The 72,089-nt window shown below is 35.3% G+C and overlaps 3 protein-coding genes across 19 annotated transcripts; 2 read left to right on the top strand and 1 right to left on the bottom strand.

Moving 5' to 3' along the window:
- Positions 1 to 24,049: 24,049 nt before the first annotated feature.
- Positions 24,050 to 24,685, top strand: LOC117908324 (extensin-1-like). Its single transcript, XM_034821924.1, has one exon. It carries the CDS (start codon positions 24,050 to 24,052, stop codon positions 24,683 to 24,685), a length of 636 nt encoding a protein of 211 aa, XP_034677815.1.
- Positions 24,686 to 35,321: 10,636 nt separating this feature from the next.
- Positions 35,322 to 52,263, bottom strand: LOC117908912 (putative disease resistance protein RGA4). 17 transcript variants are annotated; one of them, XM_034822752.1, is made up of 14 exons: positions 48,335 to 52,263; positions 47,184 to 47,418; positions 46,598 to 47,050; positions 45,264 to 45,810; positions 44,177 to 44,525; positions 43,585 to 43,993; positions 43,171 to 43,370; positions 42,944 to 43,067; positions 41,891 to 42,016; positions 41,693 to 41,782; positions 41,441 to 41,578; positions 36,408 to 36,988; positions 36,220 to 36,319; positions 35,322 to 35,696 (listed from the first exon to the last, which is right to left on the bottom strand). In XM_034822752.1, the coding sequence occupies exon 1, from the start codon at positions 52,187 to 52,189 to the stop codon at positions 48,353 to 48,355; it is 3,837 nt and encodes a 1,278-aa protein (XP_034678643.1). In that variant the 5' UTR covers positions 52,190 to 52,263; the 3' UTR covers positions 35,322 to 35,696; positions 36,220 to 36,319; positions 36,408 to 36,988; positions 41,441 to 41,578; positions 41,693 to 41,782; positions 41,891 to 42,016; positions 42,944 to 43,067; positions 43,171 to 43,370; positions 43,585 to 43,993; positions 44,177 to 44,525; positions 45,264 to 45,810; positions 46,598 to 47,050; positions 47,184 to 47,418; positions 48,335 to 48,352. The 17 variants fall into 17 exon arrangements, with proteins under 17 accessions (XP_034678643.1, XP_034678650.1, XP_034678642.1 ...); XM_034822759.1 differs by lacking the exons at positions 41,693 to 41,782; positions 41,891 to 42,016 and adding an exon at positions 37,091 to 37,161; XM_034822751.1 differs by having other exon boundaries at positions 41,693 to 42,016.
- A 13,990-nt stretch (positions 52,264 to 66,253) lies between these two features.
- Positions 66,254 to 68,099, top strand: LOC117908325 (sentrin-specific protease 1-like). The gene is made up of 7 exons (XM_034821925.1): positions 66,254 to 66,554; positions 66,649 to 66,733; positions 66,843 to 66,923; positions 67,013 to 67,123; positions 67,232 to 67,467; positions 67,562 to 67,637; positions 68,019 to 68,099. The coding sequence occupies exons 1-7, from the start codon at positions 66,400 to 66,402 to the stop codon at positions 68,097 to 68,099; spliced, it is 825 nt and encodes a 274-aa protein (XP_034677816.1). The 5' UTR covers positions 66,254 to 66,399.
- Positions 68,100 to 72,089: the final 3,990 nt, after the last annotated feature.

Genomic DNA, 72,089 nt, shown 5'->3' on the forward strand with positions numbered 1-72,089 from the left:
AAATCTTAAGAAAAACATTAGTAGCACCTGCACATATTACTAAGACACTTCCACAAGTTCCAAATGAGTTGACATACAAATGTCCACATATATCCACAAAAATCACTTGTCTAAAGATAGTCAATATGCATTCATGAGTCCAAAACCATGTCAAACATCCATAGATATTCAAAAAGATGATCATGATCAACATATTAAATATCCAAAGCAACAAAACACAAAGAAACTATCATGATCAACTACATGTCATATCAACATCCATGTAAAATGTAAAATGTCTCCCCTTTTTGTCCTAGAAGAAGACAAAGATCACTTAAGAGCTATGCAAAACAAACAAAAGATATAAAACTAGCAAACTGAACATGATATCAAAAAAAAGTTGTCCAAAAAGATAGCTAACTGCTATCTGACTAAGGGAGATGCTTATGGACAAATGTGATGTTTGTTTTTTGGTTGAATAGAAAAAACCAAAATATTTGGCTTTTTCTATTCAGCTAAAAACAACCTATTGACATCATCCAACATAACTAAAGTGAACTTGTTATCAATAGGTTCAGTTTAGGTATGTTGGTTGATATCAACAAGTTACTTCTAGCTTAATAGAAAATGTAAAATATTTTAACTTTTTCTATTCAGTAAAAAAAAAACTCCATCAAAGTCTTAAAGAGCTTGAAGCTGATCCATGTTGCAAAGCATTTGTCCATCAATTAGTGAGAAGCCTATCTCCATATGAGATTGGAGTTGAGAAATCTACTCAGAGAACAAGGTGGATTATGCAGAAATTTTCTCATCTAATGCATCAAACCTATCACATAGTTGAGCTAAGACACTTAAACCTATAGCTGAATTTGAATCACATTCACCAATTTGTATCTTAGCTCTATAATGACACACCTTCTTCCTAGAACCCAGGGCACCACAATTTGTCCCTCACTTCGATTCTAAGATGTGGTATCAATGGGACCCATTGGTTTAAGAAATGAAGAATTTAAAGGAAATTCAACCCCAACCTTTTGGAAAATTTTTGTGATTAAAATGTCATAGAGAAAAACCGCCTTCTTTGACAAGAAGTGATTTCCTCAAACAATCATTTCATCTATGATGCAATATGCTAGGTTGATGGGTTCCCGCTGAAGAATTCGAGACAAGAGAATGCAACCCTTCTTACAAATATCTACTTGATGAAATGAAGGATAAACTGAAAATGTTAGAAAAGTTGCCAACACCCATGCAAGATGAGATATACTTCCAGTGTGAATAACTGAGCCTATTTTACCTCATACCTCTCCCCATAAATCAACAAAAACTCTATCCAACAGCTCAGAGGTGATTTCCAATTCACTCGTAGAGAGTGCTTTAACCAATGTGATTCCTAAGACTTTAGCAACCACCTCAGGAGTGATTTTAACAACAATTCCAAAGAGACTTGACTTCAGGTAGGACTCATCCAAGTCATGTTCAATAATATTCAAATAAAACATATGACCAATGGGAGCACATACGGTCCTAATGAAGCCTGCTAGAGGAAGCCAACCTAGTTCTGCAAATACTGTTGAATTGGTGTGTCGAGAAATGATTCTAGATGAAGCTGTCTCTAAAGAATAAAAGACCTCTGATGATAAACCTTGGTGTACAAGTTTCTATAGAATTTTTCCAAGAAAGCATTGAAAGGAATCCCTTCTACAAAAGTTTTTGCAGGAGTCTTAGGGATACTAGGAGTTTGAATAGGGGGATTGATGGGTAAATTCTCATCCCGAGTACCTTTTGGGGTCCTAGAGGATGACCCTTTAACTGGGGCTTTGATCCCACGACCTTTCAGAGGCATAGTTTTGAAAACACATACTTTGAAAACCAGTAGAACAGGGAAGCCTGACGCCTACTCAAACCCTTGTCGGAACGCTTGAGTAGAAACCCAATACAGACACACAAGACTAGTAGAGGATGACAAACTTGTATACAAAGGATTAGTAGTTGCCGGAAAAGAGATCCTGTTATGGAAAAGACACAACCATAAGAAGAAGAGCTCGTTAGAAATGGTGCCAACAACAACAGATGGAGCATCAACCGACGACAATAGCTAAGATTAATGTTGTACAAGTTGAAAACTTTGATGATGAGAGTGGAATGACAAGAAGAACACACCGAAAACAAAGATTTTAAGCGGCAATGGCAGGAAAGAGAGAACCTGGTCGCGGTAGTTTCCGACGATAGTGAAAAAACACAAAATGTCAGCTTTGGATGACAACACATGCCAGAGTACAAGCGAGCGTCACATGCTAGACCTATGAGATGATTCCCACATATGAAGGTTGCAAGAAAAGATGACAATAATTGTCGAAAGAAAGGAACAACAAGAAGACCTCCATTGATAGCTATGTTTTTCGGTGACAATGGTCGAAATGAACGGACAAATGACGACGACCAGGGAGGATGTGTAGAGAAGAAAGGTTTTCTTCTCTGGAATGAATGCTTTAGGGCTATGAGAGAAATGAAAGAAGGAAATGCATTTTTGGGGATTTTGACTTTTTCGAATTTTTTTAACTTTAAATTATGAAAATGCCCCTCATCCATTAAACCATATGAGTATAACCAGTTGGAGGCAAAAATGGAATTTTTCTCAAGTGCATAAGTGGTATTGATTTTGGTGGATCGATCCAACTTTCGATTGTGAACTCTCGAAGATACATAGTCACATAGGTTTGAATAGGCCAAATTTGAAGAAAATTGGCTAAGTGTGTGAAAGACAAGGTATAAGTGGTATCAATCTTGGTGGATCGCTCCAAGATTAGTTCAAGGGCTCTTGGTCACAAAATTGTGTACATAGTGGATTGATCCACAAATTCAATAGATCGATCAACACCCTACTGAAAAATGACAGGCAAAAATTGACGAAAAATCACAACAAACACACCAACAAGCTTTCCAAAAACTAAAAATTGATCTACCAAAGCTGAGATACAATAGGATGACATACTTATCTTTTATTCAATGAGTTATAATTGATTCATATTGAACAAAAATGCTTCCAAGAACTTAACAATAGACAAAATTAACAAACATAGAAATTGAAGAACATTCCAAATTTATCAAATGAATAGATAAAAAACAAATGATTATCAACACTCTAACAAGGAAACTTAAGCTCAAGAAAAACTCACTCATGACACCACAAAATGGTGAGAATGTTAAGTGATTTTCCCTTATAAACCTCTATCCATCCATGAGGCAAAAATTGTTTTCAAGACACTCTTCATTCCTAGAGAAATTCAAGATAATATTCAAAGAAGTCAATTTGCACATCTCTTGGTCAGATTTCTATTTAACATAGCCCATTCACATCCCTTTTCCGAAGTTCATACCTCATTTGCTTTTCACATTTGGTATTAAAATGATTACAAAGATATAAATTTTACCCTTAAGATCAATTTTTTACTTGTGGAACAATAAGGAAGCCTTTACAACATAACAACATAAGGGATGTCCCAATCTTGTAATGGAGGCTTTTCACACTTGAAACATTGCCAAGGAGCCATAACCATTCCGAGAAACTTAATATTTTTTTTTCTTTTCTTTTCCATTTTTTTTTTAAACTTAATATCAAAGAAAGAGCAACCAATCAAGGAACAATCATCTCAACCACTCAAGGAATTTCTAGGTGACTTTACTCACTCTTTAATGCTCATTAAATAGGTATAAGTTTACATTTAGACTTTAAAGAGCATTATTCACCATTTATACAATCACAAGGTCCAACATGAGCTTTTACTCACTTAAAAGAAATGAAGCTAACTTTTTGTGGTTTAACTAATCAAATCAAAATAGCATTTCAATATCATGTTGATCAATCAAGCCATGGAGATAAAGACATCTTGAAGCTTTTAAGATCATTATGAGTCAATCTCACTTTTAAGCAAGACAAAGAAGTATGCCACTTAGATTAACTCAACAATTTTGATGAAAAACAAGTGAAAAATAGAGAAAAATTGAACCAAGACAAAAAGAACTTCAACTTGATGACATTTAGGAACTTGGGAAGACAACCAGGACTAAAAAATATGCAACAAGATGTCCTAGACAAGTTTTAGAGGATGTCAATGAAGTGTCCATAAACCTATGGATCTTCTAAGTGATTCAAACCTAGACACATCTAAAGGTTTAGTGAGAATATCAACAATTCGACCCTCTATTGGAACATATTCCAAGGATACAACTTTGTCTTCAACTAAGTCACGAATGAAGTGATGTCTAATGTCAATGTGTTTTGTTCTAGAGTGAATAATAGGGTTCTTGGAGATGTTGATGGCACTATAAAACACAACCATGGTTCGTTGATCAATTCCATAATCTTTAAACATTTGCTTGATCTATAGAAGCTGAGAGCAATAACTTCCGATGACAATGTATTCAACTTCAGTTGTTGAGAGTGAACAGAGTTTTGTTTCTTACTCATCCAAGCAACCAAACAATTTCTTATATAAAAACAACTACCTGAAGTGCTTTTCCTATCATCCACATTTCCAGTCCAATCAGCATCAGCATCAGAATGAGTGTTAAACAGATACCAAAGGCCTAACTCTAAAGTACCAGCAATGTACCTAATGATGAGCTTAAGAGCTATGAGATGAGATTTCTTAGGATATGCTTGATACCTAGCACACACTCCAACACTAAAAGCTATGTCCGGTCTACTAGCAGTGAGGTATAAAAGGCTACCAATCATGCTCATATATAATGTTTTCTATACCCTTTTTTCGGATTCATTTTTACTTAGCTTTAGGTTGATAGGCATTAGTGTCCTAAAATGTTTGGTTGACTCAAGACCAAACCTTTTGACGAGTTCTCTTGCATACTTGGATTGGGATAAGAAAATCCCATCCTTGAGTTGTTTCACTTGGAAACCAAGAAAGTAGGTCAATTCCCCTACCATGCTTATTTCAAACTCACTTTTCATCTTTTTGGCAAAATCTAAAGCACGCTCATTGGAGATAGAGCCAAACACTATGTCATCCACATAGATTTGTGCCACCATGAACACTTCATCATTTCTCCTAATGAACAATGTTTGATCTGCTCCCCTTCTCATGAATCCTTTCATAAAAATATACGATGTGAATATTTCATGCCAAGCTTTAGGAGCTTACTTTAAACCATAGAGGGCTTTTCTAAGTCTATAAACATGATTAGGATACCTAGGGTCTTGAAACTCTTTGGGTTGTTCCACATACACTTTTTCATTGAGGATCCCATTAAGGAAGGCACTCTTAACATCCATTTGAAACAATTTAAATTTCCATGCGCAAGATACAACTAAGAGTATTCAAATGGATTCAAGTTTTGCAACCGGAGCAAAGGTTTCATCAAAATCAATTCCCTCAATTTGCTTAAACCCTTGAGCAACTAACCTAGCTTTATTTCTCACAATCACTCCATCTTCATCCATCTTATTTTTTAAAATCCATTTTGTTCCAATGACATTCACATCCTTTGGTCTAGGCACTAAGAACCAAGCTTTATTTCTAGAAAATTGATTTATCTTTTCATGAAGAGCCTCTACCCAAGCTTCATCATTCAAGGCTTCTTCAACATTTTTTGGTTCAATTTGGGAGGTATAGCAAACAAAACTTATTTCATTTAGCTTGGCTTGTCTCCTTATTACCATGCTATCCTCATAGTTCCCAATCATATTGCTCAATGGATGGTTCTTAGGTACTTTTGACATATTTTATTTTAATGGCTCAATTCTCCCCCTATTTCATTTCTTTCCTTACTCTTCTCTATTTTCTTCCTTAACTTTTCATCTTCAAATTTTTCTTCAATCAATTCAATCTCTTTTGACACATCAATTCTATCATCATCACACTCTCTTGACCTTGATTCTAGATCATCCACAATCACATTGATAAATTCTACGATACATTTTTGTTGATTTTCGTGGAGCGATTTATGGTGAAAATTAGAGAAAACGAAAAGAAAAACACAGATTTAATGGGACTCGAAAGATTGCTTACGTCCACAGGAACAGGGAAGAAAACTTTCACTATATCTCTAATTAGGGTTACATAAAAGGGTATTTATATTAACCGTCAAATAATAAAAATTCCAAAAATACCCCTGAACCGTATTGTGGGAGAGCGTTGCTCCCCTGCACCCCCCAACCTATCGTTCATCCTCAACAATAAAAATACAAGCTTGAATGGCAAAAGTCATTACTTCACTCCGACAGTTGCTCATTTCTCATTATATATATCTTTCACTCAATATGAACCGCATATTACAACAAATTTGAACTCAAAATGTACGCTCTATATGCTCGACTTTTGGTGGAATTGCCTTCATCACTCTTAGACTTAGAAACTCATCAAGATTTTCATGATCTTTCAAGAGATAGCATCTACTTCCAAACACCCTAAAGTACTTCACACTAGGTTTCTTTCCTTTCTATAGCTCATAACAAGTCTTCCTAACGTGAAACGTAAGGTGAACTTTATTGGAAGTATAACAAACTAAGTTGATGGCTTCGACCAAAAAATGTGTAGGAAGTTCATGTTGATTTAGCATTGTTTAGGCCATTTCTTGAAGGACATAATTCTTTATCTCAACTACCCTATTTTTTTTTAGGTGTTCTAGGAGTGGAAAACTTATGTTTGATTCCTAAAGAATGACAAAATTCTAGAAAATCAGAATTATCAAATCTCTCCCTATCACTTCTAACTCTTTCAATGGATACCCTTTTCATTTGGAATTTTCAAACCAATGTTCTTGAAATTATGAATGCTTCACTCTTATCTCTTAGGAATGCAACCCATGCCTACCTAAAATAATCATCAACCATCACCAAAATGTATTTCTTGCCTCTTAAAACTCTTAGTTCTCATGGTTTCATGAGGTCCATGTGTAAGAGTTCTAAAGGTTTAGAGGTCAAAATTTTATCCACTTTCCTATGTGTACTCCTATTTTGTTTTTCCTTTTGACAAGTACCACAAATAGGATTAGAGGGTTTTCCAAGCCTAGGAATCCCTTTGATGACTTCATTATTAGCAACCTTCATCGAGTTATGGTAGGTTAAATGACCCAACCTACGGTGCTACAAATCAATTGATTCAACTTTTGAAATAACACACATAAGGAAAGAAGAAGAAAAGTGAAGGATTTTGACAAACAACACACAATTATATCTGAAATTCTCAATCCAATCATCACACATTTCCATTCAAATCAAGCACTTTATATAAATTTGTGAACATTGAACTTCTTGTCACATATTGACTAATGCTAATCAAGTTAGCTTTCAATCCTTCCACATATAGGACCTCTTCAAGGTTAGGGATGTCGGGAGCACAAATTGTGTCTTTCCCTTTCACACTAGCAATATTACCATCACCAAAAGTCATATTTCCTCCATCAAATTCAATGAAATTAGTTAAGAATGATCTATTACCTATCATATGATGTGAACAACCACTATCAAAGTACCATGAGTGTGACTAATAGCCCTAAGTGTAGTGTGCACAACAAGGCAATTAAGTTCACTCTTTTTCACTCATATTTATTTGACACTTGTGACTTTGGTCATTCCATTGGAAGTGTCTCCTTGGAAACCACTATGATGAGGACATTTGAATCCCTCTTTAACACTCTTTTTCCTCCTTGTAACAACTTATTTCTCAAAGTGAATCATTCATTCATTAGGTTGGTCAACTTTCTTTGGCAACTCTCAAACATCTAGCACAACATCTATCAATGGTGTGTCCCATTTTAGTGCAATGAAGTTTCAATTTAGAGAGGGTTTCTTAGGGACCACTCTTTCACAAGGCTTGACAAAAATTGTTTTACTACTACTTGGAGTGGTAGTTTCATCAACAAAATCAAGCCTTTTTATCAAATGATTTCTTTATGAATTGATCAAATCACTAAGTCCTTTAGAGTTAGGATGTGACTCTTATTTCCTAAGACTTAACTCATTCTTACACACTTGATTTTCATTCTTCAATTCATCACACATTTTCTTTATGTCAAAGTGTTCACTCTCAAGAAATGTGATTTTTTTCTAGCAAAGACTTATTCTCTCCTTTAGAATTTTAACCTCATTGATTAAACTCCTTTTAGAAGCCTTTACTCAACTTGTTCCTATTTGAGACTTAAGCACTCCTTATACAAAGTCTCATATGCAGAGTCAAAACTCATTTTATCACCATCGAAGTCACTTGACTCACAAGACTCACTAAGAACCTCTTCTTGAGTGGTTCCTCAATGACATTTGCCATAAAAGTAGTGAAATTAGTGAATTCCTCACTTGCATTAGATTCTTTTTCACTTGATTGACATGATTCCGTGTCACTCCAAGTGACTTGCATGACTTTTTTCTTTTTTTCTTTGAGGGACATTTGGTGGCATAATGCCTCTTTCCCCCATACTTGAAGCACTAAACCTCAAGGTCATTTTTTATATTCTTGTATTTCTTTGTCTTCTACATTTGATTTTTCCATTGAATTGTTCCATTTTTTAGCATCTTCCTTGGACTTATTCTTATATTTCCTGAACTTCATGTATTTTTTGAATTTTCTAGCAAATCTAGCAACTTCTCTATCCGACATTTTCTCAGCACCCTCACTTTCGGAACCTAAGGACTCATCTTTAATGGCATTTGAGGCAATGACTTTGATTTCCTAGGTGATTCAAGAGTCATTTCAAAGGTTTGAAGTGAGCCTACAAGTTCATCTACTTTCAAGGAATCCACATCCTTAGACTCTTCAATGGTAGTGACTTTTGCTCTAAATCTCTGCGGAAGAGATCTTAGAATTTTTCTAACCACTTTAGAGTTAGGGGATGAGCTCACCTAGATTAAAGCTAGAATTCATAATGTCCATTAGCTTTGAATGAAACTCTCCAAAGTTCTCATGATCTTCCATCCTAATTGTCTCAAACCTAGAGGTCAACATTTGAAGTTTGGACACTTTCACAACATTAGTTCCTTCATGAGTCACTTAGAGGATATCCCAAGCCTCCTTAACCGAAGTACATGTAGCTGTCCTATAGAATTCATCTGTGCTAATAGCATTAAAGATGGAATACATAACTCTAGCATCGTTCTCACTAGCTTCATTGCCACCTTTATTCCATTCCAACTTAGGCTTAATAACATTTGTTGGTCTACCTTCTCTATCCAATACTTTAGGTAGAGACCAACCAAATTCAATGACATTCCAAGCTTTTTCAATTTGCATTTTGAAAAAATATTGCATTTTCACTTTCTAATGAGAATAATTTTCGCCAATTAAGAATGGTGGTCTCCTGATGGAAGCTCCCTCTTGATGAATCTCCATAATTGAAATTCAAGGATTGAAAATGATTTTTGCTTTAAAAACTTGCTCTGATACCAATTGAAAGGTGAATCTCAATAATGGAATACACCTTCAGAAGAGAGGGGGGGGGGAATGAATAGGTATTGTTGAACTATAAAAAAATTTCCCAACAAAGATTACCTAACCTTAGAATTTCTCAATATCAATAAACTTCTCTTCCAAGTATGTATGTATGCACCAACACTCTCCCAACAATTTATAAATGCAAGTCACATGCAAATGCTCAAGTATCCAATGATATAAAAAATTGAAAACAAAACAAAGAGTAGAGTAAGAAAAAGAGACAATTGACACTGGATTTTAATGTGGAAAACCTTCGAAAAGATCAAAAACCACGAGTCTACTACCGATAAAAAACATCCATTATGAAGAATAAAAACTGAATACAAGCTTTTACCTAGCTCAAGCCGACTAATCCTTCTCGGACCACTTGACTAGTATCTTTACTTTTAGCTTCTTACCTTATTCTTCTAGAGCACACTTAGAGTCTGTACCAAGCTTGATCTCAACATTTTCTTGAATTCACACAAGAAGAAAATGAGTTTTTTTTTTAATTATTATTATTATTATTATTATTATTATTATTATTATTATTATTATTTTGCACAAAACCAAGAGAATGAGATATGAATGTTTTATAATCAACCCATGTTCATTTTTTGAAAATCTATTAAAAAAATTTCTTGTAAAACTTGGATGCATTTTATTAGTGTGCAAACACCCTTAAAATGGTGAGGAAAGAAAAACTCTCTCATGGCTACTATAGTCACCACTTCCAAAAATGAAAGAAATTTGATTTTAAATGAGAATGAAACCTTTAATCCAAGGGTTGAAAAATGATTTTAAAAACAGGTTAGTTGGATCAATTTGCCCCTACACTTGGATCGATCTAGAAACAATGGAACAAAAGCCTTTCAATAAAAAATATTTATCCCAACTTTCTTAACTCTTTTAAAGATGAAAAACAGGGTTGATTCATATTCAATCAACATACACTCGACTACATACTTCGGCCTCTTAGCAAAGTCTTAATCTTCAAAAGTCAAGTAGTCCGAAAAGGAATTGAAAAACCGAGTTAGGGGACACTTAGGAATTTTGTTTGGAAATTTCAACCTAGCTAAACACTCACATCTATCATTGGGGTTACCTGCCTAGTCAATATTGGAAAAGGCATGAAGAAGTAGTGGAAAATTCTTACGCAATAAAAGACCATGATGAAGTGTACCAACCAAATAACAAAGTAGATGCTTGATTGTGGACCAATGCATGATGGTGGTAGAACGCATAAACTGGGAATAGTCCCACCTCTAGGAAATATTTTGGACTTCCATGAACAGGAGGCCAATGAACTCCGATCAACTTTTGTTCTTCACTGAACTTCCTATTCTTTAGCATACGAGTATCAATAGATTGGAACTAATACAAAATACAAAGTTTTTAATATATTGATTGAAAAAATGATAAATGACCAAATGATCAAAAATTGAAAAATGAGAGAAATTGCAAATTGGATAATGAATACATATCATGGATGAGACACAAACTAAAGAGATCATAGATTTGAGAGTATGGTGGAAGTAAAATTGTGTCAATCTAATGACTTTTTTAATTGTACATCGATGTAAAGATGCAAAGCTTTAAAACTTAGTGACTTTTTCAAACTTATTATTTTATGAAACAGTTTGGCAGTAAATAATAAAAATTGAAGCTATTAAAAGTAAGAAGAAACATTGGATTGCAAAACTGAAATATATTATGGATGATATGCTTGAATCAAAGAACATAAATATTTTATGAGTCAATCATCCATTACCTTTGAAGCTCAAATTCAGTATCAATTCTGGAAACATTGAAGAATTGAGGGGCACATCCCCTTTTGGCAATGATTCAAATTCAGGGCATACAACATTTTAAAGCTCATTAAGAGATCTTTGGTTGTTTATCCAGTCTGATAAAGTTGCTAAGCAAGAATAGTGTTTTAAGAATTTCTAGAATGGTAACTAACATTTTGATGTCCCAATGATTGAGACACCAATTCAAGCTCCTAAGTCCTTGCAATTTGCACGTGAACCTCATCCCCATTATCTGACAAAAGAAGTTGTCTCCAACATTATTCAAGGTATTAAAGTTAAATGACATGTTGAATCCACTGGTGGAGATGTATATCATGATAGTTAATTTTAACCATGAAAATGCATATCATTAGTAATTGATATCTTTAAAGATTCGATTTGCAAACCAAAAAAGTTCAAACTAAATTATAATACATGATGACTAATGGTAATATCAAAGGACTACTGTTTCTCTCTATTCTAACTCTACTTGGTTATAGTTGATGTTGTAGAAAATAGTATAAAGCAGACCAATAACTTCTGTTTCGTTTATCCTAATACATAAACAGAGAGTAGAGACAAGACAAGTAGTACTATAGAATTTTTTTTTCCTTTACTTGAGTACAACACCCTCAACATATCAATAGTAAAATTTACGATGCTGCAGCCATCCCTACTTGGAGAAGGATTGCCTGAAATATATATGTCCACCAGCAGATCTGAATTGAAAACAGACCAAAAGCCTGTTCTACGTTAGTCATCTAATAGAATATGAATTTATGGGTCATGTGAAATCTTTAGGGCGATCCAAGACTTTCCTTCTAGCATCCCTTTGGGCATTAAGCCAATCATAAGCTTCTTTAAGGAAGGTGAAATTTGTGACAATGGTTTGAAAATGGAAATCAAACTTGCAGATCTAAGCATTTTAGCAAACATATGAGGTCCAAATATAAATGAAAACTCAGCATTTTGCATGTAAGATAATAAAATTGAGAAGAAAGTTGGGTGATTTCAAAGCTAAAATGACATTCTGTATCCCTAAGTTGAGTGATCATGAAAATGCTTCATGATCTTCGATATGAATATGTGGGATATGAGCAATCTTGGGCCAGTCTTTACCTATTTCTTCTCGACATCTTTCTGTTAGGTGCTTACAATAATATATATTAAGTTGTGCAAGTGAGGTGAGGCAGCCTATCCAGTGTGGTAATGCTGCCAAATGACAACAGTGTTCAATTGTGAGACATTGAAGAGTTGAAACATGTTGAAGCAGCTCATCTGGGAGAGATGTCATATCAGCCATGTTGTTAATACATAGCATCTCCAACGAAGATTGTGAGACAAGAACTAATTGTCGTAATACCTCAGCTCTCTCATTGTGCAGGTATAGAGTCTTAGAGAAGGTAATGAAGACACTTGCAAGGATGTCAACTTGGCGCAACTGTTGATCTTTAACTTAGAAAGAAAATGAGATGCACACAATTCCAAGGATGTCAACTCATCACAAAAGTTGATCTCTAAATGTGTAAGAAGAGGAGATGAATGCAGTAGTAAGGATGTTAGCTTGCAGCATTGCTGGATCTCTAACCCAAAAAGAAGAGAAGATAAATGTAGTTCCAAGAATGCCAAGTCACCACAATATTCGATACCTAATCGTGAAAGAAGAGGAAATGGCGGCGTAGTAAGGATGTCAACTGAGGGCAAGAAGTGATTTCTATTCTAGAAAAAAGAGGAGATGGAGGCAGTTCCAAAGATGCCAAGTCATGACAATACGTGATCTGTAATCGCAAAAGACAAGGAAATGAAAGAGGTGGGCGTGTTGGAGGTAAGTCTCTCTTCCACAACTCCTTTAACTTTGGCATTTGATTGACATTGAGGTTTTCAAGTGATGGGAAGAATGGCCCTTTTGATGAACACTCCTCCATGTACTCCACATTTTCTAAATAATCAAGCTGTAGAGACTTGAGGTGCGGAAGTCAAACGAAGCATGGCAGAGTATGGCATCTTGAACATCCTTCCAAATTAATTGTGATGAGGTTAGGTAGCATGGCACTCAACCCACCATTCATCATCCAACTAGGAAACCTCATTCCACCATAACCTTTTAGGTTTGGATGTGGCTGCAGGCCTTCCATCGGTGATTCGGAATCTTCACTCGATTGGGCTCCTCGGTACCACCATTCTAATCTTAAAGATTGAACATATTTTTTCTCCTTTAAATTTGCTTTCCTGGATTCTACCACGACATCCCTCACATTTTGGAGATTTTCAATCCTTAGTTCTCCTTTGAGATTGTTAAGCCCTTTCAATTCACTCAATCTACCAATTTCATGATCATCCCTTAATCCCCCTCTCCTATTTCCAACAATGAATACCCGTAGGGCTTGAAGCAAAGTCAACTCTCCTATTCCACATGGCATATGAGTCACACCACAACACCCATTATTCTCTAAGTGTCTAAGATTGATCAATTCTCTTATATCTTTGGGAAATTCTTTTAATTTAAAGCATTGAGCAAGCTTTAATATTTGCAAAATTTTTAACTTTGTAATACTATTTGGGAGTATCTCAAATTTATTTTTGGAGAGATCGAGATATCTTAGATGAGTCAATTAGTCTAGACACTTTGAAAGTGTGTCTAGACTAATAAGAATTCACATGCAAAACCGAGCTTCCATAACGTAATTTTTAACGCTTTGAAAGTGTCACAAATAATAGAGAAATCATAATAAGAATTTGAAGGGACCAAAAAATTATAAATATATATATATATATATATATATATTGTAAAGTGTGTTGGAAAATATAATAAAGAATGTGAAAAATGTCACGTGAAAGTGTGGTTTTGATTGGTGTAACACCATGTCTGAGTGTACTTAGGCTAAAAATCTACGATAAATAATGCCAAGTTATGTTGAAGCAAGTGAATTTCATATGCAGGGCTCACGGGTGGGAAACTCACGACACCAATACACAATAGAAAAAATAAATGAAACAAAGAAAATAAAATATTCACATGCTTTGATATCATTTTCTACATTCATGTGACAAGCAAATCAAATTTATTATTAAACTTCAAATATACACACTTCAAACTTTTTCTCGAGTTTTTTCAATCCTTTTTTACTTAAAGCCCAATACATCATGTGCCGAACTCTATCCAATCTTTACTCACTTTTTTTTTATATGCTGAACTCTATTCACTCTTTACTCACTTTTTCCTTTTATCATAAAATCCAATATAAAACCATATACCATCATAATCTTATGAATTAATACTAAACAAATAATTTTTTAATCCTAATCAAATTTTAAAAAGAGATTTTATTAAAACACAAATTTTATAAATATTGACCATCCTAAAAATAAAATACAAATAATTTGAGTCAGATACCTACACTCACATGTTGGCCTTTGGTATATATTGAAGTGACTAAAAGCAATGCATTTAGTGGACAAGTTGGGAAAAGCCTAGCTATAACTTGAGTTTTAAGGCATATGAAGAATTTGCAAATACAACAAAAAAAAAAAAAAAGAGATTTAGATAATCTTAATATATATATATATATATATATATATAAAATTACTTGTTTTCATATTTATATTAAAATAACATCACTCTCCCTTTTTTTTGTGTATATATGTTTGGGAACATTAAAGCAAAAAAAAATAAAAATAATATAATGATAAGTAAAAAGAATATTTTTTTTCTTTTCTTTTATTAGAATTGTCCTAGAACAAGGTACAAATGTACAATTAAGTAATTATCAAAGCTCAAATAAATTGATGTTAGGAGGTACTAGAATAGAAAATACGGATGAAAAAATAATTTAATTTATATTGATTAATGCATTTGAATTTTTTTTTAAAATGGATATATGAATAAAAATTTATTATTCCGAAAATCAAATCTTATTTTGGATAAGATTTTAATTTTTCCACCTCCATTTTTATCTTATTTTCTTTCATAATCGGATGAACCAAATACACTTAGAATCAAATTTTAAATGTAATAAAAGAATGAGAAATTGAGGGGAATTGGAGAAGGAAGTCAAATAACTAGGGGCATGTGAGGAGTGTAGAAGTCACATGGAGCCTTATATTAAAATGCTAATTTTTTAAGGGATTAGGTGGACAAGTGGGAAACACACATGCATGAAAGCCGTAATTATGAGATATGCTTGGTTGGTCAAGAATATTAAATGAAAAGGAATGTATACATAGGGTTTATGAAGATAAAAAAAGAAATAACATGGACGTAATGTCACAAGATGCTTAAAACGACCCTTCCCATAAGGGTTATATGAAGGGCAAAAAGCTTATGGAGACCCCTACACCTAGCCATTAGTGAGAAGAGTGTGAAAGGTTCTAAAGATGCCTAGAGAAGTCCACACATCTCTACACTACGGTGGAAGACATGAGAGGAGTCCAAAACTTTCTAGAGAATTCTAAAAATCTCTTATATATTCTTGTACATAGAATTGTGTAGGGTATTCTAGAATCTTCTTGATTTGTAAGGAACCCTCCAAGGTTCTAGAGAGTTCCATTGGTGCCTATAAATAGGTGAACGCATCATTTGGCCAAGGCACCAAGCAAGTGAGTTCCCAAAGCACTTGTAAAGCTTCCTTTGAGCAATAAAAGCTTCCATTTTTTAAGAGTTGCATACTACACCTTCTGAAGCTTCCGAGTCGTGAACATCTTAGCCTAACAAGCTAAGCATTGGGAGTAAGGCTGACTTAGCAAGATCAAACATTTGACTTGTTTAAGTGTCGCACGAGCTTAGGAAAAGACTAAGTTCATGACAGTAAGGAGTTCATGAGGATTGAAGAAGATATCATATGTGGTTGACATGTATATACCTAAAAAAATGAGGGTATAAATATAAAAAAAAAAATTGAGAATTGATTGAAAATAACAAAAATAAGAACAAATAAGATGAGTTTGATAGTGTTTCTATTCGAAGTGTTTTTAATGAAAATGTTTTCTTTAAAAGTATTTTGATAAAAATCATTTCTCAGCTATTTCTTTAAAATTACAAGTGATTTTTCAACAATATAAAATGATTTTTCAAAATTTTAAAAGTATTTCCTAAATTTTACTAAACACCTAGTGCTTGTTTGGAAATTGTTTTCAAGAACAGGTTTTTGTTCTCTAAAAAAAAAACGTTTGATAATCAAAAATAGTTTTTTGTTTTTTATGTTTAAAAGCAAAAAATAAGATGTTTTTAGATAACATCTTTTAGTTATTTTATATTATTTTCACTTTTTTTTTATGACTATTTTGAAAAATAATTATACAAACCTATAAAATGATTAAAAATAAAACACTAAATATAAAATTATTTTTAAAACATATTTAAAAATATTAAAAATAAGTTTAAAATATTTTAAATTTTCAAACAGACTTTTATTTTACAAAACATCATAGAATAGTTTTAAAAAGCTATTCTAAAAAATATTGTTTCTAGAACCGTTTTTAAAAATAGTTATCAAATATGCCCCTAATTTTTCTTTAAAAATACTTTTTAGGCTAAAAATGTTTTTTAAAAACACTGTCAAATGCACTTTAAGGAGACTTACAAGGTCTCATTTTAGTTGAATTAGTGAAAAGAACCAATGTAGTCTCAATAAAAGCAACAAATATTAGAAAATGGTATTGAAGCAACCAATGTAGTATCATTTCAATAAATATGATGTAGATGGTTGAGGAAATTAATTGGGTCCTAAGTAAGGTTAAAAAAATCGAGATATACCGTTGATATTGGGCTAAAGCCATTTTTCGACAGCAAAATGGGAAAACTAAGAGATAAGGTGCTTGGTCTTTCAGGTTTAAAATTCAAGCTATGCACCATGGGGTAGCACATGCCTTTAGTTAATAATTGAACATATAATGGGTTAATTTTATTCACATTTCCTTAGGTTTTAACTGCATACCCCTGATTTTCATTGGTTTAAAATTTCATCAATATCCTCTTTATTTTAAATGGGAGGGTAGATAAGTAAAAATAATAAATAAAAATAATAGGAAATGTATTTGATGAAATTTCAAACCAATGGTACCTAAGTGTATTTAGTCAAAACCTTACACCTAATTTTCATTGGTTTGAAATTTCACTTATAGCACTAGTGATAAGGAGAGAAAGTTTCTGATGCTATATAAGTATGAGCTTCTCTTAACCTTGTACACGCATTTTAAAGTCGTGAGGGCTCCTTTGGGCCCCAAGCGGATAATATCTACATGGTTGGGTGCAAGTTGTTTCAAATGATATCATAGTCAATCCCCAACTCCGATGTGGGGGTTTGTTTTACCCCATGGGGGTTGTCTGTCTATTTAGCCCCATAATCTTATGAGATACAATGAGAACATTGCGTCTGCATGTGGGGGGTATTTGTGATATCTCATATCGAATAGGGGGGAAAGTTATCGAGCTTATATGTATATATATGCTCTTCTTAACTTTGTAGATGCGTTTTAAAGTCGTGAAAGTCATACAATATCTACACAGTTGGGTGTGTGTTGTTACAAATGGTATTAAAGTCGATCCTCAACCTTGATGTGAGGGTTTGTTTGGTCTTGTGATGAGTATTTGTATGTTTGGTTTCGCAATCCTGTAGGACATAATGAAGATGTTGTGTTTGCATAGGAGGGTGTTTGTGATGTTTCACATCAGATAGGAGAGAAAGTTTTTGACGCTATATAAGTATGTACTCCTCTTAACTATGTAGATACGTTTTAAAGTCGTGAGGCCTAAAGGGGTTTAGAGCAAATAATATCAACACGGTTGGGTGTGGATAATTACAAATGGTATTAAAGTCGATCCCCAACCAACTCTAGTGTGGGGTTTGTTTACCCCCATGAGGAGTGTTTGTCTATTTAGTCCTGCAATCTTATGGGACACAATGAAAATATTGTGTCTGCATGAGAGTTTGTTTGTGATGTCCCACATCAGATAGAGGAAAAAGTTCCTGAAGCTAAATAAGTATGAGTTTCTCTTAATCTTGTAGATGCATTTTAAAATTGTGAGGACCCGTTTGAGTCCAGAGTGGACAATATTTACATGGTTTGGTGCGAGTCATCACAAATAAGAATTTAAATAGTTTAATGCTTGTGTACTTGTGGAAAACTTGATGAATGCTAGACATGATGAGCTCTTAATACACGATTTTTTTTTCCCTTATGAGAGTAAACTAACTGGGGATTATAAAGCTTCTTGTTGTGAGATAACATTTCTTTTGTAGTTATGGTTGTAGTAGACTTGTACAATGCTAAAGAGTAAATCTTTTATAGAGAATCAGAAAGAGTCTTTGGTTTCTAAATATTTAATCTTTTTGCAGACTCTAGATTACACTTATAGTGGGTGGAACTGTGGAAGATGATTGTGTTCAAACTTCTATAATGGTTCATTGTCTGGATAATCCAACTGATATAGACTGAGTGACTGACCTTTAGATGATAGAGGGAAAAGAGAAGATTTCCATCACATATCAACTAAGCGAAATGAGCTTTTGATGATACTATGCTGCGCAAATAAATTGACCTCAGGATTTATAGGTAATGTAATGATGAACCGATAATAATTTACACAAAAAAATGAAAAGTTAAAAGTTATTGTGTATGATTGGATAAATTTTACATATTTCATTTTTTTTTTTAATATGAAGTGTAGGTTGATTGAGATCTGTTTTTGAAAAATTGTTTTTGAAAATTGTTTTACAATATTTTGTAATACAAAATTTATTTGGAAACCTAAATGTTTTGAAACTGTTTTCATTATTTATAAATATGTTTTAAAAATAATTTTTATATACTTTATTTTGTTTTAAAAAACAAAAAATAATTTTCTAGTTATTAAATGTTTTTTTTTGTTTCAAATAATAGGCTGTTTAAAAAATAGTTTACAAATAGCCTAATAAAGATTCTTATACAAAAAGATGACAAGATACCTTGACAGCATTTTTTAAATTTTGAAAAAGTAGGATCATGTTCAGGGTGATAATCAATTCAAAATCGTTTTTAAGAATTGTTCTACAAAATTGTTTTCTAAAATTGTTTAAATTTCTTTTCTTTTTTTTTCCGAGAATTGTTTCCAAAAACATTTATAACATATATTAGAAAAATTCACTTCCAAATATTTTAGATATTAAAATTTATTTTTAAGATCATAACGAAAATATCTACTTTGTACGTTAGAGTTCTTATATTTTATATAGAAATTTTTATTTTTAAATGTAAAAATAGAAAGTATATTCAAATGTAACCTAAGAGCTGGTTTAATATTTGATTTGAAGAAATCCAATAAACTCACCATCTTGACATGGAAATGATTAAGATCATATTTGGTTCTTTGAATATAGTTTTATAACATGTTCTTTGAATATAGTTTTATTTGTTGTGAATATACTAAGTTATCTTCTTACTTATTATATCTCATATTACTTATCACATCTCATAATAATTATAACAGTGATGAGATATATCATAAATCCTCGTTTATATCATCTCTGAGATATAATAATCACAAGTTAGAGATACAATATTTTCATATCTAATATGTCATAACTTTTTTTATTTATTTATTAATTATGCTATTTTTTTTTCAAGTTTTTTAAATTACTTATTTTAAAAAACATAATATTTTGATTAAAAATATTAAATTTATAGTTAAAAAAATTATATATAAATTTTATTTATATAGTAAAATATACTAATATATGTATTATTTAATCTATAAAAAACATTTTATATATTTAACTTCATATTATAATATTTTTATTTAGAAATTTTAAATGCTTCAATCATGAGTATCATTAACAAAGAGAATGATTATTTATTAAATTACAAATTATAGAATGATTTTCAAATAATACTAAATGAAAGATTTTATGCTTTTTAAAAGAGAAAATATTAAGATGTAATATAATTTTTATTTTAAACAAACATTGACAATTAAAATATAATATGTTTTCTATTCCATTTTTTATCCTTTTTAGAAACCTAATAGGGAATGATACATATAACATATTTCATCGGGTACTGTTACTACATGAATGGAGAATTAGGAGAGGATTTTTTGCGGCATAGTGAATTGATACTTTAGGAAAGATATCCCAATTCTTTAATTTTATCCAGATTTTAATAACATTAATTAATCTCAACACTTTTAACAATGAGTAAAAGATAACTAACCTCACATAAGAAGACCAAATATAATATAGAAAAATCACCTAAGAGTTTCCCAAAAACTCCATAAATCTAAAAAATAACAGGTTGAATGATAACAAATAAATTCATTAAATTAAAAAGGACTTGTGCGGTGCTTTTACTCCTAGAGTTTTATATTGATCAAAACCCACATAATCCCACATGACCTTGATGCAACACCCTCATACTCTCTAATGAATACTTCAACATTATGTTGATGCTAGCCGATTGAATATTCTATTTTTCACTAAAAGAATTATGTTGAGATCACTATTGAAACGGATATTAAGGTTGTGAGGATGTTTCTGTTTTTGTATGTACAATACAATTCAATAACATCACATATGTATACCAAAAATGTAGGAAATCTTTTCGGAAAGCAGTCGTAAATTTAAACTTAATGTCCTTAATGTAGGAATTATGTAACTAGGCGGTTGTTCCATATACACCTCTTCATTGAGAAAACCATGTAGAAAGGTGTTTTTAACATCTAGGTGATGTAAACACCATCCAGAAGTAACAACCAATGAAAAAATAATTCTGACTGTAGCAGGGCGCACTACAGGACTAAATGTGTCACCAAAGTCAAGACCATGAATCTGAGAAAATCCTTGAGCCACAAGACGTGCCTTATGACGCTCAATGGACCCATCCGATCGAAGTTTGGTTTTAAAAATCTAGCGACAGCCTACCACATTGTGATTGGGAGGACGAGGTACAAGAACCCATGTATCATTTGTCTTCAAAGCTTGAATCTCATCATCCATAGCCGAGAGCCATTCAGGGTGTTTTGTACCAGACTTAAAACCCTAAGGTTCTTTGAGAGCAAGAAGTGCCTGAAAAGTTTGAGAAGAAGACAAAACATTCATAGCATGATATAACCGTGGTTTGAATATACCAGCTTTTCCTCTGGTAATCATTGGGTGGCTGAAAGTGATCACACGAGGAGCGGAAGACACCGACGGTGGGAAAGTTGAGTTTGAAGCTGCAGAATCTGAGAGAGGTTCCACAAAAATAGGACCTTGCAGATCAGGGGGAGGATCTGAGGACAGGTGTGGTGAATCACTGCAAGGCAAACATGGTGAACTCGAAAACGAATGAGAAAAACCAATAGTAGAAGAACTAGACACATAGTTTGGACATTCAGAAAAATTGGTATAGTCCATGTTGGTTTGTAAATTTTTTACAAAATCACCATGATAAGGAAAAGTATTTTCATAAAACTGCACATGTCGAGAAACATAGACACATTGTGTCTTTCGGTCGAGGCATCGAAATCTTTTATGAAGTGTACTGTAACCTAAAAAGATACAAGAAGCAGATTTTGGAGACAATTTATTTGATGAGTAATCTTTCAAATAAGGGAAGCAAAGACACCCAAAAGTGTGAAGCATAGAGTAATTCGGTTGCTTACCAAACAAGAGCTCATAGGGAGTTTTGCCATCAAGTAATGGCGACGGGAGTCAGTTAATGAGAAAGACAGCAGTTGAGAAGGCCTCAGCCCACAAAGAGAGCAGCACACATGCATGGAACATAAGGGTAAGACCCGTTTCTGTGACATGGCGATGCTTGCGTTCTGCAATGCCGTTTTGACTAGGAGTGTAGGGGCATGCCAAACGGAGAACAATGCCACAAGATTGCAAGTGAGATCGAAATTTATTATTTGTAAATTCGATTCCACCATCACATTGAAAGGATTTTATTTTGGATGAAAATTGAGTCTCACTATAATGTTGTAAATGGATGAAGGTATAAAAAAAATCATATTTTTGTTTTAAAGGGAATATCCAACTAAATCTGGTACAATCATCAATGAATACCGCATAGTATCTATATCCAGTAAAAGAGAGAACCGATGACGGACCCCATAAATCACAGTGTAAGTGATCAAAAGGCATGGCACAACGTTCATCATTTAGAGAAAAAGGTAAACGATGGCTTTTGCCAAGTCTACAACCAACACAAATTTCAGAATCAATGTTCGCCAATTTATTACTACAAGAAATATATCCTAATCTAGAAAGAGAAGCGATAGTACGACAATTGGGATGACCAAGGCGGGCATGCCATAAACAAATAGAGGCTCGCGGTGAAGGAGAAGTGGTGGACATAAGGACATAATGACAACGATCCAACACGTAGAGACCATTTTCACATCTTCCGACTCCCAGTACAGTTCTTGTGACCTGATCCTGTATGGTAAAACCAAAGGAAGAGAAGTTAACAAGACAATTATTGTCTTTAGTAAGTTGACTAATCGAAATAAGATTTTTCTTAATGTCAGGAACAACTAAGACATTTGATAAAAGAAAAGAACTAGACGGAATAAGAGATGAAATGGAACCGGTATGAGAAATTGCTAAAGACTGACCATTTCCAACCATGACACGTTCATTACCAGAGTAGAGAGCTAGTTGATCCACAACCTCGATGTCACTTGTCATATGGAACGTTGCACCAGAATCAGGAAACCATTCAGAGTCATTCAGGTCTTGAATCGAGCAGATTGAAAAAGCTTAAGCAGTATTAGCTGACTACTTCTTCTTGAGTTTCAAGAAGCTCCAGCAACGTTTGGCTAGGTGTCCATCCTTGTCACACAACTAGCAGTGAACGGTGGATGATGACTTTGAATTTGCAGAAGAGCTAGACAAAGTGGAAGGCCGATTCTTCCATTTCCTAGCCCCTACAGATTTGGAAGTCTGCTGCACATAATAAGCAGAGTTAGAAGACGAGTGGGAAACCGACTATTCAAAAATCTCATGACTCAAAGCTTTCAGAACAATCTCGGCAAATGAGGGTAGCAGAAGCTGTGACATCATGGTGGTGGAGAAGATCTTGTAGTTAGGCCCTAATACTCGTAAATACCAGTGAACTTTATATGTGTCGTCAATGGGACGACCGATCGTAGCCAATTGATCACAAAGACCTTTGAAGATATGAGAAAACTCAACAATGGACTGAGAGCCGCGTTGCATCAGTTGGAGTTCATCCTTGAGTTGCAGTTCACGAGTCTTTGACCGGTGCGAGAATGAGACTTCAAGAGTGCGCCAAGCCTCATGAGAATGACGTAAACCTAATGCTTCACTCATAGACTCCTCGGTAAGAGAAGAGTAGAGTAAACTGAGAAACGTCTGATTAGTATGTAGCCAAGAAGTGTATGTTGGATTTGACTTGGTGGTGCCATCAGCGGCAAGAATTGTGGCTAGGGAGCCCCGATACTACCATCCAAATAGCCAAACAAATCTTGACTGGCTAATAGTGGAACAAACTGATTTTTCCACAATAAGTAATGTGAGGAAGTCAGTTTAATGGTGAGCATATGCACCATTGTGTTAAGTGGAAGAGAAGAAGATGAAGAAGCCGAAGCAGCCATGGTTAGAATCAAAGAAAAAAAAACCTTGCTCTAATACCATAAAGATGTTTAAGAAACAATGTATAATGACTTAAATCCTCCTTGCCATATGCAGGAGATAACATCAAATATATATAGAATAAATTACAACAATGTGATCCTATAAAATAGGAAAGGTTTGAAATACAAATATTGAAAACATATCTACATATATTTACAACTATACAGTCGGATTTTATGGAACCGAATTGGGATATAGCAAATCTTATGGAGAATCAAATGATTCTCCCTTATCAGGTCCAATGTCGAGTCCATCAGGCAGGCATGCAGCCCCTTCGCCAGGATCTTTATCGATACACCCTTCCAACTTGGGGAACCATCCCATCCAACCAGCTGCTCAGTACCAGGCAAACCCATCAGGTAGGCATCCAGCAGTACGTTGGCCAGGATCTTTATGGAACCATCCCATCCAACCAGTTGCTCAGTTCCAGGCAAACCCATCAGCCATGCCTTCGGCACCTTGGACAGGATATGATCTTCCATCTTCTAGCTTTGCTAACTACGAGTATCAAGCAAATCCATCGACCACGCCTGCAACATCTCAATCAGGAACATGTCCTGCACCTTTAGAGTACTATACTCCACATGTAGTCTATCACGACCCTATCAGTCCAGGCTTTTCTTATCAGGCGAATGAAACAGTCATGCGTCCAGCATCTCAGCCAGGAGCTTACCCTATACCTTTATTCGATACTACTAATAACCCTCCTACCCATGCTACCACTCAATCTCAGACAACCACATCAGGCATGCCTTCAGAATCCTCACAAGAAATTATTCCGACACCACAATTACATCATAACAATCCTATCCAACCAGAAGCTGGGGATGAAGGATACTCATCGGCCATGCATGCATCCACCTTGAGAAAGCGCTAGAGAAAATGACTGAAAGTTTAATCCCAGGAACAGTCCCACTGCATCAATCACCAGTTTGCAATCAAACAACTAGTGGGATTTCACTACTTCTATTATTAATCTAGAATTCAGCAACCAGTAGCAGTTAAGGTCCTGTCCGGCTGGAAACTGTTTGTCTTGCAAACCGAAGGTAGTGCTGGTACAACCATTCAACGCTCTTTTTTTTCACCTCCAATTAGTAGAAAAGACAAATACTCGTAACAGTATTGGGTGATAAACTAGGGTGTGATGTAAATTCTATGGATAAGATTTTCTTCAATGCTGTTGGAGGTGCAGGCTTCACCAGTATGGACGGGTTCCTCATTTTCTACTGATATAAGCCAAGTAGACAGGTAGACTGTGTTCTGAAATTGGTGCATTTGATGGAATTGTGTGTAGTGATATGACCTGTTCATGCTAACTGCAGCAGCTACACATAAGCACTAGATTTTGCGCACCAAACTTTATGATAACTAATATGAAAAATATTTAGGCACATGCACATGATTATAACGACTTCAATTAACATTATAATTATAAGGCCATAAAAAATTATCTTCGGGTGGATACAATAGAGTTAAAAACTAAATGTCCGATAATGATTTTAGGGAATGTTTTTAATCTTAAAAATGTTATATTCTTGATATTAAGTAAGGGTAAACTTAATCAATGAGAATAAAAAACAAAATAGTTTGGGATAAGCTTAGAGAGGTTATGTCAAAAGCAAATTAATTACTCATAATTAAATAACTACCCTTTCTATTGTAATTCACTTCCATTAAAGAAAAAATAGAAAATTTTATATATAAAAAATAAAAATAAAGATTTTATATCTTTAAAAAAATTTCAAAATTTTTAAATTTTAAGTAGTCAAATTTTTTTAATACTTTAATTGTTTTAATCAATATTTAAAAATGGTTATATTTTTAATATAAATTTCTAAAAACTATTATATTTTATATAAAATTTATTATATATTTTAAAATAGGAAATGAGGCCAAATGTACACTACAAAGATAAGATAAGGTTGTGCACCTAAAAAGGCTAGTCAAGATTAATATGTTGCAGGTCAAGTCACAGCCATAACATGAAACGATGCCCCAAAAATAACGGGGTATGGCAAGCCAAAGCTACAGACATAACTTAAAAGGCCAACTTTAAAAGCAGAATATAAATTAGTTAAGGCAACAAGAAAACTTTAAAAGATTAAGGATATTAATTTGAGTTATAAACAAGGTTTAAAATATTGGTAAATACGAATATGTTGATATTTGAATTTTATGGATATATTAGAACATTAGTATATATTTTTTACACAAATATTGATTGAACATAAATGATTCAAAATTAATAGAAATGCTTAGAAAACTTAAAAAAAAAAAATGATAAAATAAGAAATAATATATATATATTAAATATATTGTGTAAGTGTAATTGATATAAGTACTATTAAAGATAATATTTATCAAATTTTTATAAAAAAATTAAAATTTTTTTTTATTAAAAGTGTCCTAAGCACAAGTCTTTTTAGTAAAAATGTTTTATTTAAAAGTGTTTTTGAGAAAATCACCTATTAAGTGCTTTTCTAATAAATACTATAAGTGATTTTTAAAATTTTTTAATGTGTTTGTTAAATTTTATCAAACATTTAATTTATTTTTTTTCAAAAACATTTTTTTTTATATTAGAAGTATTTAATAAAAAAACTATGAAATCGACTCTTAAAGCATTGATAGAGGCTGACTAAACAAACTTGAAATCATAGAGGGAGAAGACCATAAATCACAAGGGTCTATGATAGTAGTTTAATGGGTGAAGTCTATTAGCTAACTAAAGTAATTATACTTAACCTCCCGTTACTAATTTCATTAGTGTTATTTAAGTTGCCAGCTAATGAATGGCTAATAATAATTTACTCAAAGAATGGAAAAATGTTAGAATGTTGTTTAAATACATCATTTATTTTTTATTTTTAAAAATAATAATAATAGTAACTTTTATATAAAATGGAGGAACCTTTTTGTAAAAATAATAGTAACAAAAAAATAATTAAATACCACTAATTTTGAATTAAATTTTTTGGAAAGTAATTACTCTTATGCTTTAAAATTAGAAATAAAATGAAAATTATATCTAAACAACCCCTAAAATAGTAAGGTGAACAAATGTTAGTATAGGTGAACAAATTCTAGAATGCAATAGAATAAGAATCCAAAACGGCACCTCCATCCATCTAAGAAAGTCTCTTGATTTTCTTGGCCTTTTTTCCACAAGAATTTCTCTAAATTTCCCTTCAGACTAGGAAAATGAATGAAGAAGATCAAGAAGGAGATGAAGCAAGCATGGACGTCCATCAAACCATTGATCGTGGCAAGAGAAAGGTAGAGAGAGAAGCTGCACCGAAATCCAAAGAATATGCATTCTTGCTTTTATTCTATACTTATTCTCAATTCTCAACATATTCTTTATTTTAAATCATTTCTTGTCTAGCATTTACTTTTCTTCTTCACGTGTGTTTGTTTTGATGGAAAATGGGAACGGGCAAAGAAATGAGGTGGTGATGCCAATTGCCCAGGATCAAGCTCTGTTTTAATTTCAAAGTAGTTTAGAACTTGAAAAAACATCCTCGAAAATGATAGTTGCCCAGGATCAAGCTTTGTTTGAACAATTTTTTCTTTCTCCTTGCTTTATTTCTTTCTTGAATTCTTTAAATTGGACTTCGACAGGCCATGCTGTTGTCTGGTCCGTGTTATTTAATTTTTGATCATTCTCTCTGTTCTAGAAACCTCAAGAATTTGTACCATAAGAATTTAAAATAGCAAGGTTGTGTTATGCCTTTTAGATTGCTACTTACAAGTTGGGTCAGTTACCTTTACTACCATCTCAAAAATCGTCTTAATTTTTTCAAATTGAATCTAGGCCATGCTTTGTCGATCGGTACAAGTAGAAGAGTGGAATTACGTGGAGCGAAGAAAACAGATTGAGCAGCTGCTTAGTACCAGGCAAAACCATCAGGCAGGTATCCAGCAGTACCATGGCCAGGATCTTCTTCAGACTTGGGGAACCATTCTATTCAACCATCTGCTCCAGGCCAGGTAAATCCTTCATCCATTTGGCCAGGATCTGATCTTCCATGAAGGCAGTGCTGGTTAACCATTCTTTTTCCACTTTTTTTTATTTTTTTTATTTTCTTTTTCCTTGTGTATGGTGTTGCAGTATACTTATTAGAAGTAGGAATTTTTTTTTTTTTTTTCTGAGGTACCCTTTTTGTTCACCTCCATTTTGTAGAAAAGAGAAATAATCGTAGCAGTTTTGGGTGAGGAACTGCTACAAAATGGAGATGAACAAAAAGGGTGCCTGAGAAAAAAAAATTCCTACTTCTAGTTAGTCTATTTCAGCACTATGGACAAAATGGGGAAAAAAAAAAGAGGAACAAAAGAATGGTTAACTAGCACTGCCTTCATGGAATATCAAATCTTGGCCAAGGTGCCAGAGGCATGGTTAATGGGTCTGCCTAGTACTGAGCAACTAGTTGGATGGAATGGTTCCCTAGGTTTGAAGGGTGTGTAAATGAAGATCCTGGCCAAGGTGTTAGAGGGCATGGCTGATGGGTTTGCCTGGTAACAAGCAGTTGGTTGGACGGGATGGTTCCCCAAGTCTAAAGGGTGTATAAAAGAAGATCCAGGCCAAGGTGCTGGATGCATGCCTGATGGGTTCGCCTGACCCCAAATTGATGGTTGGGTAGAATACTTGCCAAATTCTCAACCATGGTTTTTACTCAACTAAAGGATCTATGTAGTTGGGGCTTCTGATAGCTACTGCTAAAAGGTATGACATCCACTAAATTTAATACTATATACCACTTGTAGACATGACTCTTTGTCAGTGGTGGCTATAGGGATTCATATGGAAGCCACTTTTCCTTGCCTACTACCCTATGTTATTACGTGGACACAACTTATGCTTGGTCACACCTAAAGTCTTGAATTTTTTTTTTTCAAATATTTTAATTAAAATTCTCATTTCAATGTTGAAGAGGTGCAACTTTCTTTTCCAGCATATATTTTTTATTGTATATATAAAACTTTAGTTGAACCCTTTTAAAACTTTTAATCAAATTTTTATTATCTAATATGTATTGATATCAGTTATTATTGATGTATAATTGATTAAACAAACTTTTTGAAATATGCTATTAAGCAATTAATATTATGCATAGATAAAACATCGATATATATTAAGCAATTAATATGACATGTACTATGTTAAATCAAATGACATAATATAAGAAAGTAAATATCCTCAATGATAATTTGAGAATAAACATAGTCAATTAATTAGTAAATTTTTATCATTATGATTTTCAAAGAAAATTATAATAACATAGGTTAGATATGTCAACCATCATCCTTATTGGTAAGATTCATTTCTATTTGCAATTTTTTGTTCTTAAATAACATTTGGCAAAGGTGAACAAAATGCTTGACCATAGGACTAGTACTCATCAATTGTCATTGTATGCCACACCTTTAATAATCGTTTTTATGATTTTGCATAGGTTTATATTTGCAAACATCTTGGTCAATTGCCATATTCTAAAGCGGTTAAATTCTCTTCTAGGAATAGCTCCAATCCAATTAGATTAGATTAATAATTTTTCATGAAAAAATTATTATTCTCACATACATGATCTAGTTAAAGTGAGCTTTGGAAGGAATTATAGTATTTTGATGGTTATATATCTCTTTTATATTATTGTATAAAATGAAAGGGCTATTTAAGGCTCTTTACTAGTGTTATATTTATGTATTTTGTAGAGTGATTTAATTTTTTTTACAACATGAAATTGATAATACGAATCTTCTGGGTTTGATATGGTCACTGTACAAGAAAACAATATATTGAAAAATAAAAATCTTTTAGTTTGTTTGATTTTGTCATTGTTGGCATCAAAGTCCAAAATTTTTAAAATAACAAATTTTGCAATCTTACCAAATGTCACCTAACCATGAGTGTGAAATTGATTAAAAATATTTTAGCGGGCTTTTATTTAAACATCGCATGTGAAGGCAACACAATATAACCTAAGAAAGAATAATAGAGACTTAAATAGCAGTACAAAAATTTAAAAACCATATATTAAGTAATAACTGTGGGCTCTCGAGGCTAGTTAAATAGTTTCACTTGAATGAATCATCCGTTCAACTTAGTATGCGGTCAGATCTTATTAAATAATGCACACCTGGACAATGAGGTTATAAATGCGATCCTTATGTGTTTCACACAAGGCAAACAATCAATGCTCAACATAAATAGCCACCCATTACAGACAACCAATGATTAAATTTTATGCATTATATTTATAGTAAATGATAATAATAAGAACACAGATAATGTTACAAGACCCCTCGCTATAAAAGCATATTAGATGTTAGAGGAAAATGTATGCGCTCTAATTCACACTAAAATTGTGCCAAAAATTCCCCAAAACAGACTTAACCTTTGGAGGGATTTACTCGGACTAACATTCAAATAGTCCTTTTTTTGCAGGTCCTTTTAGCAACTGAGTGGGTGAGGCTACTCGAAGAAAGATATTGTTGGTCATGTACCAACAATAACAAACCTACCAAACCTACTAGTAATCCCCTTCAAACATCTATGAATCTTCAACAACTAACTAAGAAGCTTTAGAGTTTGATTTGGTCATCGGATTAGAAAACAATGTACTAGAAAACAAAAATATTGTAGGTGGGTTGATTCAATCATTGTTGGTTTAGTTCAAAATTTAAAAAATTGCAAAATTGACAAAAGAGAATTGATACAAAGTATTGTGTATGAAATTTTATAATCATTGTTTGTTTTATAATTATACATTTTTTTTATGCATTCATCATGTTTTTCTTGGATCAATTTTGCTTGTTTCAACCTAGTCTAGATGTAAAAAAATCCAACCCTTAATATTATTAATATGTAGGAAATTGAGAAAGAATATAATTTTTTTTAATATTTTCTTAGGGAAAAAATAAAAAATATTTGATGATATAAAATTTGAAATGACTATATTTTATTTATTACTTAAATGCTAAGGAAACAACATGTGTTGCACCATATAGTATGTAACACTTCAAATCTTTATAATTTAGAATATCAATTGAATTGTAAATATGCGCTCTAACATTCTCATCTATTGTATGATATAAGTTGGGTTGGGTTTGAATCGGATTGAGGCAACCTATCCAAGTTGCACCCCTACATAGGTATCAAACCAATAGTTCTATCATTTTTTTGTTTTAATTATAATTATATTTGTTAGAAATTTGACTTTAGGTTGGGCTTAAATTCCCAATCTAGCTTCCAAAAGGACCCGGGCCTAGCCCCTTTAGATGCTTGTGTTTGTGTGAATTAGGAAAGAGCCATTCATATGGTGTGGCTCTCAATGATTTTTCAAAATCATATAAATTGTGGTAATTATTTCTCAAATTGATTAAATTATCATCCATTTTGATACACTTCTTGATTTTTGTTTTGAATTTTTTTTTTAAAAAAAGTTAATTATAATTTTTATATACCATACAAAAACTCTTAGAAACTTATATTTAAAAAAATAATTGTTTTTTAAATTGTTTAAAAATTTTGAGATATCAAAAAAAAAAATTATTACATCAAATTTTAAATTTTATAAAAATGATTTTCAAAGATATAAAATAAATATATATATACATTTTTTTGCATGAAATATTCTACTTTTTATAAAATATATATATTAAAAATAAAAAGCAAAAAGTATATCTAATTGACATTAAATTATAAATTTTTTTAACAAATAATTATGTATATTGTGAACAAATTAGTTTGTTTTCTTCGTTATTGTTATTTTCATCTTCCTAATGATCAAATTTAGTTGATTTGACCATTTAATCTTGAAACTTTGTGATTAAAATATAAAAATAAATTAAGAAAGAAGAAATAAAAAGATAACGAACCTTATGTTTTCTCAACAACTCTAAAGCCCTATAATATTTTACCAAAAAAAGGAAGAAAAAAAACCCTCTCTAATAAAAATTATTTTTGTTTTATATCCAAATGACTTAAAAATGCAAGGTTAATTATTTTCAGTATTTATCAAAATCAATACATTTACAAACGTTTAAAATTATATTCTTTTGCCAAAATTCAAGTGATTAAATTTTATTTTGGCTAAAATTCTCATATTAATTTGTTATTATGGTCCAAAGCATACTGCATAAAGTAGTAGGGTCAATCAGAAAACATTCATAACTAGAAATGAGATCAAAGAACTTGCCTTTGTAAAAATTGTATGATTGTTTCATTGATTTATATTTTAGTAAAATCTTATGAATATTTTTCTAGAAGATGCAAATTTAATTCTTCATAACCGAGTATCCAAATAGTGATTCGAAGTCGGGGGTGACCATTCCCATTCATCTCGTAGTTGAATTAATATTAGGAAATGTTTAATATAGGCCAATATAGAATGAGAATGAGTATCTTAGGACTTGTTTGGGAACTGTTTTTTAGAACAGTCTTGTATTCTCTAGAACAAAAACCACAGAAAATATGTGTGATAACCAAAAACTATTTTTTGTTTTCTATTGTTAAGAACAAATTTTCTATTGTTTTCACTTGTTTTCTGATGGTTGTTTTAAGAAATAATTATATAATTATGTAGAATAATTAGAAATAAAATATTAGATATAAAAATTATTTTTAAACATATTTAAAAAATGTTAAAAATATTTTAAGTTTCCAAATAGACTTTTGTTTTACAAAAATCATAAAATAGTTTTCAAAAACTATTTTATAAAATTATTTTGTAAAACAGTTACCAAACAGGCCCTTATTCATTTTCTCATATATTTCATGTTTATTCATGTGAATGAAAGAGAAAAAAAAAATGAGATGTCTATTTTCACTCCTCATTTTCATGTACCAAACATATCGAAATAGATTAATATTTCATATTTTATTTAATGTATTTTAATATCTATGTGCTAGAAATCAATATTCTTGTGGTGATCCATACACACATTACTCTTGTAAAAATACATAATAAGTGAAATAAAATTAAAAATAATGATATTGGTCCAAACAAATAAAATCACTATATACCATTTCATTATTACGTCAAATAAATTTGTTTAAATTATATTTTCTATTCATTACAAAATTTTGCTATGTTAAATAATTTAACACTGAAAATGTATTTTCATTATAAATAATTTATTTATTTTACTCATTTTTCTTTTTTGAAGCTTCAATCTTAAAATTCCTTCATTTTTTTTAAGAGTTGATTAAATATGATAAGTTTATGATGATGAATGATACATATTTGTATTCTTATAAATATAATGTTATGATTTTGTGAAAACATTAAAAATGGTAATATGCTAGTATTCTATATCATATATACATTTTCTAAGGATCATTTATTTAGATAATTTAACTATAGCTTTTAGTTTATAAGCTCTTATAATAATAAATTTTGAATATTATGAGGATGGAAACTTAAGTCAACAAATACAGAAGTATATTTGAAAAAGAACATTAGCTTTGCAAACACAAGAGTCTGGAATAGTTGAATTCACATGAAGTGGTACAAATATGTTAAAGATCAAATAAGTGGATGGGGTTTGGATACTCTTCACCTTTTTTTTCAAGGAAAAGAAAAATATCTGGGTTCAATTGTGGATTTAGGGCTTTTTTTTTACATTTTAATTATGTAGTATTTGAGTCTTTAGCTAGGTTGGCAATTCCGAACAAAATTCTTAAGTGTCGCCTAACTTGGTTTTTCCAATCCTTCTTTGGACTACTTACCTAATGAAGATAAAGTTGAATTTGTTATGAGGTAAAGGCATGTAGTTGAGGTTGGAGTTGGAGTTGGATGAAATTTGAATCAACCACATTTCAAAATGTTGATTGTCTTGGAACATTTTAAAAAAGTTAAGGAAGCATGAGAAAAACATTTTTGCTAAAAGGTTTTTGTTTCCTTGTTTCTAGATCGATCCAAGTGCAAGGGCAGATCAATCCAAATAACCTCTTTTTGAGATCAATTTTCAACCATTAGATTAAGGGTTTCTTTTCCCTTTTAAATACAAATTTCTCCCATTTCTGGAACTGAGAGACTGTAGCAGTCGTTCTTGTGTTCCTCATTCCCTTCTCTCTTTAAGGTTGCTTGCTTTCCAAGAAAATTTCATTCAAGTTTTCAACCAAATTTTTTAATGGATTTTCTTGAGAAAGAATGGGATGATTCTTCATTCATTCATCTCTCAATTTCAAATCTATTTGGGTTTGTGTAAATACAAATTTTCTTCTTGTGTGGATTCAAGAAGAGTCCGAGATTGAGCTTGATGTGGACTCCAAGTGTGCTTTGGAAAAAGAAGGTGAAAAGTTGAAAGTGAAAGGTACTAGTCAAGTTGTCCAAAAAGGATTGGTAGGCTTGAACTAGGTAAAATCTTGTATTCAATTTTTGTTCGTCATAGTGAACTTTTTTAATCGGTTGTTGGCCCATGGGTTTTTACCTCTTCGGAGGTTTTCCACGTTAAAATTTGGTCTCATTGTCTCTCATTCTTCTCTTCATTTCAATTTCAATTTTAGCTATCTTTGATAATTTGGACATCTAATTTTTGGTTAAATGTTAAGGTAAAATAGATATGAGTTACCTTTAATGTTGTTTCTGAATATTGTTCATACGTATATTTGAGATATTTTGCTCTTGTTCTTAATAAAAAAATTGTTCTAAGTTTTTGTGTTGGGGAGTGTTGTTGCATTCATATTTGCATGTGATTTCTAATTTGTGTTTTTAAGTGTTTGTAAAGAGAAGGAAAAATTGTAAAAATTGTTAAGGTTAGTTAACTTGTGTTGAGAGGCTTTTAAATTGGATAAAAACACCTATTCAACTCCCCTTTAGGTGTATTGTATAATTGAGATTCACTTTTCATAGTAAAATTATTACATTTTAATTATTACTTGAGTAAAAAAAGAAATAGCTTCTAAATTCCTTACAAGACTTTTAAAAATATTTTAAAATTTGCCTACGAGTTTGAATACTCTAATAATTATAGAAATAACAAAAACATTGATGGATAGAAAATTTACGAAGTCAAATTTTATGAGAAAAATTGTCATATGATACTAAAAAATTGTTTTTGAGTATCATTCATATTATAACATATTACAAATCAACAAAATAATCTTATTTCTTTGTATATTGTTACACATATCAACCAATAAAGAATAAAATAATCTAATTTCTTTTCTCTCTTGTTACACATATCAATCACTCATATTTGAATTTTGTTATGCCACTCATGCATTTTGAACCTTAGAATTTTCTTTAAATAAAACAAAAATAAAAAATATGAACAAAAGAGATATTTGCATTTAATCTTGTAACATTGCCCCATTTGATGACATGTAACAATCAACTGGCGCATAACAATCATTTACTTATGGCAGCTTACTGCCTGGCCAAGTTTTGGTCAAGTGGGACCACTTGGACCAACTTTATTTGGGTTGCCTACCTATGTTATTGTTTGGGTACCCACATAACTGTCACAACCTATAATTGAAATTTCATGAAATGATTTATTAGAACACATTAACAAATCCCATTAAAGTTTCATGAAATACATTTCCAACGTAACTACATGAATCACATTTATAGATCACCGAAAACATTTGTCACACGAGAAGTTCTTTGGAATGGTGATTAATTTTTGCTTTTGAAATAGTCTAGGAACTGGAGATGGAGGTGTCATTGGACTGTTGTGAATAGTAAGCTTTGATGTCCTACTTGGACTTTTCACATTGATGTGCCCTATTCGAGTCTCTCTCTTGGTGCTACGCCTGCCATGGTATTGCGTCCATGGCTCACCAAGTCATCTCCTTGCGCAAGGCATTGAGCCCTTGTGCCTCCTTGCTATTGTCCTAGATCACTCAGGAGGCTTTAGTGCCACCCCATGAGGCCTTAGTGCTGGATGGTCCTTGTCAAGGGCTAACATAGTCAAATCCATGTGAACTTACAAGAAATGCCAGTGGCATAAATGTGAATAAAACATATCAGACATCTATATTTGTTGAAGTACTTTTTATGATAGTTTCCATTACTACTTCATCATATGAATATTAGACTCTGTTTGACATTAATTATAGGAAGTATTTTTAATCTAAAAGTTTTCTTGCAAAAAAAGAAATCAAGTGTTAGACAAAATTTAGGGAACACTTGTAAAAATTTGAAAAATTACTTAGTAGTATTTTCTAAAGAAACACTTGATAGGTATTTTCATTAAAAAAACACTTTTAGAGAAAATACTTCACTAAAAATACTTTTAAGTAAAAATATTGCTAAACACACTCTTACACTCTTATTATGTTTTATTAAAACAATATGGTAGTGCTCAAATATGAAGAAGATGAAGCTAATTTAGCAATAGATGCTCAAAATGAATTTTAAACATTTTACAATTCATCGAAATTTCAAAAATAGATGGACTTACAGAAAGGCTCTTCATGAAAAGATATTCCACATCCTCTACGGAAAGTTTGGTGCCCTCTACAATGATATTCAATGGAATGGTACCATCTTCTGAAGGACAGCTGCAAGATACAATATCTCAGTTGAATTCAGCAACAACTTTTTGAATCTTGCCTAGCAATCACTAGTAAAATGATATTGTTAACATACCTGAAGATGATATCCATCAAGCAGAGAATGATTTCTATTAGTTTCTTCTAATTCTGAACCAATGTCGGTTGAGAACTCAGCAGCACTATGGACACAGCATAATTCTTGATAGCAGAGTAAATCATCATAGTTGGATGCCTGGAGTATCTAGTAGAGCCGCTCAACCTTTTTCCCCGGGAGACTTTCTATCTGTAGGAGTTGGTAAAACATTTGGCTCCAATGAAGACATTGTGCAGTTCTCTTTTGGTAAATCATCAGGCGCAATAGCTCGCTGGGCCTAGGGATCATTGATGCAGAATTCTAAGAGATTGGAATTGGAGCATCCAGTCGACACCAACTGATAAAATATGATAAAGCTCAAAATTCCACCATTACTCGAAGCCTGTAAAATACACTTGACCGAACTGCTGCAGGAAATACTGAGAGGGTTGTTTCCGGAATAAGGTTGAGCTGAAGATGTTTTATGACTCTATTGGACCATCATCCCCAGGGAGGCCAAATATGTGGAGGTTTCATTCCATTGATCCCACAGCCAAGTATTTTGCACCTATCTGGACCAAATTTTACTCGAGTTGTTTTGCCTGCATGAAGGACCAGAAGAAGTCATATTGAAGATTGTAATGGAAGAATGATAGGACAAGAAGATAAATGTGACACAAGTTTGCAAGAAAACGAGACAAAACCTGTGCCAGACAAATTAGTGAAAGTTTTGATTTAGCTCCACTCCGATTTTACATTGGCAACTTGGTAAACTCTGCAAAACCAGAAGCCTTAATACCAATTTCCAGTTAACCATAATAAGTTCTTCTAAGGTTTCATTAAAAACCCACCTATTGTAATATTTCAAAATACATGAAAGAAAATGATACAGCACCATCAAACCCCCAAACTATGTCTAGAATAAGCATCTATAACTGAACTTGCATATAACAGGATAGTTTAACAAATTCAAAAACTAGGTTTCAAAGAACTGCCATCTGAAAATATTTTAAAGATAGGCAGATGTAAATTAATCATAACGGCTAGTATCAGAAAAAAGAAAAACCAATTTAACAAAAAAAAAAGGTTAGCTAAATAAATTTATATAGCTTGCCATTGCAAGGGTCTATCATGGATGAAATTACAAGCTGCCACATGAACCACAAAAGACAAGTACCTTGCAGATTTTAGAATTTTCTTGACACACAATTTGACACTGAATATTCATTTTCTAGAGAAGTTCTTGTTGAATATAATGTATTTATAGTGTATAACCTTTCCTTGTTAATATAGGACACATGTATGGTAGTTAGGACTCCTAGCCTTGTATATATATATATTTCTCAATTGTAAGTAGATCATTACATTAATGAGAATTAAGGTCTTTCTTCTTTCTCTCTCTCTCAACATGGTATCAGAGCCAAGGAAGAAAACCTAATTCTTTCCTGTTTCCCGTGTCATCAACTCCGGGAAACCTTCCGGTGACCGTGTTTCATTCCGATCACCTTCCCCATCTCCCAATACTTTCCGGTCAGTCGGATCGTCGACAGAAACCACTCACCGCCGGCGAACTTTTCCGGCGAACTTTCCCGGCGACGTATTTTTCCGACACCGACCATACCAGAAGGAGCGCCTGGAGGAGATCTCCAACTTTTGTGAAGGCACCGGCACCAAAAGAGCATCCACGCGCCGTCCACGCGCAATTTTCCGGCCGGCGCGTGAGGGCGCGTGAGGCCTTTTCCGGCGACGCGCCTCCTCCTCCAGCCTCGCCTGACGCCGACCAGCCTCCCTACCTCCCTGGTTCTCCCATCTGAGCCCTGCACGTACCTCTTTTGGGGATTTTTGTCTCCGTCGGCCCTCCAAACAGTCTTTCCGGCGAAGCTTCGACTACTTTTTCTCGACTCCAATCCCTGCACGTGCCTTGGGAAGTGTTCTTCTACCTTTCTGGTGGTACCACGCCGCGATCTGAGGCCGTCTCCCTTTTTCAATGGTGCCACACCGCAATCTGAAGCCGTATTAGGGCTCTCTTCGATCCAAACATACTTCATTCTCCAGATAAGTAGATATGACTACTAAAAATTCCATTTTTTCCGCTGTTATATCTGGATCTCCTATGATTACTTCGGAGAAATTGGTTGGTAGTGACAATTATCTTTCCTGGTCTGCCTCTGTTGAACTTTGGTTTATGGGTCAAGGATATGAGGATCACTTGATTACACAGGAGGCAAATATCCCTGAGGTTGACCGCGTACAGTGGAGGAAGATAGATGCACAGTTATGTAGTGTATTATGGCAATCGGTTGATCCCAAGATTCTTCTTCATCTTCGGGCCTACAAAACTTGTTTTAAATTTTGGACTCAGGCCAAAGGATTATATACGAATGATATCCAGCGTCTTTATAAGGTGGCTTCTGCTATTGTCCATCTCAGCCAACAGGACTTGGATCTATCTACTTATATTGGCCAGATTGCCTCTCTTAAGGAGGAGTTCTTAACTGTGATGCCTCTTACTCCTGATGTTGGGGCCCAACAAACACAGCTTGACAAGTTCGTCATGGTTCTTACTCTTATTGGCCTCCGTCCGGATCTTGAGCCTGTCCGCGATCAGATTCTTGGTAGTTCATCAGTTCCGTCCTTGGATGATGTGTTTGCTCGCCTCCTCCGTATCTCCTCCACTCAGACTTTGTCATTTGATAGCACTTCAGATTCTTCTGTGTTAGTTTCTCAAACTAGCTCTCGAGGAGGCCGTAGTGGTACCCGAGGAAGAGGTCAACGTCCTCATTGCACCTATTGCAATAAACTTGGCCACACTCGCGATCGTTGCTATCAGTTACATGGACGACCTCCTCGCACTGCCCATGTGGCCCAGTCCTCTGATTCTCCGCTGCCTCAGCCTCCGAGCTCTTCCGCATCTCAGGCTTGTGTTGCCTCTGTTGCCCAGCCTGGTAATGCCTCTGCCTGCCTTACCCACACATCTTCTCTTGGACCCTGGATTCTAGATTCTAGAGCTTCTGATCACTTATCTGGTAATAAGAATTTTTTCTCCTCTATTACTACTACCTCTGCTTTACCTACTGTTACCTTAGCTAATGGTTCTCAAACTGTGGCTAAAGGTATTGGTTTGGCCCTTCCTCTGCCTTCTCTACCTCTCACTTCTGTCCTTTATACTCCTGAATGTCCTTTTAATCTTATTTCCATCAGCAAAATCACTCGTACTCTTAATTGCTCTATTACCTTTTCTGATAAATTTGTGACCTTACAGGACCAGAGTACAGGGAAGACGATTGGCATAGGACGTGAGTCTCAAGGCCTCTATCACCTCACCTCAGATTCATCTCCTACAGTTTGCATTTCCACTGATGCTCCTCTCCTCATTCACAATCGTCTGGGCCACCCTAGTCTCTCCAAGTTCCAGAAGATGGTCCCTCGTTTTTCCACTTTATCGTCGCTTCCGTGTGAGTCATGTCAGCTTGGGAAACATACTCGTGTCTCGTTCCCAAAGCGTTTGAATAATCGGGCAAAGTCTCCTTTTGAGCTTGTCCACACTGATGTTTAGGGTCCTTGTCGGACTGCGTCTACTTTAGGATTTCAGTATTTTGTCACTTTCATTGATGACTATTCTCGATGTACTTGGTTATTTTTAATAAAAAATCGAGCTGAGTTATTCTCTATTTTCCAGAAATTTTATGATGAAATCCAAACCCAGTTCAATATTTCTATTCGTGTGTTACGCAATGACAATGCCAGGGAATATTTTTCAGCCCCATTTACTTCGTTTATGTCTCATCATGGGATTCTTCATCAGTCTTCTTGTGCTCATACTCCTCAACAAAATGGGATAGCTGAACGCAAGAATCGACATCTTGTTGAGACAGCTCGTACTCTCCTCTTCCATAGTAATGTTCCTTTTCGTTTTTAGGGGGACGCTGTTCTTACCGCTTGTTATTTGATTAATCGTATGCCCTCCTCTGTCTTACATGATCAGATTCCTCACTCCCTTCTCTTCCCTGACCAACCACTTTATTTCCTTCCCCCTCGTGTCTTTGGTTGTACTTGCTTTGTTCATATTCTCACTCCTGGACAGGACAAGCTTTCCGCCAAAGCCATGAAGTGTCTCTTCTTGGGATACTCCAGACTTCAGAAGGGTTATCGTTGTTATTCCCTTGAGACTCATCGATACTTTATCTCCGCTGATGTCACCTTCTTTGAGGACTCACCATTCTTTTCCACCACTTCTGAGTCTCTTCCTGTTTCTGAAGTCTTGCCTATTCCCATTGTCTCCCCACCTGATGCTATGCCTCCTCGACCACTTCAGGGTACTGTGTTTTTATTGGAGGTAATCTAATATCTTGGAAGAGTAAGAAACAAGATGTAGTGGCCAGATCTAACGCTGAAGTCGAGTATCGAGCTATGGCTTTGGCAACATGTGAACTCATATGGTTGAGACATCTTCTTCGAGAGTTGAGATTTGGAAAGGATGAACAGATGAAACTCATATGTGATAACCAGGCCGCATTACATATTGCATCCAATCCAGTCTTACATGAAAGGACCAAACATATTGAAGTTGACTGTTATTTCATTAGAGAGAAGATCGCATCAGGATGTGTTGCTACAAGTTTTGTTAATTCAAATGATCAACTAGCTGACATCTTCACTAAATCTCTCAGAGGTCCTAGGATTAAATATATTTGTAACAAGCTTGGTGCATATGACGTATATGCTCCAACTTGAGGGGGAGTGTTGAATATAATGTATTTATAGTGTATAACCTTTCCTTGTTAATATAGGACACATGTATGGTAGTTAGGACTCCTAGCCTTGTATATATATATATTTCTCAATTGTAAGTAGATCATTACATTAATGAGAATTAAGGTCTTTCTTCTTTCTCTCTCTCTCAACAGTTCCCACCAATTTTGAGGCTATCTTCCACACAACTTCTGAATTTCTTTTGGTCAGAAATCAATTGTTTGGGCAATAGGACTGACATGTTTTCAGTAGAATGTGAAGAATATGCACAACTATATTACATGAAGGTGGATTGAACTTACTTTCCACCAACATAAGGAATGCCCTTCCTTGAATTGGCAGGAATCTCGCCTTGAAACCCAAGCATAATTTTTGTCATTTCCTGGACAATTTTGGGATCCTCGGTGTAGCTCTCGTAGCATCAACCCCACCTTGGATCTCTGCATACATATTATATATAGATGGGTCCAAGATTAGAATAGTTTGAGAGCCATATGTCATTTCATTAATACCAAAATTTTATTCAAATGATTTTCAATAGTACACCACAATACAGGATGCCAAGGCATATGCACAGCCAGTAGCTCTAACTTCAAGGGTAGTTGTAGGATGACATAATCAGCCAAGTAATGATCAAACATCCTCTGCAATAAAATACTTAACCTAAGTCAGAGTATTTTGAGAATGGGAAGAGTGATACACCAAATTCCCTTTCAATGAAATAGAATATGAAGATGAAGAAAAGTCATTACCATTACTGTCCGTATATTTCAGAGTATTTGGATTCTCATGCTCAAGAAAATTTAGAAAAGTGGGGAAACCAAATTTTCTTATGATTTAGTACTATATGTGCTCCTCACCAAAGTGTTAGTATTCTACTGTATATGAGAACAAACAAAAAAAACTCAGAATTGCGGGGGAAAAAATTATATAAAGGGCAGCAATAAATTAATAATCCAAAAACTAAAAGCACATAGAGAGAGATGGAGGAATTATAGACCTCAATAATGAAGAGATTATAGACAACAGACAAAAATGAAAGAAAGCATATAGGTTTAGGAGAACGATGAAATTAATAAAAAAAAAAATATTAAAGTGAACTCTCTTTCCATATGTGTTAACCATCGATAAGCCATACACATTTTTCTCTCCAATATTGAACCAATTTGAGTAAGTTCTCAACATTATATTCACAACCAAATTGAGTAAGTTCTCAACATTATCTAAACTTTGGACAGAAAACACAAAGCAACTTATGATTTATTGGCAAATGATTAGTCGTTCATGATAATAAGCATGAATAAATTTCAAAACTAACCTAATTATTCAACAAACATGTACAATGAATTTAAATAACATTATTAATTTTTCCAAACGTAATTGGTTGACATAATTATAAGTACATTCATCCAAAAATATTAAGTTAACTCACAATTCAAAACCATGGAGAAGGTTTGCCTAAAATGGGATCTATTTAAGATTTCGTATCTTCAGTAAACTACTTTTGCATCAGAAAAACAGAAACAAAGGAAACAATTTTAGAAGATCGACAGTATAATGATAAAAAAAATGGTCATAAAAAATGGAGGGATTGCACTCCTGAAATATATTATAGATGACATGCTTGAATGAAAGAGCATAGTAGTCCTCTTGACATCTTTCAATAAGTATAACATTCTGATTTTCATGTATACATTATCAAGTATCGTTATAATGTCACTTACTCTTGCAATGGTACTCCCTTTCAAAGTACTTTTTCAAACTACTGAGTCTGGCTACTTCAGATATGAGAAGAATAGTGCTACCTTCAATGGTCATTGCAAACCATTTAGGTTCTCGAGCTTGAGAAGCTTCAAAGATGGGAATTAACCAAACTCATGTTTTACTGATTCAGCAGTATATGCTGCTCACTCAACTCTCAGCTATAGACTACACATGCGAATAAAAAAATCAACATTGCAAGCAAAGTATAGCACTTTTTTAACAAACTGATTGAGAAGTAATAAACAATAAAGGGATCAAAAGCATAAACCTGAATAGAAAGAATGGTTGTGACCAGTAACAAAAACTGAGGGCTAAGGTCGGTGATTGAGATAACCCTTTTCATATTCATCAGCCATCCATAACTGGCCAACATTTGTCTCTGGAACATCGAAGGGGCTCAAACAGCATAACTGCGTTGTCATGGTGGCTCAAGCACTCACAAATAGCATGGAAAACAATTCTCTTTTGCTTGTGTACCCAAACGTACAATTAAAAATGAAAGAAAAGGCAGAAGTAGAGGAAATATTAATTTATCAGTGTCTGTCTCCAACCTATTAGTCATGATGAATATTACTAGAATAATACAGTATTTGAAACTGATGGGTTCTAAAACAATAAACATGAACCGACAAAAGTAGGAAGAGAGGTTGGTAGTGAAAACCTAGAATTGTGGAAGACTCACTCGAATTAAAAGAGACCAGTGAGTCCTTCATGCATCAGCCATCCATTACTTGTCAATATAAATTTGTCCTTTTCCTTTTGGCATCTTCTCCTTGTGTATTAAGAGGTTTTGAGGCTATGTTGAGTGCCAACGGATTGTTACCTTCCAGTGGTGTCAAGCCACCAATCCATATGGTTATGAGGCTTCCATTTGAATTGTGTGCCACTGTAACCATCCTCATTCTCAAACAGATGTTCTTCTTAGCGGCTGTGACATGCTGAATACGTTGAGACAAAGACATTGTTCTCTGCATAGACAGTTTACAGTCTTGGAGAGAGGGGAGGTGTCACAGTCCCACCTCTAGCGGAGATATTTGGAGACTTCCATGAAGACAAGGCCAATGTGAACTCAAATCAACTTTAGTTCCTCACTATTTTGAAGATGCAAAATTTTCAAAAAATTAGTGATCTATGCATTTATTCAAACATAGAGACAGTAACATTATAAAAATTGAAGTTGTTAAAAGGAGTACAGAACATTGGATTGCAAAGCTGAAATATGTTGTAGATGACATGCTTCAATTGAAGAACAGAAATCCTATTAAATCAGTTACCATTGCTAGTCCATATCAATTTCAGGAAAGTTGAAGTATTGAGTGACACATTCCTTCCGGCAGTGATTTCAATTCCAGGCCAACAGCATTTTCAAGCTCATTAAGAGATGTCAGGTTGTCTTCTAGTCCGGCAAAGTTACAAAACAAGAGAAATTGATGATTTTAAGGATTTCCAGAATGTTAACATTTCCAAGCTCCAATAGAGGAGGCATCAACTCATTATTCGACAAAAAAAGCTCTCTGCAACATTTATTCCACCTCTCAAAGGTGATTAAATATTGCATCCACTGATAGAGATGTCCAAGCCCCACCATTATCCTTTTTTACATTGAATTTACACCAATTACATCTGCAAGAAAATAGCAAGATCATTTTAGCAAAACAGAACTAGCAACTGATATCTTTAAAGATACATTTTTCAAACTTTACTAATTACAAGCATGCTTTCAGGCCACAAAGGTTCAACTAAATTATAATATCAAAGGAACATTGCATTTTCTCTATGCTAACTCTATCAATGGTTGACATAATGATCAAGTGTTTTTGTCTATGTTGTGCTTTGGTTCAAGTGATATTTAGAAAATAGTATTAAAGCATCAGAATATCCTACTGTTTTGTCTATACTAATACATACACACAGCATAGAGAAAATAAGGAGTGTAGAAAATCAATGATGATGCGGTCATCGATAGTGGGAGAAGGATTGCCTGAATTGAAAAGAAAGCAAAATTCCTTTCTGCATGAGTCATCTAAGAGTATAAATTTTTGGGCCATGTGAAATTTTAGGCAAATTCAAGACTGATCTCCTTTGGGCTTTAGGCCAATGAATAATCTCGAGTTTTGAATTTGCAAGAAAATAGTAACTAAATCAACCCTAGCGTTTTCCAAAAATCTTAGGATGTAAAAATTAAAGTAACATGATTACCTTGATCCTCAATTACCAATTAAGAACTTGTCTAATTGTACATTAATTGGAAGATGCAACATTTTCATGCTCAGTGATCTAAGCATTTTTCCAAATAGATTGGGGAAAAGAATGATAAAAATTGAAGCTATTGAAAACAGGAAGAAACATTGGATTGCAAACCTGAAATACATTGTAGATGACATGCTTGAATTATAGAACAGAAATCCTTTATGAATCAGCCATCCATGTCAATTTCGAGAACATTGAAGTGCTGAGGGCACACATCCCCCTCTGGCAGTGATTTCAATTTAAGGCTGACAGCATTCTGAAGCTCATTAAGAGAGGTCGAGTTGTTTATTCAGTCTGATAAAGCTGCTAAACAAGAACAGTTGATGTGAGGCTACCAATACAGTCTAGTAATGTTGTCAAACGGTTCCAAATTGTGAGTCTTTGTAGAGTGCTAAGGGAATCCATCTCGTCTAGTGGTGATATCAATTGAGGGCAAGAATGAATTTGGAGCTCTGCAAGTAATGTGAGCCTGCTTATCCAGCCTGGGAATGTTGTCAATTTAGAACAGAGAAGAGGGTCTGTCCCTCAGCAAGTGAGCAAAGCCTTTCCTATTGCACCAGCTCTCAATAGCCCGTCAAGATATATCGGAAGGCATGAGCAATATTCAGCTTGTCTTCACCATTACCTTTTTTTGCATTATCTTGAAAACTATTAACACCTGTAACAAAATATTTAGTTTAAGAAAGCTTCCAAATGTATGGAAAGAAAACATAAGATAAGAAAATCATTTCAACAAACATGTTTCGTTTCATGTCTCAAAATATTAAGATTGAGTACTTTCAGGAATGAGAAAAATGATGCTACAAATTGCCTTTCAGTGAAAGTAAAGATGATCTCAATACCATTATTGCTTTACTCCATAGCATTTTAATTCAAAAGGTCAAGAAACCTGAAATAAAGGGTGACCAAATTGTCATATGATTCAGTAAGATGCACTACTTGTGCAAATTGTTGGTGTTCTACTACATATGAAAATTAGAAAAATCAAAACTCCAAGCAGAATGTGAAAATCTTTAACAAATTGAATGAGAAGTAATAAATTAACAATCAATGGTTTTAACATGTAAAGTAAATGATGGTCCTCTCTCTTTACTCAGTTTTTTTGATTGGCTAGGTGCTAGTTGAGGGCTGGTATTGTATTTCCTCCTCTTTTTGTGCCCTTTGGCGCCTTTTGTATACTCCCTGTATGCTTTTGGATCAGCCTCAAGGTGCCCTTTTCTAATATATGCTTTTTGTGTGTTTGCCTATAAAAAAAAAAATGGTTTTAACATGTAAAAAGCAGATGGAAGGGTAGCAACATAGATTTTCCCCCCTTTATACATGCTGATTCATATGAGAATTAGGAAAACAAAATTTTAAACAAAGTATTTAAACTCTTACAAGATTGATTGTGAGATTATAAAAAATGAAGGCTTCAAAAACAGGAGAAATGTTTGATTACAAACCTGAAACATTGTAGATGACATGCTTGAATTGAAGAGAACAAGATCAATTCAAGAATCAGCCATCATTTCTAGTTGACATCAACTGTGGGAACTTGAGAAATTTCAGGGGGTCAGTCTTTGAGTTTTCCTTTCATCATGTTTCTATGCATAGACAGTAGGCTCACGGCACATCTCTTCTGGAATTGCTTTCATATCAGGGCAATCAACAACTGAAGGTCAAACCGTAAAGATAGCTTTTGAGGCTTCAAGGGTAGTGATTAGGAATCACTTGAGACAGACACATTAGGACACAACAGCTTTGAATTTTCAATAGCTTGAGAAAAGTGAGGTGTGGAATCGCTGCAAAAGACAATCCTAACTTTCCAGTTACTGAAGGAAAGTGTTTCAGCCACAATGCTATCTGCTTTTCTTACAACACTATCAGGTTTTTCTTTGATGTGGCAACAATTACATCTGCAATAAAATAGTTCACCTGATAGTTACATGATCTATTTAACAAATAAGATTACAAAGGTGCACAGGATTCTAAATAGATAGATAGAAAAATAAAAGATGAAGTAACCATCAATAACAGGAAGAGGGGTACCTGAAATATATGTTTGCTATCATCCTCATTCTCTAACAGATGAAGTTCTTCTCAACAATTGTGACAAGTTGGATATGCTGAGACAGAGACATTGTTCTCTACACAGACAGTTTACAGTCCTCGAGAGAAGGGAGGTGTCACAATCCCACCTCTGGCAGAGATATTTTGAGACTTCCATGAAGAGGAGGCCAATGTGAACTCCAGTCAGCTTTAGTTCCTCACTGAACTTGTTATTCTGCTGCATATGAGTATCAATAGATCATAACTAAAAACATAGTACAGAGTTTTTAATAAATTGATTGAAAAATGAAAAATGATAAATGACTAAAGGACCAAAAGCTAAAAAAGAGAGAAATTGCAAACCCGGATAATGAATAAATATTATGGATGGAACACAAACTAAAGAGATTATAGATTGGAGAGCATGGTGGAAGTGAGTTAACTCTTTCCAAATTGTGTCAAATTTAATGGCTTTTCTAATTGTACATTGATTTAAAGATGCAAACCTTTCAAACTTAGTGACCTTTTCAAACTAATCATTTTATCAAACAGTTTGGCAGTAAATAATAAAAATCGAAGCTATTAAAAGCAAGAAGAAAGATTGGATTGCAAAACTGAAATATATTATAGATGATATGCTTGGATCAAAGAACAAAAATATATTATGAATCAATCATCTATTAACTTTGAAGCTCAAATTCTATATTGGCATCTAGTAGATATGAATTTTTGCCATGAGAAATCCTTACACCAAACCAAACTTTTGGCAGTGATTTCAGGCTGGGGAATTGAAGAATGCAGGAAGTGATTTCAAGATGGGCCAAGGCATACTCACAAACTTCTTAAGTAAATAAGGTGAATCTGCTATAAAATAGTAATTAAATCAAGGTCGATCTTTAATTATAATTTTATATGGTCATTAGTAATTGAATTGAAGAGCAAAATTTTCAAACTTACTCATTTAAGCATTCCATCAAATGGATAAGGTGCGAACATAAATATTAAAAGCAATTTTTGCTTTATATGCTAATATAGTCAACTTTTGCTACACATAAATTACCTAAATAGAATTCATGTTATGACAAGATATTGATTGTAAAAATAATAAAAACGAAGGCATAAAAGAATGAGAAGAAGGGTATGTTTCAAACCTGAAATGGTTTTCTGCATCAGTCTCGTCTTCCATCAACAGATTTTATTTGGACATGAGCAATCTTGGGCCAATCTTCACCATTTTCCCTTTGGCATCTTTCCGATAAATGTGGACAGTCGGAGATTTCGAGTCTGTGGAGGGTTGTGAGGGAACGCATCTCTTCCGGCAGTGATGTCAATTTAGGGCATTCACGAATTTGAAGGTGTTCAAGTGAGGAGAGGCTGCCTATCCAATCTGGTAATGTTGTCAAACCAGACCAGTCGTGAATTGTGAGACTCTTGAGGATTCTAAGAGAACGGAATTCTTCTGGCAATGATGGCAATTGATGGCAAGAACCAATACAAAGATGAGTCAGTGAGGTGAGGTTGCCTATCCAGTGAGGTAATGTCGATAAACGAGAGCAGTCCCAAATTTGGAGAGATCGGAGAGTGGAAACATGTTGATGAAGCTCATCCAAGGATGCCAAGTCATGACAAGACTTGATATCTAACTGTGAAAGACGAGGAGATGGAGGCAGTAGTAAGGATGTGAGCTTAGGGCATTCCCTAATCAGAAACTTAGAAAGAAGAGGGAATGAATGCAGTTCCAAGGATGCCAAGTCATGACAAGACTCAGTATCTAATTGTGAAGGACGAGGAGATGGATGTAGTAGTAAGGATGTCAGCTTAGGGCAAATGGAGATCTCTAACTTAGAAAGACGAGGAGATGAATGCAATTCTAAGGATGCCAAATCACGACAAGACCCAATAACTAATTGTGAAAGAAGAGGAGATGGAGGCAGTTGTAAGGATGTGAGCTTAGGGCATTCCCTAATCAGAAACTTAGAAAGAAGAGGAGATGAATGCAGTTCCAAGGATGCCAAGTCACCACAACACATGATCTTTAATTGTGAAAGAAGAGGAGATGGAGGTAGTAGTAAGGATGTCAACTTACGGCATTCCAAAATCTCTAAATTAGAAAGAAGAGGAGATGAATGCAGTTCCAAGGATTCTAAGTCATGACAAGACACGATATCTAACTTAGAAAGAAGAGGAGATGGAGGCAGTATTAAGGATGTCAGCTTAGGACAAATGGAGATCTCTAACTCAGAAAGAAGAGGAGATGAATGCAGTTCCAAGGATGCCAAGTCATCACAAGACGTGATCTTTAATTCTGAAAGAACAGGAGATGGAGGCAGTAGTAAGGATGTCAGCTTACGGCATTCATAGATCTGTAACTTCGAAAGAAGAGGAGATGAATGCAGTTCCAAGGATGCCAACAAATAACAGAACTTGATCTCTAACTGTGAAAGACAAGGAAATGAAGGAGGTGGGAGTGTTGCTAAGTCCCTCCTCCACAATTCCTTCAACTTTTGCATTCGATTGAGAGAGAGTTTTTGAAGAGATGGGAAGAATGGCCCTTCTGATGAACCCTCCTCCATGTACTCTACCTTTTCCAGATGATGAAGTTGTAAAGACTTGAGGTGAGGGAGTCGAACAAAGCATGGCAGAGTTTGGCAGCTTGAACATCCTTTCAAATTAACTGTGGTGAGCTTAGGGAGCATGCTACTCAACCCACCATTCATCATCCAACTTGGAAACCTCTCACCTCCATAATTTTCTACACACAGCTGCTTTAGGTTTGAGTGTGGCTGCAAGCCTTCCAACACTGACTCAGCATCCTCACCCGATTGAGCTCCTGAGCGCTTCCATATTAATCTCAAGGACTGAATGTGTTGTTTTTTCCCCAAATTTGCTTCCCTGGATTCTACCACAGCATCCCTCACATTTTCAAGGTTTACAATGCTTAGCTCTCCTCTGAGGTTGTTAAGCCCTTTTAATTCACTTAGTCTACCAACCCCTCTCCCATTTCCCATATTTCCAACAACAAAAATTGACAGGCTTTGGAGCAAAGTCAACTCTCCTATTCCACATGGCATATGTCTCAAACCCCGACACCAGTCATTCTCCAAGTGTCTCAGATTAATCAATTCTCTTATATCCTTTGGAAATTCTTTTAGATATACACAATCAACAAGCTTTAATGTTTGCAAATTTTTCAACCTCGTAATACTATTTGGGAGTACCACAATCCCACTATAGGAGAGATCAAGATATCTTAGATGACTCAATTTGTCTAGAGATGCTAATAACTCTTTTCCATTGAATTTATTTAGGCTCAAGACACGTAAACGCTTAAACCTTGAAAAATCTATACTTTGAATTAAATCATCTCCATATTTATAATATATTGGAATGCTTAAAAAAGTCCTTATGTGTTTTACCTTCAAATCAACCTTCAACTTGAGATTTGTCAATTTAAACAATGAGACATGGTGAACTTCTCTAGAGATCTCCTTCACATCATCTTCTAAAACAAGGACTTCATATCCTATAACCGATTGTGCAAGGTCATGGATAAGATCATGCATTTTATAACTTAACATATTATCATTAGCATCTTTTTCAGCCTTTTCCAACAATGATCTTGACAATAATTCATCAAAATATTGATTCCCTACCTTCTCATCTAAAGGTTGAATATAGCCCTGCGCCATCCATAATTGCACCAACATGTTTTTCTCAATTTTATAGTCTTTCGGAAATAAGGCACAATAAGCAAAACATTGCTTTAAATGGATTGGCAAATTATCATAGCTTAACTTCAACACAGATAAAACATTATTATTTCCAGCTCCAAGTGACAACAATTTTTCATTATTCTTTATGGACAGCCACTCACTTTCTTCGGTTTCCAAATGCAATATTGTTCCCAATGTTTTGATGACAAGTGGAACTCCATTACACATATTTACTATTTCTTTTCCAATTTCAACAAGCTTTGGAAGCGTTTTTTCTTGTCCTTCTTTGAATGCTAGTTTTGAAAATAAATCCCAAGACTGATTTTGGTTCAAACCTTCCAAATTAACTCGAAAATCAATTCCCATAATTGACGCAACTTTGTTATTTCGAGTGGTCACTACAATTTTGCTCCCCTTTTCAACAACCATCAACAAAGTTCTTAGTTGATCCCATTTTTCAAAGTCTTCATTCCAAACATCATCGAGTACTAACAAGCATCTCTTTTGCTTTATGTTTGCATGAAGATGATCTTTTAAAGCATCCAACTTCAAACTTTCTACATCTTCCTTACTTACGGATTGCAAGATGTTTTTAACCAGCAGCTTTACATCAAAGTGATCAGAAACACAAACCCATATTTTAAGCTCAAAATATTGTACCACTCTTGGATCATTATACACCAATTGGGCAAGGGTGGTCTTACCCAACTCCCCAATCCCAAGAATGGCAACCATGGAAAGAATTCCTTGATTATCAGATGACACCAACGACTTTATTATCTCTTCTTTGTTTTCTTCTCTTCCCACAATTTCAGAGGTCAACACAAATGAGTGAGTCTCTCTCCGACTGCTCTCTACCTCCCCGTGAGTCACGTTCCCTTGAATAAGGCTTAGCATGGGGATTTCTTTTACAATTTCATCCATCTCTTCTTTGATATCCTTGAGTCTATCACTCATCTTAAAACGAAATACAACTTTATTTGAAGATGAGAAGAAGTCACTCACCTGCCTTGCTACTCTCCCACGCGGCAGCTGATGGGTTGCAAAGTCATCCAACAAGTCATCAGCATCATACACAACATCTTTGAGCCTCCTCACCCAAGCTTTTACTGCATCGCTCTCCTCCTGCCTCTTCTCAGCATCAACCAGTACACCCCTGATGGTGTCCAGCTTCTTCGTAAGCTTCGTTAACTCTTTTGCCACACCACACGCAGATCCAATTTGTCGAACAGCCGAGGAGCCTAACTTGGTAAAAACGTCAGCTATAATATTGAATGGGATTTGTTCAGCCATTTTGGAAGAACTGAAACTGCAGAACGCCAACAGAGTATGGTAAGAGAATGAGAAGTAGAGAGAATTGCAAGAGAATACCACCAGACAAGCAGTTTTAGGATAATACATCTCACATGAATTGGGTCCAATATATTATTCTTTAATTAATTAGTCAATAAAGCATATCTTTATTATACTTCAAATTTATGATTTTCTAGGCATGCATTTCTTTATTACAGTATGGCATTATTTTGTGGCATAATAGGAGATGATATTAGAAGTGGGTAGGTGGTGGTGGCGACATTAAAAGTGGGTATAGTGGACTCAAAAGAGAAAAACAACAATAAATGAGGCTGGCTTCAACTTTCAATAAAAGTAGTCCAAGGACAATTACTTTGGGTGGAAAGGTGGAAAAGGCACTAAGGATGCCAAGTTGTGGGGTCCTAATCATCTTTGGATTCTTGAAATAATAAAAAAGACACCGAAGGAATCTAACAAAGCAAAGTGATATAGGATAGCTGGTATCAAAGTAAAGTGAAAGCAGAAAGGGTAAAGCATTTTAGTGGAAAAAATGAGAAGGTGAACACTAAATGGTGGCGATCCATTAATAATTATATTGTCTACCCAAACTTGTTATAGTAAGAATTATGTTTATGAGATCTCCTTCTACTAATAATAATAATAATTATTATTATTATTATTTGATCAGTTCCCATAAGAAAATTCTTTCTTCATAGTAAATATAAAATCTCATGTGAAGGATCATAATCCTTAGTGATAAACCAGATTAATTCTCATAAGAAAATTCCTTTTTTGCAATTTTGAGTAGGATTGTGGAAAAGATAAATCAAATTGTGTGAGGACTCGAATAGGTCATAATACCATAATCATCTCACATATGATGAAGATCAAAGAATTAATATGAAAGTGACCCAATAAATTGTAATGATTAGTAATATGCTAATCATAAAACATATTTAAATATAGTAGTTTAGACTAATTAGATGCTTTGATAAGAAATCATCTTTTCAATTAAAAATCCATAAATCAAACTATGACAAATATCCCAAAATAATATCCCATTAAACTAATCCTATTGCTAAAAAAATAGAGAGACTTCTTGAACCTCTTTTACTCATGTCATTTTTTTCCAAAATAAAGTATTTTTGAAAATATTTAATAAAAGAAGTGAGCTTGAAAGTTGAATAAGGGGTAGATATCAAATCCATTTATTTTTTATATATCATAAGGTCAATAACTAGCCTATTAATTGGGGTTCAGAGTTTACTGATTAGGCTTACAAATAATTGTTATCAAGGATAATAAAGGTCATCATATTTTCTCTTGTTGGCTAGGGTCAAATAATTAGAATAAACATATCAAACAAAATTTTAAAAATTCAAAAATAATTTTCAATTTTAGTACTTTAAAATTATTAAAGTATTTTTTAGAATTTACAATATATATATATAAGGGAAAGTTGTGTTTTCATGGGCCAATATGGTAATAATATTGTTTTTGGAACCCAGGTTTGTGAAAGTTGAAAAACATCTGTTAATGTGGAAACTTATATCAGATTCATGCACTATAAGCCGGCTGTGTTTTTTCTACCGAGCTTGCCCCTCCAGGTATCCACATCAGCAGCCCATCTCAACAAAAAACACCCTAGGCGACTGACCGTTGTTCCTCTCTCTGTCTCATTTGGTACCCATTCCTCTCATCTTTCTACACTCTGTCACGGAGGCGAAGCAGAGGTTCCCACAAGAAAACCCTAGTGTTCAGCCATTCTTTCTTCCCTCTCTCTCATTTTGGCACCCATTCCTCTCATCTGTCTTCACTCGGTCATCAAGGCGAAGCAGAAAATCCCATAAAAATAGTGTAGCCGAGGGTTCTTTCTTTCCTCTCTCTCATTTGATACCCATTCCTCTCATATTTCTTCACTTCGTCACCAAGGCGAAGCAGATTTCAGTTGAGAAGGCCTTAATCCGATTTGTCACATCTTAGATTTTCTCTGTCGAGGTAAGCCATTCGTTCCGTGTTTTGCATTCGCATTCTCATTCATGAAAATCTGCTGTTTGTGTGGGTTTTTTCTGAACCAGGCGTGGCTCAAATGTTGGCATTTAGGAGTTGGTACTGAAATTTTAAATCTGTTGGTAATGAATCATCATCATCTTTTTCAAATCTGATTTTGTACTGTTTTATTTGGATTGACAAATTATCGCAACTCTATTGTTTTGATATAAAGTGAAGGCAAGAATATGGGTTGGGAATTGTTTCGTTGAAAAAGGCATTTGTTTTGGTTTTGGTTTAGAATTGAGAAAAACATATTTTGAATTGATTAGCGAAAAAGGATTTTTTTTTTTCCCAGTGGTGTTTTTGGGTATTGGGAAACAATGCATTTTTAGTGAAACCCATTTATTGGATTGTGTTTTTGGATTGAGCTATGCAGTGGATGACCAAAAGGGAACATTTTTTCGGGATGAAGTTTTCATTTTGAGAGCGAAAAAAGTTCTTAAGAAATGGTGATTTTTAGATGGGAAAGTTGTTCCAAATTACTCAGGTTTTTGGGTTTTTGTGATATTGATGGTTGATGGGTGCTAAAGTTTTCGTTGTGTTTTTTTGTTTTTGTTTTATATGTATAGTTTCAAATCACGTCCCATTTCTTCAAACATATAGTAACATATGTATGGTTACTATATGTTAATGTTCTTGTTGATTAGTAATTGATATTGATTCAGAGATCCGTTTTAGAAGATGGTAATAGGAAAGTGTGGACCCCGCATTTCGGCTCAATGCGTTTCCCACTCGATGGCGAGCTCGATTTTTATTTGAAAAAGTGATTTTTATTGATTATTTGAAAATGACTTGGAGTCGCCACTTATTTTTGTTTTATTTTTTTAAAGGGTAAACAAAATAAGAAAGAAAAACCCTAAGTGTGACTCCTTATTTTGGAAAAGGTGATCTACGAAAAACCGGATCGGGTTCGGGGGTCAGGTTACTTATCGGGAAGGTACGGTAAAGACCGTAGCACCCCTCTAAGTCCCTAAAGTGGGGTCTCTACTAATGAAATGAAGCAATCATGGCAATGGATGAGTAAATCAATGGATACCCCGAATAAATCATGCACATGTGAGAATCAGAAAATGCATAGACAACCAAAGTGGGAATGAGTGCGTACCTGAGCAGCGAGCCACTATGCGCTATCAAGAGAGAGGGTTAGTGCACAATAAAGAGCATAAACATAGCTCACATGTCACTAAATCGAGCACAAAAGTCATCACATGTCACAATTCATTCAAATTGATTTTTTATTTTAAAGAAAATTCTTTGATGTAGGGTCCCCACCAAAGCCCGTTTATTTTTGCATGAATTAATTCCATAAATTCCATTATTCGGAATTACGGAATTTAAATTCATGTTTATTTTAAAACGTTTTAAAATGATGAAAAATTCGAAAGTGGCTCGCCGAAAAGAAAATGGTGGCCAAATATTATTAAAAATGAGATTTTTGGTATTTAAAAAAAAAAACGAAAGGTGAAAAAGTAGAGGAGTCGGGATTATTTGAAAAGATGAATTGAAGAAAATATTTACAAAACGGGACATGGGGCAATTATTTTAAAATCAAAGATGATGAAGAATAAAAGAAAGGAGGACACGTGCCTAAGGCTGCATGCAAAAATACTTGAGTGGGGGAGTTGGTGAGGAATGGCCATGCAGGGATGAAATCCTGATCATAACTGTGCTTACTCGATCAACTCGTGGATTGGGATCATCAAATTCTGAAAACCCTGCGTCAGACTCAAACCATTGAATGTACCGCCATCAATCACAGCGCTGCTGACCTTCTTAAACAGCTCATGTAGTGCCCCTATTTCACTCACACTAAACACTGTTTCCTTTGCCAGAACTTCAGGATCATAAAGACCTCTTGCTTGATTCTGCAGAGAAAGCCTGAAGAGGAAGAGTGAAGTGGCCCGCCCACCATGTCTCACTCCAACAACAGCTTCTATGGAGTTCCTGATCTCGTTTGCCGACAAAATTAATGCATTCGTGCCGATCACCTTCGGGTAAAAGCTTCCCTTTGCGTCAATGGTGACCAATGCAGATTTCTTCTCTCTTATCTTGGCAGCAAAGGCACGCAAATACTCAAGCATGTCGTAATTGCAGTCCGATTCTCTGTCTACCAGCACTTTCACCGAAATCTGACCCATTTCAGCGCCCTAAAATAGATCAATTTATCATCACCAATCATAATTTCTTCAATCAGCTTGCAGAGCCCAAGCTTAACTGACTCTGGGTTGCCAAAGGTTGATGCAATCTCACCACCAGTTACTAGAGCTAGACTGTTCAATGGCATCAAAATCAGCAAGCTCAATTGCAAGTACTCCTGCATCTGCAAAGAGTTCCTCTAGTAAATTGTAAGTCAACTGTCTGTTAACAAAGCAGCTAATCCCATGACCTATAGTCTGAAATTTTCTCATCTCGGCAGCTATTAAAATCTGAATGAATTCGTCCAGAGGCGGGCACAGCTTCTTATTGCATGAGACCTTCACGTCGGCTTGGGATGCTTTTCAGCGGAAGGTGGTCATTGATGTAGGATTCTCGTGCATGGGGGTAAGTAGGAATTTAGGCTCTTAAGGGAGGCTTTGAGGGACTTTCAGGTGATCATGCTGAACGAGACTTCACGTGCACTGTGATGGGATTGAGTATGGGATAGCCACTGATGCTTGCAGCTGAGATTGGATGATGCGCATGCACCTCTGGAATACTGGTCCAGCAAACCGCGAAAACCCAGTACTTAATGCTTGTGCTATAGATGTAAAGCACTCTAGCTGTGGAAAGAAGTCTTTGTCTGAATTGGAAACTAGCTGCCGCTTTGCAGTTAATAGAGACATCAGAATATCAAGGTATCTGGAATGGTTCAGTTCTCCTCCAACAGCATCTGCTCCTAATGCATTGACAACACCAAGCATCCTACCAAAATGGATAATAGGAGGATATGGATTAGAGTAGCTTTTTCTCAACAATTCCGATAAACCTTTTACGAATTCAGCTTCCAAAGGGTGCATCCCTTCATCCAAAATGCATGCGAGGAGGCTTCCCACTCCAGTGCAGGACGCCATCAGCAAACTCTAGTGACAGGTTCCAGATTTTGAATGTGGTGATAAATAATTTTTGCTGATCAACCTGTGGACAACAATGTTGAGATGTTTAGGGGAAATGGCATGCAGTTGACGAGGATTAGCGGACAACAATGATTGATGGGGATAATCTAGTTTTGGCCAATTGAATGATGCTGCTGAACCATCCCTGAACTGACACCTACTAACTGTTTCACACTCCCATCACTATCATACATTCTCTGCATCATTTGTTGCTTCCTGTGAATCCATCGCTGATGCATTTGTGGCTGCAGTTTTTTTTTTTAGTTTAGCATCCTTCCTCACCGTCTTGAAGAGGACCTTACTATTCATAAAGAGATAGAAATCCATAACTCTCCTGGAAGCATGAAGTCCAGTGTACCCGGGATGTGAGGAGAAAAAGAGCTTCTTGTTGGAAATCAAGCCCACGTCGCCTTCCAGCCTGTGCGTTCCTCCCCATATTTAGCATCCTCTGTTTACTTCCCTAAATTAGTGTAATATACAGCCTTTATTATAATTGATTTAGGAGTAATTCTAGCAAGGTAGTTTATTCACTTTCCATGTAAGAGTTTATTCTCCTTCCATGTAATAGTTTATTCACTTTCCATGTAAGAGTTTATTCTCTTTCCATGTAAGGGAAATTCCGTCCGGTGATAGTGTACCAGTCCGGAATTGTCTCATATCTGTAGGCTATTTATTTATGCTTTCTTTCATTGTAAAGAGTATATCATAGAATGAATTGAATCTATGTTCCTCCATAGTTAGTCTTCAAATTCTTCATGGTATCAGAGCAGGTTTAATCCTGTCTCATCGTCTTCATCTTTAGTCAGTTTTTTTTTTTTTTCTCAATTCTATTCTTCTAGGTTATGCCTAAATACGGTCTAGCCTTTGGAATGGCTACCAACTCATCATCCTCTACTTCTGATATCATCATCTCATCGTCTTCATCCTCTCATCAGATGGAAACCTCTCATCTGCCAATCACAGCCCATAAACTGAATGGGCAAAATTATTTGCAATGGTCTCAATCCATATTAATGTTTATACGGGGAAAGGAGAAAGATGACTACATCACCGGAGCTTCGGCGGCACCAGAAACCACAGCATCAACCTACAAGAAGTGGATAGCAGAAAATAATATGGTCATGTCCTGGCTAGTCAACTCTATGACCCCTGACATTGGTGAAAATTTTCTATCATTTGATACTGCCAAAGAAATCTGGGACATTGCAAAAGAAACTTTCTCAGACAAGGAAAACACATCTGAAATCATCCAGATTGAAGGCATCCTCCACGATTTGCGTCAAGGAAACCTTACGATAACTGAATATTTCAATACTCTTACTCGTCTATGGCGTCAACTTGATACGTTTGAGGTTCATAACTGGAATTGTGTTACAGATGGTTTGTTGTATAAAAAGATTGTCGAAGGGAAACGTGTGTTTAAATTTTTGTTAGGTTTGAACAAAAATCTTGATGAAATCAAAGGAAGAATCATGGGAGTAAAACCTCTACCTAGCCTCAGAGAGGCATTCTCTGAAGTGCGTCGCGAAGAAAGTCGGAAAAATCTCATGATGGGATCCCATCAACAACTGAATATGGCAGAAAGCTCGGCTCTTAAGACTCAATTCGCTCCTTTTGACAACCGTCAAAAAATTAAAGGAGGTAGACCTTGGTGTGATCATTGCAGAAAGTCGGGACACTCAAGAGAAACTTGCTGGAAGATTCATGGAAAGCCAGTAGATTGGAAGCCACGTCAACCACTTGAGAAAGAAGGACGAGGCAATCATGTGGCTACCGATGAACAATCGCCACAACCTGAAGCTAGCCCTTTTAATAAGGAGCAAATGGAGATGCTTCAGAAACTACTGTCTCCTCTTTTGTCAGTACAGTCACAAACTGGCTCATCTTCCAACCAGCTCATTGGTTCCGGAACCTTGGCTCACAAAGGTAATTTTTTGAGTGCCTTTACTGTTGGTAAGAAACGTAAAAAACCTTGGATCGTGGACTCAGGAGCATCTGATCATATGACGGGAGATGCGACAATTTTTGATACATATAGCTCATGTCCAAATAATTTAACAGTCCGAATAGCAGATGGTTCACTATCAAAGGTTGCCGGAACAGGTTCAGTTGTGCTATCAAGGGATCTTACTCTCAACTCTGTTCTCCTTGTTCCTAACTTGGACTGTAATCTATTGTCAATTAGTAAACTCACTAAGGAAAAGAGGTGTATTACTAATTTTTCCTCCACTCACTGTGAATTTCAGGATTTGGATTCGGGGAAGACGATTGGCAATGCTGAGGAATGCTCTGGACTCTACATCCTTAAGGAGCGCCATGATCCACAAGAACAACCTCAAATGGCAGTTGGTAGTAATTCTTTTTCGGTTTCATGTCAAAATAACGATAGTGCAATTATGTTGTGGCACTATCGCTTAGGTCATCCAAATGTTATGTATCTCAAGCATTTATTTCCTTCATTATTTCATAAAAATCCAAAATCCTTTGAGTGCGAAATCTGTCAATTATCAAAGCAAGTCCGGTCTCATTTTCCCATTCAACCCTATAAAGAGTCTAGTCCATTCTCAATGATTCATAGCGATATCTGGGGTCCTCAAGAATAAAAGATGTAACTGGTACTAGGTGGTTTGTCTCATTCATAGATGATCACACTAGATTAACTTGGGTATTCCTCATAAAGAAAAATCTGAAACGAGTCAAATTTTCAAAAATTTTAAAAATATGATTCAGACCCAATTCCAGTCAAAAATACAAATTCTAAAGTCTGATAATGCTAGGGATTATTTCAACTCCATTCTAGGAGAATTTCTAGCACAAGAAGGAATAGTTCACTTAAGTTCATGTGTTGATACCCCACAACAAAACAGAATCGCTGAAAGGAAAAATAGGCATTTGTTAGAGGTGGCTAGATCACTAATGTTCTCCATGAATGTTCCAAAATTATTCTGGGGGCAAGTTGTCCTTACGGCAGCCTACCTCATCAATAGGATGCCGTCTAGGGTACTAAAATTCCAAACACCTTGTCAAACACTCCTAAAATCCTTTCCGACTACTCGTCTCATCTCCACCGTCCCACCCAAAATTTTCGGGTGCTCTGTCTTTGTTCATATCAATCAACAACATCGAAGTAAACTTGATCCTAGGTCACTCAAGTGCATCTTTCTTGGGTATTCTTCAAATCAAAAAGGATATAAGTGTTACTCTCCGGTCACAAGAAAATTCTACAATTCAATGGATGTCACATTTTTTGAAACCCAGCCTTACTATCCCAAAAACGATATTCAGGGGAGAATTCAACTCAGGAATATCAATTTTGGGATCTTGAGTCATTCAGTGAGTCACCCATCATCACTGAAAATCACATTCCTCCAGAGTCATTTAATCAGCCCGAGTCCATTGTTGACTTGTGGGATAAGGAGCACATCCAAGAGGAAATGGAGGAAGGAGCACTTTCTCAACAAACCCATGAGGCTGAACCGGGTCCTAATCCAAGCAAACTTCAAGGTAACAACGCTCCTGATGGTACTGTTGATTCCGAGTTAGAAAATGATATTCTTAATATGCCCATAGCTTGGAGGAAAGGAATTCGATCATGCACTCAGCATCCTATTGGAAATTTTATTTCTTATGATAAGCTATCACCTACGTTTCGTGCATTCACTTTTAGCATCACAGAGATACAAGTTCCTCGAAATATTCAGGAAGCTTTCAAGTATCCTAAGTGGAAGGCGGCAATCGATGAGGAAGTTCGGGCGCTGGAAAAGAATGGTACGTGGGAAATTACTGACCTCCCAAGAGGTAAGAAACCAGTTGGGTGTAAGTGGATTTTCACAGTAAAGTACAAGGTAGATGGTAATGTGGACAGGTATAAGGCTCGGTTGGTTGCCAAAGGATTCACCCAATCCTATGGCATTGACTATCAAGAAACTTTTGCTCCAGTTGCCAAGCTCAATACTGTTCGTGTACTTTTATCCTTGGCAGTTAATCTCGATTGGTCGCTTCACCAACTTGATGTGAAGAATGCCTTCCTCAATGGTGACTTAGAGGAAGAAGTTTACATGGACATTCCTACTGGACTTGAGACGACATCAAACTTCAACAAGGTTTGCAGACACCGAAAATCCTTGTATGGTCTCAAACAATCTCCCAGGGCTTGGTTTGAACGGTTCACTAAGGTAGTGAAAGGGTACGGATTCGTTCAATGTCAATCCGATCACACATTATTTGTGAAACACTTCCCAGAAGGGAAGCTGGCAATTATCATTGTATATGTGGACGACATAATTTTGACAGGTGATCATGAAGAGAAAATTGACTTACTTAAAAAATTACTGACAAAGGAATTTGAGATCAAGGATCTTGGAAACCTCAAGTACTTTCTCGGAATGGAGATTGCTAGGTCAAAGAAAGGTATAGCAGTCTCACAACGCAAATACGTTCTGGACTTATTGAATGAAACAGGAATGCTAGGATGCAAGCCGGCAGAAACACCTATGGATACAACTGTCAAACTGGAAGAAAGTGATGGAAGTACGCCAGTTGATAAAGGAAGATATCAACGTCTTGTGGGGAAACTCATCTATCTTTCTCATACAAGGCCAGACATCGGCTTCTCCGTTAGTGTGGTAAGTCAATTCATGAATAATCCAACCGAAAAACACGACTGCTGTGATCAGAATATTGAGGTACCTCAAGATGACACCAGGAAAGGGTCTCTTTTTTTCAAAGAACAACAAAGAAAGAGATTGAGATTTTTTCAGATGCAGATTGGGCAGGTTCAGTGACTGATCGGAGATCAACTTCAGGCTATTGTTCATTTGTCTGGGGGAACTTGGTTACATGGCGAAGCAAGAAACAGTCAGTGGTAGCCCGTAGCAGTGCTGAGGCAGAATTTCGTGCTATGGCACAAGGTATCTGCGAGGGAATCTGGTTGAACAGGCTGTTAGAAGAATTACGGGTTCCATTGAAGCATCCCATGGTGTTATACTGCGACAATCAAGCTGCCATCAGTATCGCCAAGAATCCGGTTCATCATGATCGAACTAAACACGTGGAGATAGATCGACACTTTATCAAGGAAAAGATTGAAGAAGGAGTTTTCAAAGTCAGCTACACTCCGACAAACTGTCAAACGGCTGACATTCTCACAAAAGCTCTTGCTCGAGTTAACTTCGAAGATCTGACAGGAAAACTTGGAATGATCAACATCTACAACACGGCTTGAGGGGGAGTGTTGGAAATCAAGCCCACGTCGCCTTCCAGCCTGTGCGTTCCTCCCCATATTTAGCATCCTCTGTTTACTTCCCTAAATTAGTGTAATATACAGCCTTTATTATAATTGATTTAGGAGTAATTCTAGCAAGGTAGTTTATTCACTTTCCATGTAAGAGTTTATTCTCCTTCCATGTAATAGTTTATTCACTTTCCATGTAAGAGTTTATTCTCTTTCCATGTAAGGGAAATTCCGTCCGGTGATAGTGTACCAGTCCGGAATTGTCTCATATCTGTAGGCTATTTATTTATGCTTTCTTTCATTGTAAAGAGAGTATCATAGAATGAATTGAATCTATGTTCCTCTATAGTTAGTCTTCAAATTCTTCACTTCTCATTGAAAGCAGCCTGGTACTGCTGCTACTGCTGGAGTCGGTCGCTGCGGTGGTGGTGATGGCGAAGGCGTTTCGCCGCCGGCGTCGTTTGAATACAGCTTTGCCTGCAACCAAACTTCCCAATCTAAATTACTATAACTGCAAGTTACTAGAATCAAAATGTTGGTTTTGCAGTAAGGGGATTGGCACTTGTTTGCAGGGGAGTGAGTTCTTCCTCTTCTAGGTGGCGGGCAAGGTTCAACCACATCTGGATGCAATATTCCTTGGACCAAGTGAATGGGTTTTCTTTGTGTTCCAAGCCTTTTCTAACACTCAACAGAGGTCGTGCCCAGACTACTAGGTTCTCCTCTTGCAAGCTCAATTGGATTTTCAGAATCAGGATGGTTGACATATTGGGAATTCAAGAGTGTTCCATTTAAGGCTACCCATGTCCACCAGTTCCCACTTCAAATGTCTTGGAGCAAAATCTGTCCATTGCTGATTTTGAAAGAGGGTTCAGTTCATTATGTCCAGTGCTGCCAAGCCCCCTCGAACTACTGAAATTATATCTATTGAAACTGCAGGAGTCAAACCACCAGTCAATGCCACGTTTGCCTTTGTTATTGATCGGGATAATCGATATTAATGGATCACTCAATAGTATCAATCAATTCACTATGCGATGCCATGTGTCAAGCCATGGTGCCTAGTAAAACAAATCGATTGAACCCGCTTTTGATGGAAGGTCCTGACAAGTGAGGCAGTGAGGCAAGGATCTCCACGTGATGAACATGCAGAAATGACAGTGGCCCATGTGAACATACAAAAATGCATGAACCCTTCGATTTCAGGTTTTTCATACTCAGAGCGCTATGACCAAGGCCCAGCAGATGAGTCACTAAGCATCTTCAGTCATCTTCTACACTCCACGTGAACTGAATGACTTGGAACAAAATCCACTCTATTCCCAACGTGTAGAAATAGATCAAAGATTTAAATATCGGAGTGAGGGATCCAACCTTGAAGGGCAACAAAAAAATGACAGGTCATTCATGTAGAAAACCATGACCTAAGGTAGCCAACTGGTCAAGCATTGGCAAATTCCCTATCGAATGCCCTTCATGAGTCACCCATACTGAAACATCAATCGTATAGCACCAAAGCTTCCTTTCAGCTATTCTCATCATCAAGTTACTGTGATTTTCATTGATAAGCACCTCCCCTTACGGTCACCATAAGACTTGGCTCAAACTGCACAGTTAGACTTGGATTCATCCCCTCCCTCGCAGCCCAGGCATTGAATAAAACTCAAGAACAAAAGGCAACCACCACGGAGAAGAAACAATAAAAACAGAGCGTGGAAAGAAAGAAAAATACTAAAACATCCTCAGATGAGGCTTCACTCATGGGTCATCAGTGAGCCTTCAGATTAGGTGAGAATAAACACATCAAATACATCCATTGGCATGATTATGAAAAATTTCATAGTAGAAACATGGCATATTAAAATGGACAGCATCAAACATGAGTTCAGAAATCATATCTCAATCATTACCCGTCCTCAAGCAAACCAGCAAACTCTCAAATATCAATAGAAAACGGGCAGCAGTAATAGGAATCCTAAAACAAACAATACCTCTTTGGCATCCATACCTGAGAATGTCCTTCTATGGTAAGCTCCCGTTCAGCTTCAAATACTCTGAATCTCCCAGGAAAGATACAATGCTTCAGAATATCTCTCAAAACCAGTCCAGAAACTCCCTAAAAGCTTCCCTCCCCCTCAGCTGGCCAAAAACACGCCCAAAATCTCCGTCAAACAGCCATGAAAAATCTCCTCCTCTGCAGCCTCAAACTTCTCCCCGTTCCCTCTTCCTCGTTCTCTCACTCATACGTTCCTCCTCTCTGCCAGAAAACCGCCCCCAACTAGCAGCCAAAAGCCCTCCCAAAAAAAACCAAACAAAAGCTCCACCCCTCCAAAAGCTCTCTGCAAACACCTCCAAAAAGTCACCTCCCTTTCTCTCTCATACGCTCCTCTTTTTTTCTCTAGTTGCCAACCTCCCTCTCTCTGCAGCTGGCCTGCTACCCAATAACGGCCTCTAAAATCCCCAGCATATCCTCTCATATGTGTTGCTCTCTGATTGGTCCATCAATTCCACTATTTTGATCCCATATTGACTAATCCGGGAGTGACACGTGGCCATGTAAGATGGTGACACTTGTCAAGCATCAGCTACAAGAATGACTCCCAAAATGGGGGTCTACAGAAAGGCTATATAGGAACTATTGGTATCCATGCATTGGTTTAATTCCCTTCATAACATAAATAGAAAATAGGGAATGCTGGTCAGAATGGATGAAATGCATTTTTATCTATATATTGTTTGTTTTGGTGATCAGTTGGTTAACCTTATTGTACTGGTAAGTTAAGCTTATGTACTACCTCATTATTCCTGAATGTATGACCTTAATCGACTGTATGTACTGCATTAGTCAACATCAGGTACTACCTGAGCCAACCTTGGGTATAAGCTGTGTGACGACTGGAAACTTCATTTTTTAATATTCAAATAATTCATATGTGAATAAAAGTTGTCTTTATTGTTAACCCAATGGGGTTCAGTTTGTCAAACATAGGACCTACAGGCTGTTTTCAAGTCATGCATAAATTAAATTGTATTCACTTCCACATACAAGCTATCATGACATTATGTATTTGACTACTCTGCTCATTTGGTTCCCCTTACCTTTACTTGAGACTGTACCATAGGTACTATCTTAATTAACCTTAGGTCTAACCTTAGTAATCTTTAAATACTAGGTTAGATATCCTTAGGTACTACTGTAGTTGGACTTGCACACTACTTGTGTGCATCGGCCAATTAGCATGTTTGAACCTTAATTGTGTGTATCAGCCAATTAGCATGTTTTTAACAAATCTTTATGTCAATAAGGAATCTGCCCGTTTGTGATGATTTTTTAAAATCATTTTTAATTTTTTCTTGTGCCACTCTGTTGGCACCTAATTCCAAACTTGAAGAAAGCCATGACCTATGGGACACCATATGAGATTCTGATCTTGGTGTCCAAAGGAATTGGGCTAAGTTTCTGCTGCAACACTTAGAGGACGACATTAGGGAATATCGGCAAAAGCAGCCTACTTACATCCTAGGCTGCCTCATGTTCCTCCAGGTACAGTCAAGGGTCCACAGTATTTTGCAATTAGGTTCAACTTTGTTTACATTTTATTTTAAAACTCATCGTTACTGCAATTCCATAATTTAATGCTTATTGTTTCGTATACTACCCTTGTACAGCTCTTTTATATGGCATTCTTCTATATGCCATCAGTTATTGTTGAGGTGACCCACAGTCTCAAGCAGAGGCATCCTTTCCAACTGAAGGGACAGTAGTGACAGTAAAGGATGCAGAAGAAGGTGAAGGTGTAGGTGGGAGTGGCAGCCAAGCCCCTAAACCTTCATCGATGAAGAGATATAAGCGGACCGCTAAGAGGATTGTCAAGCGTCCTCCCACTTGTAAAAGTCCGTTTGTCGCCCAATGTGTTAAACAATTCCCAAAAATACCTCATGCAGATCGGGTAGTAGCAGATTATGCTTTGGCTGAAATGGGTGATCCTAGGTACACTTAAGATTTCTAAAACTCATTCTTATAATCATTTTATAGGTCAATAACTCTACATCATCATGACAAATTTACTTTCATGTCATTGTAGTGAGATTTTGTACGACATGTATGGGATGGACATTACACGAGAGGAACTTTCTTGTCTAAATGTAGGGCGGTGGGTCAATTCAGTGGTAGGTTACTTATCCTTATGCCTTACTAAATTCACAATTAATAAGTCATATGAATCGATAAAATGTTGATGGAGGTTGTAAAATATGTTATTTTACACAATTTTGGCAGATTGTTGCGATTGTCTCTCGCATGATGAATGGACAGCAAGCACCACCAGCTCGCGCACACTTTTTTGAGCCTTCGTTCTCGGTGAGCCCTCTAATATCCTAAATTCACTTGGTCTGAAACTAGAAGAGTAGATGTTGATGTTTGTATTGATTCACCTCACCCTTGAACAGGTTGTTCTGAGCAACCTCAAATCTAATGCAACCACGCAAGTCATCCTGGAAAGATGCGCTATGTATCTGGATCCTGACACATTGGGCCATGATCTTAGTTCATGTGACATGGTAAATGAACATAGCTAAAGTTCAATTCCATAGTAATAAATGCAAGGGTATTGGGAATGACTATAAAGTAATGACATAAAAACTAATAACTCTTGAATTGTTATGCAGATGGTCATCCCGGTTTGCGAGAATAATCACTGGCACGTGCATGTTGTTAATTTTGCAGCTGGAAGAGTTGAGATACTTTCGTCATTGCCCCTAAGGCGGGGCAACAACATCAGTGCTGCAACGCGACGATTATCAATGACACTCCACTCAGCACTGCATGCATATAGAATCCATATGGATGCGGATGTCTCAAGTTTTGTGCATGTCCAACCACACCTTCTCCAACAGTTGAATGGGTAAAGTATTAAGATATTCCAACGAAAACAAACATTTCTAAATAATTTGATTTATCAGATTTCTATCATCTAACACATTTCTGATGTGTTATAGGTCCGATTGTGGTGTCCTCGTTATAAAGTTCATGGAATTTTGGAATGGGGCGACCTTAACTACTTCAGTGGCAGAGGTTAGAGTTGGTTTACACTGTCAAACTTGGACTGTTTTTCTTTGTTTTTTTCCCAACCGCATGGAATAATTTTTTCCCATTTCCGTAGGACAAGACGAACATGTACAGACTCCAGCTACTGCTGCAACTAGTGCTCAATGAACGCAACAGTGTCAGAGATACAATTCTGGCCGCATGTCATTTGTGACTTCATAGTTCATGATAAGTTTCTTCCTATCTGCTGCTACGTACCAAAATGACCAAGGGTTGATTCTAGTTTGTCCAAAATTTATTAATTCATATCATGTTGTGTGCTGATGTGATTTGTTCCAATTGTAAAACCATTATTTATGTTCTATATGTGATGTATCTGATGAAGTATTCCACATCCCATTGTAACAGTGGCAGTTGGGTTATGCTGAATATGAAGACTTTATGTACAAGAATGGCCAACGTGTAAGGGAAAGGAAGAGTACTTGGTGATGTTGCTGCTGGAGCATATGGGACGCAGTAACAGTAGTCTAATAGGGCTATTCATTTTTCCTTCAATATTGTAAAGGAATGGAGTAGGAACATTGACAACACTCAATATTTGTTCTTTTATTATAGTTAAGGGTGCTGGTCAGTGTTGTATTGGCGACTGATTGGACAACAACTGTGATTGTAAGATGTGATCCAAAGTGATAGGTTTATTATGGGGTATGGTACTAATTTCATAAGAGAACAACAAACATAGACTGGAACCTATTTGTTTATACACTGATGCAGTTTCAGTTTATCCTTCTATACTCACATTAGTAAATTGTTTGACGGCTTTCCTTTCATATTTAGTTATTGTGTAAGCTTTTACATAGCATCTTCTGTTAATGTTATTGGTAAGTTGGGAGGTTTGTTTGGTTTGATTTACTACATTAGAAACAGTTTGCTGGTATACCAATAGTTTGCAATGGCACCCTTCAAATCCTGATCTACCAGGGTTCAAGACTATTGCGCATCCTCATTGGCAAGGGCTACTCAGGGTTCCTAAATGATTGTGCATTTTGCTAATTTTGTGCTTCAAACCATGTACAGGTTGTTATAGAAAAAATAAATGTGGTAGAAAACCAATAAATATTTGCTTCGCATGATCACCTTCTGTATCCAACCAAAACCATCGTAACTTGACATAACCAGAAAAATGAGAAAACAATAGTATGATTAAATAAATACTGAGGGTGAAAACTTGTCGGGAGAGCAAAATTTATCGAATATGGTTTAAGGTAGTGTCATGCTGCAATAGGTAATGAAATTAACTAATAAAAATCTGAAGCCACAGAATGGCTACATTTCTCGCAGGTGCGTTAAGGTAGTACCTGAGGTATATTAAGGTAGTACTTGAAGACCATTAAGGTAGTACCTTATGTGCATTAAGGTAGTACCTGAAATTTCTTATGATTACATAAGGTACAGTTGGAGTAACCTATGAGAACATAACAATGTCATGCTGCAATAGGTAATGAAATTAACTAATAAAAATCTGAAGCCACAGAATGGCTACATTTCTCGTAGGTGCGTTAAGGTAGTACCTGAGGTACATTAAGGTAGTACCTGAAGACCATTAAGGTAGTACCTTATGTGCATTAAGGTAGTACCTGAAATTTCTTATGATTACATAAGGTACAGTTGGAGTAACCTATGAGAACATAACAATGTCATGCTGCAATAGGTAATGAAATTAACTAATAAAAATCTGAAGCCACAGAATGGCTACATTTCTCGCAGGTGCGTTAAGATAGTACCTGAGGTACATTAAGGTAGTACCTGAAGACCATTAAGGTAGTACCTTATGTGCATTAAGGTAGTACCTGAAATTTCTTATGATTACATTAGGTCGATGGAGTCACCTATGACAACATAACAACGTCATGCTACAATAGGTAATGAAATGAACTAATAAAAATCTGAAGTCACATAACAGCTACATTTCTCGCAGGTGCGTTAAGGTAGTACCTGAGGTACATTAAGGTAGTACTTGAAGACCATTACGGTAGTACCTTAAGTGCATTAAGGTAGTACCTGAAATTTCTTATGATTACATAAGCTACCGATGGAGTCGCCTATGACAACATAACAATTTCATGCTACAATAGGTAATGAAATGAACTAATTGTGTCTGAAGTCATAGAAGAGCTACATTTCTCACAGGTGCATTAAGGTAGTACCGGATGTACATTAATGTAGTACCTCAGGACCATTAATGTAGTACCTGAGGTGCATTAAGGTAGTACATGAAATTTGTTATGATTACATACGCCACTGATGGAGTAACCTATGAGAACATAACAATGTCATGCTGCAATGTGTAATGAAATGAACTAATTGTGTCTTAAGTCACACAACAACAACATTTCTCAAATATGCACTAAGATAGTACCTGATGTACATTAATGTAGTACCTCAAGACCATTAAGGTGGTACATGTTTTGCATTAAGGTAGTACCTGATGCGATGAAACAATTTTGTCTTCGTTGACAAAAGATGTACACTACAAATTCCAACAAACATTACAAATTCACAAACACTAACAACAATTTCTACTAACCAACACATAATTTATGCATTTTAATTTTTATTATTATTATAATTTTTATTTTTATTCTCAACATATATGATTGAATTATCAAGTTTTTCGCCAATATATGATATTGCCTAATTATATTCATCAATCTGAATAAATACACAAGTTTTCCACCCAATTTCTAAATATGTCCACAATATTTTTCCATTTCATGAGTCTCCAATACACAAAAATATTGAGATCGAACAGCCGCTCATGCGATCCAAAATCGACATTCGCCTCAACCTATGCCCTCACCAATGGAGGAAAAATTGCAAATACAACAACCACTCGAAAATCACTCTTCTGCTCCATTTTAAACAAAAAAATTATTAAAAAAACAACCCTAAATACAAATTAATTACCTTCACATTTGATGTGAAGGTTACAGAAAAATGTGATCCAATGAGAAGAACACGAGATTTCTTCTTCATGAACCCAATATATCAGAGTTGTCGTTTCCATTCCGGTTCGCTATCCTAAACCAGATTTTCAGTCAACACGTACCCGCCTCAAGCCGTCTTCTTAACTCGACCTTGTTTCAATGAAGTGCTCCATTTGGTTCTTCACAATTACCACAGGCAACAAAAATTTCGATTCAGGTTTTCAAGTAAAGGTTTATACTTTCAAATGTGTGAAATTTTTCAAATTTTCACACCCTCTTTGATCCGGAGGGGTGATGAAATTGGGATGATCGGGTCCAAATGGTTAGGACTTTGAGAAGAGAAGGGGCTGAAGATAGAAAACTAGATTGGAGTTTGGGATTAAAGGCTTCAGAAATTAAATGAGAGAAATTGTTGAAAAATATACAAGATTCTCTGCTTCGCCTCGGTGACGGAGTGAAGACAGATGAGAGGAATGGCTGCCAAAATGAGAGAGAGGGAAGAAAGAATGGCTGAACACTAGGGTTTTCTTGTGGGAACCTCTGCTTCGCCTCCGTGACAGAGTGTAGAAAGATGGGCGGAATGGGTACCAAATGAGACAAAGGGAGGAACAACGGTCAGTCGCCTAGGGTGTTTTTTGTTGAGATGGGCTGCTGACGTGGATACCTGGAGGGGCAAGCTCGGTAGAAAAAACACAGCTGGCTCATAGTGCATGAATCTGATATAAGTTTCCACATTAACAGATGTTTTTCAACTTTCACAAACTTGGGTTCCAAAAACAATATTATTACCATATTGGCCCATGAAAACACAACTTTCCCTATATATAATCATTCATAACAAAAAATATTTTCACAAAATCCTCTAATTGAGCTTGATAATTTCAAAAGAAGTGTGTTACTAAATTTCGTATGAATCACAGAAGAGATCTATAGAAATTCTTCAGGTTAAACATCAAATAATTATTAAACTTTAAATAAACCTTATTTATTTATTATTATGTAATCATTTATCAAAATTAGATGAATTAATTCATTTAAAGAAATATTCATTTTATTACTTTAAGTTGATTTGAATTTGTTTTCGAAAGAAATTACTCAAATTTCTTCATTAAAGAATTCTAGACTGCTACCTTTTTCTAATATCCAACTATCCAAAATTTATTATGTGCATCATCCAAAAAAGAAAATTTATTATTTACATTGACACCAAAAATGTCTACCTAACCTCAATGCCTTGATAGGAACTTACGTACATGCTGTCAAATAATATCACATTTTGCTATTTCTGCAACTCAAACACACTACAAAAATTCTTGTAGTTGCATTGTACGATTCTTAATGTTCTCCCAATAGTCCTACAACCTTCATATTTAGTGACTTATGAATTCACATACAACAACGAAACATCTATGGACCTGAGAATTAATCTTATTACTGTAACCTTCATGTTTTTTTATTTTTTTTTCACCACTCTATTACTACAAGATATTAG

Source organism: Vitis riparia, chromosome 19 (assembly GCF_004353265.1).
Source record: "Vitis riparia cultivar Riparia Gloire de Montpellier isolate 1030 chromosome 19, EGFV_Vit.rip_1.0, whole genome shotgun sequence".
Classification (NCBI taxonomy): domain Eukaryota; kingdom Viridiplantae; phylum Streptophyta; class Magnoliopsida; order Vitales; family Vitaceae; genus Vitis; species Vitis riparia.

Bases quoted from the DNA above. Each gene is read 5' to 3' on its own strand.
- LOC117908324 (XM_034821924.1), top strand. From the start codon at position 24,050: ATGTCGAGTCCATCAGGCAGGCATGCAGCCCCTTCGCCAGGATCTTTA.
- LOC117908912 (XM_034822762.1), bottom strand. From the start codon at position 52,189: ATGGCTGAACAAATCCCATTCAATATTATAGCTGACGTTTTTACCAAG.
- LOC117908325 (XM_034821925.1), top strand. From the start codon at position 66,400: ATGAAGAGATATAAGCGGACCGCTAAGAGGATTGTCAAGCGTCCTCCC. The intron at 66,555-66,648 runs GTACACTTAAGA...ATGTCATTGTAG, and splicing joins GCTGAAATGGGTGATCCTAG to TGAGATTTTGTACGACATGT. The intron at 67,124-67,231 runs GTAAATGAACAT...ATTGTTATGCAG, and splicing joins ATCTTAGTTCATGTGACATG to ATGGTCATCCCGGTTTGCGA.